Genomic DNA, 72,089 nt, shown 5'->3' with positions numbered 1-72,089 from the left:
TTTTTGTTTGTTTTGTTTTTCAATATTTTGATTTGTAAATTATTTGAATCCTTCAACTGCGGTCGCTTGCTTTTTTATTCCGGCCATCCAAAGGAAAAATTATTGAAAATTATTCAGTGAAAACTTTATGTGTGTTTCAGACGAAGTGATCAATTACTGATTGAAATTTGTTACGAAGCCATGAAGAGGTCGCGCTAGTACTATTTGTCGGCGTTCTTTTTGCTATCAACGTATGGCAGCCCAAAGAAAGGCAAGAGTTACTCCCAAAATGCAATGACATACGTGCGGAATTATGGATCGCGGTCACTCAGCTAGCGATCCTAACGATATCACAGCACGACTTATTAAACAATAGCTGCGATGTTTGATGGTCTTTATCTTGAAGCAACCTATGGTATATATGGTGCTGTTAGATGCTGAATGTATTCTGTTGCGTGTTGCCGCACGCACACATTCTTCTTTGGATGCGGATGGTGATTACACCAGATCAAATTGATGAAATCGTATCAGCGGAATTTCCTGATTCAAAGATAGATCCAGAATTATACGAAGTGATGGAAACCAATATGGTTCATAGACCTTGCGAACCTTACAATCCCACTTTGGTTTGTATGTCTGACAATAAATGCACGAACCACTACTCATGTGCTTTTCTTTCGGAAACGGAAATGGGAAATGATGGATATTCACTGTATCGGCGTCGCTCACCAGACGACAATGGCAGAATATTTAGCATTTAGAGGCGTGAATATCGACGTTAACAACACATCGAAGTTGAAAACATATGGATCGTACCATATTCGCCACTTTTGTCCAATTCACATTCAAAACTCATGTCAATGTTGAATATTGTAGATTGGTGAAATCGATCAAATACGTTTGCAAGTACGTCACCAAAGAAAGCAACATAGCGGTTATTGGCCTTGAACAATATGAGATCAGCAGTATCAAATGGGTCGATATGTGAACCGCAATAAAGCGCTTTGTAAGATGTTTACTTTTGCAATTCATGAAAGTTTTCCGACTGTTGTGCGTCTCGCGGTTCAACTTCATTTAAGTCATTGCGTATTGTGAATGGTACAGTGTGTGCAACTTTTTGAGAAGCATGCCAGCAGCTGCGTTTGCTGGGACATGCTAATCACTGGAAACAGACGAAGGACAATGCAATAGTTACTTCGCATGCCACTGACGTTCGCATAGTTTTCGCGAAGATCATTTCGACATGTCAGCCTTCAAATTCGCGTTAATTATGGGATACGAAAAAATGACATTGCCGATGACATTTTACATTGTATACGCTAAGAATTGGAAATGGGCAAATTTCGGTTGATACTTCCAGTGGTTTGATATCAATTTCACATCCCTTTTGTCAATTCACTTCAACGGAAGATGAACTCATCACGAATGTTTATCCGCACATTGGCAAAATTATCACGAATGTTTATCCGCACATTGGCAAAATTATCGTAACTGCAATTGCTTGAGTGCACGCGCAATTTTAGTTGCCAAAAATACCGATGTTAATGACTTAAACTGGAAGATTCAGAGTCAAATTTCGGCAGGTTCGCGGTCATATAAATCGATCGATCGTCTTGACAAGAAAGACGAAACCGTAAATTATCCAGTGGAATTTCCAAATTCTTTGGAGAGCCTTGGTATGCCCCAGCATCATTTGCGTCTCAAAGTTGGATCTGTCATTATTATGTTTCACAATCTTCATGCGCCGAAACTGTGTAATGGAACCCGACTGATTATGACGTTATCGAATACAAGGGGCAGCCATTTCATTTCAAACGTATTCAATTTCCAGGGAAAATTGCCTTTGCGTTAACAATCAACAGGACACAAGAAAATCGGGAAATGCTATGTTTTTCACATGGCCGTATATATGTGGCGTGTTGACGAGTTGGAAACCCATCTTCTTTGTATATTTACGCACCAGAACAGAAATCAAAAAAATTATGTTTACTAAGCTGCGCTACATTAAAAAAATGTAGAAAAATCGAAAATAAATCATTTTCGGCACAATATAATTTCAACCTTTTATTTATTTCAAAGCATATCAGCTAGTAATATTATAAAAAAATGCTTTTTATTCTAGATGGCACGACATGGATTTGATACTGTTTTCTGAGTACGTTGATATCTGCATAAATATGTGGTCCAATTTTCAAAACACCAAGCCATCTGCAAGTTCTTTTGTAAATGAGCATAATATGTATTTAACAAAAATTGACTTGACAGTCAATGTGTAAGTTTTCAGTGTTATTGTTGTTACCAGAAGAGAAGACAAGGCAATTTTCAAAGATCATAAGATGTTTAACGAGTTTATGTCATTCAAATGCATGTTTTTGGATAAAGTAGAGTCCTCAACTTCAACTCGAGAAAAATTTATTGACGCTTTCATTTTTTCTCGTGTGGAAATATTGTACAAAGCAGTTCAATGTTTTGAGTGAGGATTTGAGTTATACAAAATATTTACATATTTTGTTAAGTTGGCAGGACCGTCCTTAATTGTTATGCCTGTTTGCTTGCAGCTGCTTAAGTCGGTACACCTCAGAAATGCATTGCAATTTTTACAATGGATAAAATATCGAAAAAAGAAATTGTCTTTAATTTTGTATTTCTAAACAAATTTTGTGTGGGAAATCGTTGAGAATGTTGGAAGAGGGTTACAAGCCTAGGAGTGGTACAAAACCTTCAAAGACGGTCGAGAGATCGTGGAAGACATGACTCCTTCTGGACGACGTTTGACATCTTCAACTGATATATAACAAGTAAGGAAGAGCTAAGTTCGGGTGTCACCGAACATTTTATACTCTCGCATGATAAAGCGATAATCGAGATACCGTTATTAGCAACTTTATTGCGAGAATATATAAATGATGTCCTCTGAATTACATGAAAATATCTGAGAGATTTACCGATATTTTTGGTGAAAAATTAGGTTAGGTTAGGTTAGGCACTGAATTCTTCGTTTTCGATATCAGGGACCTTGGAAAGTTATAGTCCGATCACGACAATTTTTCCACAAGGGATACCTAAGCTCAAATACCGTATTTGTGTAAAGTTCTATTCCGCTATCATCATTGGTTCCTAATGTATATACTCGTATTATACAGAGAAGGCATCAGATGGAATTCAAAATAGCGTTATATTGGAAGAAGGCGTGGTTGTGAACCGATTTCACCCATATTTCGTACATGTTATCAGGGTGTTAAGAAAATATTATACACCGAATTTCATTGAAATCGGTCTAGTAGTTCCTGAGATATGGTTTTTGGTCCATAAGTGGGCGAGGCCACGCCCATTTTCAATTTAAAAAAAAGTCTGTGTGCAGCTTCTTTCTGCCATTTCTTCCGCAAAATTTAATGATTCTGACGTGTTTTGTTAGTCGGTTAACGCACTTTTAGTGATTTTCAACATAACCTTTGTATGGGAGGTGGGCGTGGTTATTATCCGATTTCCTTCATTTTTGAACTGTATATGGAAATGCCTGAAAGAAACGACTCTGTAGAGTTTGGTTGGCATAACTATAGTAGTTTCCGAGATATATACAAAAACTTAGTAGGGGGCGGGGCCATGCCCACTTTTTCAAAAAGATTACGTCCAAATATGCCCCTCCCTAATACAATGCTTTGTGCCAAATTTCATTTTAATATCTTTATTTATGGCTTAGTTATGACACTTTAAAAGTTTTCGGTTTCCGCCACTTTGTGGGCGTGGCAGTAGGCCGATTTTGCCCATCTTCGAACTTAACCTTCTTATGGAGCCAAGAAATACGTGTACCAAGTTTCATCATGATATCTCAATTTTTACTCAAGTTACAGCTTTCACGGACGGACAGACGAACGGACAGACATCCGGATTTCAACTTTACACGTCACCCTGATCACTTTGATATATATAACCCTATATCTGACTCTTTTAGTTTTAGGACTTACAAACAACCGTTATGTGAACAAAACTATAATACTCTCCTTAGCAACTTTGTTGCGAGAGTATAAAAACTGAATATATTAAAAAAGTGAAGAATATTATGCTTGAAAATCGTTAAGCAAGTGTTAGAGAGTTAGCAAGAAAGCTCGACATCTCTTGCAAGTCCGTTCGTATGATTTTTGTATGAAACGCGTTCTTGCTCGATTCGTCCCGATAAAGCTGATTTTTTTTCACAATGAATACCGTAAACAAGTCTCTTTGAACATGCTTGATCGTGCGAATTCCGATCTCACATTAATGAAGAGAATTATAACTGCCGATGTGACATGAGCTCATAATTTCGACATGCGAACAAGTCAACAATCATCGGAAAGGAACCCGTTTTCAGACGATCAATGAGATAAAACGAAATTCGCTGAATGAGCTGAAAGTTATCCCAAAAAGTGCTTATTCCCATTGGTACGTAGATTAATGTTTATTAAAGGCAATATGTGTGCTAGCAAGAACTTGCGCATTTGGAAAGTTTTATACAGATATACTGCTTTTGACTACCATCTTAAGCCGTATGATTCGCTTCTTCGCTTCTTCGTTGTGAGTTTATATTGGTATTTAAGGCCCGATCTAACATATTCCGGAAAGCATTGCATTTACTCACTGATCACGTGGCTGATCCGTTTTGAAAACCCTCATACGTTGCGATCTTCATTGAACTGCTTTGTAAATATACACATTTGAAATACAAAACTTCTTAAGCAATAAAGTATTTCAAAAGGTTTGCACTCTGCTTATCACTACATATATTATATTTTATTTCACTTGCTGCGGCATTCTTAATTTAACAACTCCATGAAATTGTGCGATCTCCTGAAACTGATAGTGCGAACTGTGTGTAATACTGCCACACAAAAAATAGCAATAAATAAAATGTTGAAATTCGGTTAAACAAAAAGAAGTGGCAAGTGATAAAAATAAGTGAACGAGACACTGGGGAAGCACGTTCGTGCATTATAATAATGACAAGTGAAGAATCATGGTGAAATTTACGACTACAATGTATATGAACGAGAGAAGCCAATGATTGCCCTGTACGAAAAAGTGACTCGTAAGTGAATAGACATTTATTTATTATTTATGTCATGGGAAATTTCACAAACAAAATATTTTAATTTCTGACCAAAAGGGTAATTTAGATTCTACAGATATCAAATCCAATTCATAAATGTTTAATCATCTCCGTCCTTAGACGATATACATATTTTACATTACCTGAAAATGAAGAAGTCTGATGAGGCAAGGCTAAGTTTGTTTGAGCGGAAATATTGTATAGAAAACAGGGATAAGTTCAGGTATAACCGAACATTTTATAATATTGCAAGGATTAAAGCCGGGGTAATATTTTCAATGCATAGGGCGTGTTAGTTATATGAGGTCTAAGGAACCGTTATTAGGAAAACACGGTCTCTCAATTTTATTAAGATTACTCACATATTGGCTGATATATGCGGTATAAAGTCACCCGGAAGGAGAATTTTTGACTCAATTCAACCCTTTTTGATACCCAGAGATACTATTATCAGGAAAATGTGCTCTCCAAATTTCAATTATATATCTCAAACATTGACCGATATTTTCGGTAGAAGTCAACTATAGGCTTTGGGGTTGACATATTCGGTACCCAGGGGATTGAAAAGTTTTGCTACCATTCATACAATTTTTGGTCTTAAGGTGGCATACTTCAAAAGCATTATACGTACAAAGTTTTGTGCCGTTATATTAATTGCTTCTTGATTTGAACACAGGAAAGCGAAAGAATCAATGGAGTAGGCGTGGTTGTAGTCCGAGTTCACTCATTTTCGGACTGTAATATAAGAATATCAATAGAATATCACAAACACTTAATTTGGTTGAAATCGGTCAGGCGGGTCTCGAGATATGTGTTTTCACCTAAAAACGGGTGGTGCCACGCCCATCGACCAATTTTGACCCCATCTCCACTAAATCCCTGTCATACCATCTTGATCAAGATGTTTAAGTTTTTACTCAAGTAACAGATTCCACGGACGGACGGACGCAGGGAAAGACGCACGGAAAGACAGACAGGAGCGCGGATTTCAACTCGTCTCGTCATCTTGATTATTTATATACATAAGTATAACCCCACTTGTGGATCCGGCCACGCGTTGCTGTGATATACGTTTTATACTATTATTCGTACAATAAACTATTCATTACTGTGAAAAAAAGGCGAAAACGTTTTTGTCGGTATATGGTAAGAATCCAAGGAATTGTACTTGACGTTTAATTTTGAATATGTGCATAATTTCATTAGTTTTAGTTGATACATATTATATATACAACCGCTAAGTGAATAAACCTGTTATACTCTGAAGCATCGTGTTGCTGGATAATAAAAATATTGCGTTGCACAGCTAAATTTGCAAGGCGCGTTGTTGACTGTCTGTCGACTCTCATTCGTAATAATCTCTGAAAGCTGACGGTAAGGAACGAAGATGAAGGTCTTCTCTGCTATTGAAACTATTCGGTACTACGGGGTGCATTCCTAGATTGACCAAGCCGTTTGAAACTACGGTATGAAGCAATAACATAAATGTTTTATGGAACTCTGTGAAACTAAACTCTGTTGATATTAAGAAAATCCACATTCACGGTCACCGGCAAATCGGTATTCTTATATTACGGTGTTGAAGCCAATAGAACCTAATACCTTCGGAACGACTGAATTTTCCAGTAGGTTTGTTTCCACACATTTCCACATCTGTTGCCGGAGTTGTGATAACACTCGGCTGTCGCCTCCGCTGCCGTTCACTTTGGTGCGAAGTGTGGCCGCGGTAGCAAGAGTATTTGCCGTATGCAACGCGAATGTCATTTAAAATTTGTTCACCATCATTCATCTCGAGAAAGAGCGTTGACTTGTACCAACCATACCAAGCGGACGGCAAGCCAGCCGGCAATAGTGGAACTGGCGGTGGAAGCGCTAGAGGTGTTGGCTGTGCTGTCAACACTAGCAGCGAAAACACCAAGGCCAACAACACTGCAACCACCATTGTCAAAGTCGACGCCGACGCCGCCTCTGCAGGCGCTTTCTCAAAGCAAACGTGAGCCGTTGATATCAGTGCGGTAAAATCAGTTTGTTAAAATGAAATTGTGGCACTTGGAAATTTTCAGGTCCAGTAAGTTGGCTGCAATAGAGGAGACTGCGCAGACAGTAAGTTTGTTATCACAAGAGAAACAACGAAGACGAGAGAGAAAAACAAGGGCGGGGGTTCAAAAGTTCACAATTGCACATTTCGATATGGCAGCTAAATTTCAAGAAACAACGAGTTTATTATAATTTTGTTTCTCTAATAAATGGAAGAAGTATTTGAAATATTGAGAATACAATGACAAACTTTTGTTTGATTAGCTTCATGACTTAAGCTAAGAAGAATTTTTAAAATAATACGAATTGAGGATATGGCAAAGCCACCTCTGATTTTTATTTTGTGTGGTTTGGTTAATGCAAATGTTTACCGATACGTAATAGTTTGCTCTGATGTATTTCCAATTTGAAAAGTTATCTTATAAAAATCTATTAAAAGGTTAGAATTTCCAAAAAACCGATTTTTTATTATATTTTCTTAATGTACACACACATACATATATATTTATGAATACGCACAGAAAATTTGATACAGAGTGCTTGAAAGTGCATTCCAAACTTTAAACGCGTTTTTCTCAAAATGGTGTTATCAAAGTCGGTGACCAACATTACTCGAAAACGGCTCAACCGGTAGTTTCAAATAATAGGTTGTCAAAAAAGTCTTGCGGTATTTTCGCTAGTTGGCGCTGAAAGCGCGTAGTTCTAGTTTTATTCGTCGCATCGGGTCATGCTATACCTTTTTGGAAAGCTCATTTTACGCGCTAACACGTGTTTGATTGATTGTCTCTCTTTTAAGTCGTTCGTGAGTTATAGCGTCGTAAACATGGAGCAAAATGAAGAGAAAATACGGCATATTTTACAGTACTACTACGATAAAGGCAAAAATGCATCTCAAGCCGCCAATAAAATTTGTGCAGTTTATGGACCCGATACAGTTTCCATTTCCACCGCACAACGATGGTTTCAACGTTTTCGCTCTGGTGTAGAGGTGGTCGAAGATGCGCCACGCTCCGGAAGGCCTGTCGTCGAAAACTGCGATAAAATCGCTGAAGTGGTCGAAAGAGACCGGCATAGTAGCAGCCGTAGCATCGGTCAAGAGCAGAGCATGAGTCATCAAAAATTTAATTCAATTTCAATAAAAAAAAAATTCAATACGAATACCGCAAGACTTTTTTGACAACCCATTATATGAATAGGGTCTTCTAAAGGTTAATGTAACTAATGGTACAAGTGTGTGAGTGGATTTTAACGAAATATGAAGAATGAAGGTAGTCAAGTTTAGGCCCATGGGATAACACTGAGACCACTGTTGAAGATATTTTAATGGGTGAAAAAGTTTAATGGGGACAACAACGAATGTCAGCTTCCGCCCTATAATACTCTAATAACGGCAGATGAGGAATGCAGAAAAAATGTAGTTCTAGAAGTTGTGCATATAGTTGGATTTCCGAATTTCAATAAGGGAGCACTATTTCCAGTACTACCAGTGTAACAATTGATCTCGTTCTCAGTGATTAGTTTGACTCCTATTAAATGTTTGCAGAAATTGACCTAACCTCATCGCTTCAAAACATTCTCACTTTCAATATAGCTGTATTGTGATAATGGCATAAATGGATAAAGACATTTCGTGCGGTGAATAGGGACTAAAACTGACACTACTCTTGTCAGTAGTTTTTTAAAGTTACCCGAAATAACAAGTAAAGTTAATTTTTTCTATATTTCTTCAGTCCAAGTCACATATTTGTTTTGGCGACTAATAGAGATTCTAACCAATTCCCGCAGTTCACCGAAGGTATGACGTTCAATGTATGTCAACCTCAATCTATCGAAAGCTGAATTGCCTATGGGAAAATGCAAAGATGGTTCCAACTCGCCTTCCTCGAGACAACTTTGATAGGGACTCCGACTCATTGGGTCGAGGGGTAATTTCTTGGGTTATCGGGTTTGCTGGTTGCAGTGTAATGCACCTGGAAGCGAGAAATCGTCGTAAAGAGTCGAAAGGTCTATAGAGGAGATTCCGAACTATAATTTGTGTTAAGGTAAACACGATGCGATGCGAAGATTTCATTTATCGCCCACTTTGCTTTATTTCCTTGAGCCATTAGCCTTGCGACTGCAGAGTAGACATAAATATATCATTTACATACTTCTGTTGCTGCACAAATATAAACCATACACATATGTATATACATATATCAAATAAATATGTATACTGTAGGCTCGGATGTTGTTACAACAACTACAAAATTCTGTATGTTTGGACGCATGGCAAACCGCCAAAGATACAGCAATAGCAACTGGCAACCAGAGAAACGGACAAGAACAATAACAACATGCAAGAGCAACGGTGACGAGTGCACGGAATTCTCTTGAAAATTAATGAAGGCGTTCTACCTGCAATCCATTTAATTTTTATAAACGATCTTGTCTTAATGCCACTGTGCTAGTACGGTCATTATAAATTACAATGCCACAGCTTTGGTTGCGGTGTTGCACGCTGCCATTGTTGCTTACTTGCTTGATTGGCATTCTTGTTGTTGCTGTTCTCATTGTTGGTGCTCTTACTGTGTTGGTGTTTGCCGGCTACAGCGGCGAGTGGTAATTCGTATTTGTTAGTTTCGCTGACTGATTCGCTCCCTTGCAGAGTTTCATGCTGCTTACTCGCACACCACGGCTGATTGTTGCGGCTGATGTTTTGTTGCTTTCGGTTTCATGATGCGCTGTTGATCTGCTTTATACGAATGCATATTAGTAGCCTTCTACAAATCTTCGCCAATCCAAGAATTAGCCGAGCCAATGTGAGGCAACAACAAAAACATTGTGCCACAACCACTCGCCAGCACTTAACCCCACTGCTCTGCCCACGTTACTGTCAAGGTTTTACCTTCTTTTAGTTTGCAGTTTCAAATGGTTTTCGTTTTCGTTTTGAAATTTTGCCGCGTTTGAATGTGATATGTGCGCTTATTAGGGTATTCCTTTTTGATGAGGTTAGGCTATTAATAAAGTGCTCTCAACAATATTATTTTCATTTATTGGGTATTCACATGCAGGTCAGAAGAAGCAGGTTTTTGGTAACTTTATTTGGAAATGCATTTTATTTGGCGCGATTTATGGTATTCCAATAAACGGTGATCCATTTTGAAAACATTTGGATTCCCTTGTTCCCATAGACGATCTCAAGAAAGGCTTCCGGAAAAAGATGTCTGGCCGTAAACGATTTTTTGAAATCTACAACTAGTCATAAACTCTTAAATGATAGATATATCTATGTTAAGACGACAGATTGCTAGTGGTACTTGACACATTATCTATTTCATAAGTTTCTCTTAATGTTTCGTTACTTAAGTTACTATGAGTGAGTACCTCATTTAGTACCAGACTTTTGGAACCTTAACATAAACGGCAGAGTAAAATGAGTTCTATGCTCTATTATATTCGATCTGGTGCGTCACGTCCTTATGATTCCATGATTGTAAAAAAACGTCTTTTTTACTATTGAAATAAGAACGGTCACAAATAAAAAGAACACACTTTAGCCAGTTCAACGTCTAACCTATCGACAACTTCTAAAAAAAATAAATACATTTTTTCAGAGTTCGATAGTTTGGATATTAAAAATTTCTCCCTGAAAGGGTTTTAGTGTCGGGACAATCTCTCTATCACATGAAGGAACAAAGAATGAAAAAGTGAAAATTGCAATACTTTTAAAATAAAGTTAAAACGTTAATGAAAAGAGGGACTTTTATTTTTGGGAGCAAAGCGGCGACTCAAATGCAGTTTTGCAGCTGTTTTAGATAGCGACATTCGTACTAGTAAAGAATCGATCATTTTCTTTTCACCAGGATGAAAATCATATTGACAAGACGCGGCCATCAACATCAAGTGATGATCAGCACGTCAATAAAATAAAGGAATTGGTGTTTGAACATCGACGATTAACAGTCAGAGATCTTACTGGCATAGTTGGAATATCGCAAGGATCAGTGAAAACCATTTTGAAAGATCCTTCCGCCCGCTGGAACTGTCAACAAGAAGTACTATTTGAGTGTAATGCAACTATTGGTTTCTGCACCACGATACTGCATCGATTCTTTGTGAGTTTTTCGTCTAATTTACAACCATTGTCGTAGTACCACCGTATTTTCCTGATTAAGTTAAAATTAGCTAAATTAGAAATGGGTTTGAGTCAATTGAAGACATTAAACGGGAATGGCTATGCGCATTGAAGGCTATTCCGGAAATTGACTTTAATAACTGTTTCGAGGATTGGAAAAACCGTTGGCACAAGTATATTGGAGCCAAGGGAGATTTCTTAATGAACAAAGTCTTAATATTTTTTACTCATAGTGGTATATCGAAGTCACCATGCGTAGGGATAGAGAACAAAATCAAACATTTATTATTTATTAAAATTTTATTTTAATATATTTTAAAATATTCTCCATACACTTTTGCACATTGACCTACTACTTTACCTTTTACGTACGGGACTAAAAAGAAGTCGTTCGGTCCCACATTAGGACTATACCGTGATTAAAACGATGTTTGAAGTGCTCAAAAATGCAATTGTTTCAGTCGTTGTTTCAGAACTCGCATTATCGTGGTGAAGAGTGTTTCGCGTTCGGCGGTTGGTTTTCCTAATTTCTTGATTCAACAAAATGGTCATGTACCTCTCAGAATTAACTGCGTGGATCTATTGGTAATGGTTAAGATAAGTCCAGTTTTTCTGAAAAAAAAAACAGGCGACCATTTGCTTGAAAGTGCTTTTTTCTGCATACTGTCAACTGCTGTTTAATTTCGAACTCATTCGTGTAAATCCAAGACTCTTTAACCACCAGAGAACAAAAGTATTAAGTATGCTTCCTTTGTTGTAGTTGGTATAAGCACGTTTTGTTTGCTCCCGTACCTATGAGTTGTGCATTTCCGGGAGAATATTTGGATTGATCATATATAAGTCCAACATAGTGACTATTGCGGAAAACTGTTGACAGATATTTAAAAAAAAATCGATTGTTCTGAATTTCATAATGACTGAGAAACAAAATAATGGTTTATTGGCATGCACTGGGGCTGAACGAATATAAATTTTAAAGTTAGTATGTGCTTAAGTTCAAGGTAGTACTGGTCTCCTCAGTGTGTTAGCTACAATTTCTGGAAGCTGCTTATCGATGGCTTGGTTTTTGGTAGGCAATACATCGTAGGAAGATATTTTATTACAAAAACAACATTATCTGAATTAGCAATATTGTTCTAAATACTTATTCTCTTGGAACCGTTTTTTATCGACTTACATACATTTGTATAAAGATCTTCTTACTAGCAGTAAAAGAATTTTCAATATAAAAACCAAAATTTTCTTTGTTTAATGTAAACATGTTAAAATTTATTATTTCGTTCGTTTTCGTATTTATCTCTGATACTAAATTACATTTAATAATGAATTAATTTAAATTGCTAATTTCTAAAATCCTAACTGGACACAGTGTTTACAACAATCGTATAATAGCTCTAACTGTATAAATACTATTCTAAAAAATTACACGCTTTTAAAAATAGGCCACACTGATTGTATACAAAGTTGTTAGCATTATCAAAGCAATGCACAACACGATCAATATAAAGTACAATTTTTTATATGAAAACTAATATTTTATTAAAAAAGCAAACAAAATTTAAGTTTTAAACATAGCAGGCACTAAAATTTAGTTGCCTAAACAATAGAAATATTAAAAATGCATATCTAATTGAAAACAAAATAATTTTACGGCTGAGTGGCTTCTGAAGTGAAAGGTTCATAATCAAAATAGGTCAAAAACGTATTATTGTGTCAATTAAAAAAAAATTAACCAAAAATGTTATTTTGATTGCGTAGTGCAAATAATATTTAAAAACTATAACGTTTTTTAATATTTTTTTATAGAGACATGTTTCAAAGTTCATTAATTTATATACAAAGTAATAATAAGGTGTATACATAATAAATATAATAAAATTTACTAAGCATCAATTTTATTGTAAAACAAAACTATTCTTCATAATTTTGTATGGATGTACATAATTATCTTGCAATAAAATTTATTAACTTTTAACTTCTTTTAATATTGTGTATCTGTATTTTTTTTTCAAATTAAAATATAAATTTTATTATAAAACAATAAATAATAAAACAACAAAAATAACAAAGATACAAAAAAATGCTTCTAAAAGTCAAAAAATTATTCTTATGAAAGTTTTGTTTAGAAAAACTAGGTTTAAAAGACAAAAATAGTGTTGGAAAAATTATAAACGTCGAAAAGAAGTAAATGTTTTTTTCTGAAAATATGTTTTTGTTTTGTAAAAGGAATCGCTTTTGTGCATTGGCTTGTATACTTCTTTCTTTCGATTGAATCAGTTTTACTGAAACTTACATATACTCACGACTCCTAAATACTTAACAGTTGCATTCAAATACTCACACAAACATAGCGCACAAATTTAAGGCACTCAAACGCAGTTACGCAACAAATGGAATTTATTGAATTTTTTTTTTATTTGTACAATATGCTAAAATATAATGGAAGAGCTGCTTAGTGCTATATGTATGTTCTTTACTGTGTGCTTAAGCTACGGAATGGAAGCTTTCCTGTGGTTCCCTAAAACTATATGCAACTAAGTTTATATAAATAAATATTATTTATATGTAATTAGATTGCTAAGTGCACTTGCTTTTTAGTTTTTATAAATAAATTAGGCTAAGCAATTTTCAAAAATGCATATAGTACATATTTACTTACGACCAAATATATATATATACATATATATGAAAAACATAAATTAATTCTTTCAGTTAAATGCTTATATTTTATGGCTTTTTGTGTTGTTTGTTGTTAATTTGTTAAGGTTTTTTGTGCTGGCGTTACTTCAACTAAGCATTACAATTCTATAAAGAGTCTTTGTTGGCTTTGTAGTCTTTATTTCATAATTATTTACAAATTTCTAGGCGATACTGTGAAGAACACGAAATAAAATTCCTAGTTTCTCAATTTGTGTGTTGTTGGGGGTGACTTAAACAATTACAATTATATGTATATGTGCCTGTGCGTGAGTATTACAACTTTTTTACAACTAATTTGTTAGAGTATGAATGTGTTCATGAAATTTCTGGTGGGCGTATAGTACAAATGAATGTGTCGTGTGGTGGGTATTTGTGAAGAGCGATTGTGTGGGGATCACATTGAAATGAGTGAGTAAACTTAACCACTTAAAACATAATGGCAAACTGGTAACATATTATTATTAGACTAAATGTGTTAACTAACTAAGCTGTACAAGTGCTTAAGGAATAAATTTACATGCAAATTAAGGCTAACATGTTTAATACCACAGCCGAGAGTGGTGAGTATACTAGTAGGTCAGTTCGAAATATCAGCACAATAAAAAAGCGAGACATATTTTGATACACACCGTTAACTCACCAAACTCCAAAGTACTCTTTGTTTAACTAATTCGTTCTTTGCTTTTTTGTTCCTTGATTTGCATTCTTATACAACGGAAATGGTATTGGAATCGTGCCTACTTAATGTAATTAACTTTTATTTATACACTTACAAATATCGTTTAAAGTTCAGCCTACAGAACTAATGATCACTTTGTAGTTTTCTAAGTTTAAACGTTTTTAACTGGAATTCAAGCCCCCAGCGGGTTCGACGTCTTTCATCACATTCGCACGCGCATTTCCTGTTCCACCAGCATTGCGTTCTTACCGCGCTGCGTTGGTTGTGGCGCATGCCGTGGCAGCGACACCAAATGATGGCCGGTCGTCACACCGCCGAGCGGTGATATCGATGGTGAGCGTGTGGCTAGGGGTGAGAGTGATGGCGAAAACGATGGCGACATAGCAGTTGAAGTACTGAAGCCACCTGGTGTATCGTGACTGATGGGCGAACGTGGCGCCATGTACTGACCGCTGGCATTCACTTGACCACCACCCGTCGTTGGACCGCCTAATGATGTGGTGGCTATGTGATGCTGCGCAGCTTGCGGCAATCGTACGCCCACGCCAGTGCCTGATAACACTGCCATATTGATGGCGCGCGGCGCTACATTTGTGAGTAGTGGTGGTGGTATGTGTGTCTTTACGGTACCGATGGAATGCGCTTGCGACTGTTTGCTTTTAGCGCTGGAGGAAGCACCGCTATTGCCGCTATGCACAGACATGTTGTCATCTTTGAGCCGTGCGATTTCAGAGAATACGTGTGCCAACGGTTGATATTGTGGCCCCCAGTCGAGCAGATAGTCCCAATTGTAGCTGCCGGTGAGCTCTTCCTCACTGTGTACAATAGAGCTGAGTGAACCGTTCATTGGTGGACCAACATTTGCGGGATGTCCGACATTCGGCACATGGCCAACGGGTACGTTTGTAAAGTTTATGACGCGATCGACAGCCACTCCCACACTTCCGGCTGTGGTGGCAGCTTCATCTGTGCTACTTGCATGATCCGATGCGGCGCCAGCCACATCATTCAGTTTGGCATAGATAAGATTGGTAATGTCTGTTTGAGCGGCGGGATCTTCATCGTACATATGCATCTGCAGTGGATGATGGAGATGTGTTTCTTTTTGTGAACCACCGATGCCGTCGGAGCAACGATGAGAAGAAGTTGAAGCAGCACCCGTGGCATTGGTTTCACGGTCTACAATGCCTAGACGTGCTAAGTACTCCTGTGTATTCTGCACTGAAATGTCGGACATGCGTCCATCCTCGCCGTTCACACCGCCCGCACCGTTGCGATGATGAAGGGGACCTTCGTTGATCATCCTTATTTCTTCATCTTCGCCATCATCCTCGGCGGAACCCCGTCCACTCGAACCTGATTGCTCGGATCCCGACAGTTCCGAAGTCGTTGCAGCGCCTGAGTTGGAACTCGCCGCATGTGCACCATATGGCGGTATCTCATCATATTTAGGTGGCGCGAATTGTCCAGCAGCCGATGAGGCTACACCAGTATTTCCACTGCTGCCAGCCAGGCCAGAATTTACGCCACCTCTAATGGGTATCGTATCGAAGACACTGGGATCGACGTAGCTATTAGATGCACCTACAGTCTCTGTACTTAAATGTGGTTTTGTCACATTTCGTGGTTTGCGACTACGCATACGTACAAAAAGAAAAATGCCCGCAATCGCACAAAGCACCAATAATACTGCAACTATTAGCCCTACCAGCCAATCTGCAACACCACTGCTACCACTTGCACCGCCATTGCTTGCTAAATTTGTACCGATACTGGCTAGCGGATCCAAGGAGATTTCTACAACAGTCATGTTGGTTAGAGAGCCTTGTCTGCCCGAGCTTGCGGCAATCACCAGGCTGATATCACGTCCATCATCGAAATTGTCGTCGACCTTCTTTTTGATCACCACCGCGCCATTCGTGCGGTTCACCTTGAAGTAGGCATGCTGAGAACTTAATTGGTAAACAATACGTCCATCAGGTCCCTTATCGCGATCGGTCGCCGTCACTTGGCCCACAATATAGCCCAACGGCAGGTAGCCGGTCGACGGCGATGGCATCACAAAGCGATAGGTGCGCTCCGTGAATTGTGGTGCGAATTCGTCTTTCGATTCGATTTCAATGCGAACTTTAACCCGTGCCGACTTGCTACCGCTATCTGTGGCGCGCAACACAAAGTCGTAGCGATGTCGCTGCTCATAGTCAAACACCGCATTCGAGGTGACAATGCCTGTGTGCGGGTCGACGCGGAATAGCTTCCAAGAGACATCGTCCGACCCCGCAGCCTCGTGATCGACGCTATAGTTGAGGCGGCCGTAAGCGCCGCGATCTAAGTCGGTTGCACGAGCTGTAAACACGCTAGTGCCGACTGGCTCATTTTCACCCACAAACTCGACATACTCAGTGACTGGAAAACGCGGCACGTTATCGTTTTCATCGCGCAACGTTAAACGAAACGGTTGCAAGCTGCATAGCGGCTCGGGTGCGCTGTCGCAGGCACGTATCACCAACGCATAGCTCATTTCGCCAGTGTCAAAGTCTAATTTGTTGTTCACGAACAACACACCGGACACGAGGTCGATGGTGAACATGCCCTCGTCATTGCCAGACGTTATATCGTACACCACTTCCGAGTTAGGCGTATTCTCTAAGTCAACATCGGTGGCGACAAGCCTTGCGATGGAATAACGAAGTGGAGCAAGTTCGCTCACCTCAGCCTCGTACTTACCGTCAGTGGCGAACTTCGGTGCATTGTCATTGGCATCCTCCACTGTGACAAATATATTTATTGCTGTGCTCGAGTTGTCTGCTGCTTGCGCCAGAAGTTGCTGCGACGACGCATGCGCATCACTAACCACCAAGCGCAACTTATAGATGTCGCTACGTTCGCGATCAAGTGGTTTCACAAGTATAATAGCACTCGACTGATAAACTTCGAAAGTGGCATCCTCATTTCCGGAGACTATTTTGAACAGCAGCGAACCAGCAGCGCGGTCAGCATGTGCGTTCAGTACGTCTTGACCAAGGCGCAGTACTACCGTACCAAGTGGCGCAGCTTCATTGATTTGTGCGCGATATTGGGTCTGTAAAAATTGTACGCGCCCACTGTTGCCCTTACTGGCGCGCACTCGTAAAACCGTTGAACTTTTCAATGGTATAACGCCGCCATCCTGCGCGGTGATCATCACATAAAGATCGGTAGCAACAGCTCCGAGCCGTGTCATATTTACAAACACTGCACCAGTTTGTTCGTTGACGCTGAAACCACGCAGGGGTGGGTTAATATTGTAATGTATCTCGGAATTGCGACCTTCAGCGTCGGCGTCTGTGGCATTGACCATAACCAGCTCAATGTCTGCAGCAGCTGCGGCTGTACTGATCACTTGTTGATCGGGCAGCGTGGCCGCATAAGCGGGCGGTAGTTGCGCATCGAATATGGGTGCGTTGTCATTCTCATCACTAACGCGTACCGTCAGCGTAGTGCGCACCTCATGCGCCGCGTCCGAGGCGATGATTTCCAATTGATGCTCCTGCTGATCCTCATAATCGAGATGGCGTCTGAGTGTCACCTTCCCGCTATTGCGGTCGATTGCGAACAGCGGTTTGCTCATAAATTCCTGGGTATCAGGCAGATCGCCGCCGAAGCGATAAGTAAGCGCCGGGTAAGTATCGACGTCGTTTGCTGAAACTGTAGTGATGACTGTACCCAATTCGATACCTATTTAAGAATATGATGAGAAAGCGGGAAAGAAAAGAATGCTGATAAGTTATAGAATAAACCAAATCGGATGCAACTATTTGTTTGTTTTAATTTTGTTTCAGTATAATTGAAATACTATGCACGAATGAAGGGTTTTCAGTTGGTAATAATAGTTGCAGTTATAAGTGGCATGTTCAAGCCCCTCCGGATTAATTTAGAAAATGTTTAAAATAGTTGCGGTTCAATTAAGAGCATATACTCGTTTATTACGAATACAGCACGTCGGATTTCACCGACGCGTCTGCACGCGTTGTCCCTAGTGATCAAGCTTCAAATTAAAATTCCATAATTCCGCGATTGCGTTATTACAGTACTGCAAAATATACCTCAGCCCAGCGCTTTATTGTTTCGTTGAACTAGTTAACTCATAGTACATATATGATAAATATACATATATACATGTACTCACCTTCGCTCACGCTAATCACACTGTGTGGCGGAAAAGTCGGTTGATTGTCGTTTACGTCCACAATGTGTACGCGTATCGTTGCCGTGCCCGTCATTTGTGGCACCCCTTCGTCCGTCGCGATCACCTTTAGCTTGTACATGTCACGGATTTCGCGATCCAACACTATATTCGTCTTTACAATGCCACTAAAGGCGGGCTCAATGACGAACGCATTATCGTGATTGCCATCGACGATGTGGTAGAGAATGCGCGCATTTGCGCCAGCGTCCGCATCAAATGCCTGCACCTGCACCACAAATGTACCCTTGTTGTTGCCCTCCCACACCGATTTGCTATACTGCGTTTGCGAGAAATGCGGACTATTGTCGTTTTCGTCTTCCAGTTCGATGATTAACTCTGCATAGGCATATAGGTGTGGTGTGGCATCGGTGCGTGCAACTAGCACCAAGCGTAATTCATGAAGTTGCACGGCGCTGGCGGTATATTGCATATTTTCATTGTTGCCCAACATTTTCAGTTCACGTTGATTGCGATTCAACTGTTGGCTATCTATTATCTGCTCTTCGTCCATAATGTTGGTTAAATTCTCTAAGTTTGCGCTCAACTGCTCTTCGCCATCATAGAACATGGCGCGTCCCCGATATGTACCGCCTGCACCTGTGGCAACCGCGTCGTATGTTGTGTCCACAAAACGGTCGTAGTCCAGGTACGCAGCATTGCCAACTTTTATCTCGCCGGTGGTGGCGTCTATGTTGAATGCACCATCTTCATTACCCGCGCCAATGGAATAGTAAATCTGCTGTCGCCGTCCATCGCTACGCACCGCCGACACTTGCAGCACACGCATACCCGCAGCCGTATTTTCACGCAATTTCAAGCGGTAAGTGTCATTTTGAAAACGCAACACTGGAGCTCCGGCAGCCATGTCACCTACGCGCAGCTCTATAAGGCCAAGTGACGTACGCGCCGGGTTACCTTTGTCGCGTGCCACCACTTCAATGTGTAGAAGGCGGCCCGACTCGCTTGCCAAGCTCTGTGTGGCGCTCACCACGCCAGTACTGGGATTAATGCGGAATTTATTGCGTGTCGCCGCATCGGCATTGTTGCCAAGTGAGTAGAGTATTTCACCGTTGATGCCGGCATCGACGTCGGTGGCGCTGACTTGCAATAGCATTTGGCCGGGTTGTATGAGCGCGGGCACTTGTGCCCGAAAGGGGTAACGCTCGAATACCGGCCGATTGTCGTTTACATCGTCGACCACGATTTGTATAGGCACTTGTGCGGAACGAGCGCTATAGCGACCACCATCGGTGGCGACCACCAAAAAGTTGTACACACTCTGGCGTTCGCGGTCCAGCGGGCTGGAAGATATATAAGGAATAAAGAAAGATGTGTAAATTTAGATTAATATCTTGTAACTAAAAAGAATATACATATATATATATACATATATTGGGTATTCGAAAAAGTCTTTTCGTATTTTGTCAACAGATGTGTAATACCATATAGTGTTGGAAAGGTGAGATTTTAAGCTTCATTCAACCAAAAAATTTAATACGAAATAGAAAAAAGTTACAGCTGTTCAAAAATGAGTGAAAATAATGAAGAAATTCGATATTTTTTGAAATTTTTTTATAAAAAGGAAAGAATGCCACGCAAGCCACCGAACTCCCTTAATGGAGTAAAGTTGGCTTCAAGAGATGCTTGTGAATGGCAAAAAGTGGTCGACCAAAATGGTACATATTTAGTTCATTTAAGTTCATTATAAATATAAAAAAAACAAGTTGAAGTTTGATTAGAAGTACGAAAATACTTCTTTGACTACCCTATATTATAAAACGTTAAATGTTGTAAACAAATAAAGAGAAAAGTAAGGGATTCCCAAACTTTCTTTGAATATTAATTGAATTTTCAGTTCGCTAGTATAGGTCTGTCAAACTTTTAACTAGCATGTATCCTACAAAAGGGTCAGCAGCGTTAAATATTCTTGTAAACCGTTTTAAGCGGCAACTCAGCTTCAGTGCCAATGGCATATCCAGCAGCGTGCTTATTGGTCGAAAGTGGCGCGTGATGTACTGCACTGGGCGCGACGGTGGCAGCTGCAACAGCAGCAGTTGTAACAATAGCAGCAGCAACAAAAAATACAACAGCAATAGCAACAACCTAATGAAATGTGCCACATTTATATACCACATCCAATCATTTGCCCTTTCTCACAAGTTCGTCAGTCCATTCCTTAGTTGCCTTGTGCTGCCAGTGTTCTGATTTTCATTTCTTATTCCATTTTTTTTAGCAAAATGGCAAAACATCACGAATTGTTTGTTATTCGTCAGTTATTGTGCGATTCCTTTGTGTTTGGCTACTTTGAAGATGAAAGGTTCATTATAGCCGACAATCAAGGCACACAAAGCAGCGTGCTCTTAGTCAGACGATAGTCAAATATGTAAGAGGAGGTGAGGTGGTAGATATTGCTGCTTTGGCAGCAGGCAAAGCGCGTTGAGGAAAAGCGACGATAAAAAATGTGTACATGACAGCGGGTAATTCTCAACGCGATGCGCGACTAGTCTGAACATTCTTCTTCTTTACAAAAATACCTAATCAATTAATTTATAGGATTTAAATGGAACATATGTATACATATATAAGACAATTTATATAATATAAAGAAAGTTATTTTGTTTTCCCATCTACATAGTTATATCAAATTTCTTATATTTATGAAAAAATTAAATAAGATTATGATTATAAAGAGGAAGAGAAAGATTTTTCCCAAAATCCACCCATGTATTAAAGGGTAAAATACAGTGAAATAGTACCGCATCCTCAAAATCATATGTCTTATGAATTCAATTAAGAATTGAAGAAAGCGAAAGAGTTTTCGTGTGTGTATTCTTATTAAACTTATCCTAGCCCGGTAAAAAAATAAACACAACGTTTTAATATGACTTCGATTTCCCAAGGAAATATATTTGATATCGAGTTGGAGAATTGCGTAACTCACTTTTATATACAGATCTTCAAATACTTTATGGTTGGAATGGTTGTGTTAAAGAGAGTGTATGCCGATTGCTAGGCTAGGTTAAGAGAACTGAAAGATAGTTAGGCGATAAGCTCAAGAAGTCGGCTCTTCTTATCGAAAATTGAACTCCAGAGTCGACTTCCACAACTGAATCATTATCTACCGTTATAAATAAAATCATATTTTATAATTATTCAATCCTCTCTTCTTTGTCAGAGCTATAACAGTTTCTTATAAATAGTTTGAGTACCCCTTATTTTTAGAACCTCAGAGTTTCTTGACTTCTCAAATAGCTCAACATTTGTCAAATCTCGATCAGCTTTTTAAAAGTGGAACTAAATTTTCCGCCGTCTGTGTTATATTTAATACTATATTAGCTAAAAAAAAACATAATCTTTATATTCCAACACTCACCCCACTGTCGTGATGATGCCTGTTTTGCTGTCAATCGCAAATAACCATTGTGTCTCATTAGCCAGCGAGTAGACCAAACGCGCATTGATACCCAAATCGGCGTCCGTCGCCTTGACGCGCAACACGCTTGCGCCGACAGCCGCACTCTCGGCTATATTCGCCACATATTTTGTCTGTTCGAAGCGCGGATCGTTGTCATTATGATCCTCAACAACAACCGTGATGTTGCAGTGACCCTGGTAAGTGTTGGGCGTGCCGCGATCTTGAGCCTGGATCTGTAGCAGGTAACGCGAGTGCTGTTCGCGATCGAGACAACGCGCTGTCAACTCACCAGTTTGCACATCGATGCTGAACTTATTACCGATATTGCCACCTGAAGACAGAAAAAGGAATGAAAGAAATGCGCAATGAATACGAGGCGAATAAATGTCTGCATGTGGCTTTGATGCTTACGATATTTGAGCTTTAATTTTGTTTGATATTTGGCACTAATATTCTATTTAAATGGCCAGTACTCACCAACAATGCTGTAGAAGATCTCGCCATTTGCGCCCTCATCGAGATCGGTGGCCACCACCGTGTGGATGACCGAGAACTCGTTGTTTTCCGGCACGGACAGCGCATAGCAAGCGCCGGGACGAAACTCCGGCGCATGATCATTAACGTCGCTGATTGTGACGATTATTGTCGCAATATCAAATTGTCCACTTGATGCCGCAGCTGTCGCTGCCAATGGTGAGGTTGCCGTCGTGCCTGCGCTTGTTAGCGTACCAATCATCGTTGTTGTACTTGCCGCTGAGGTAGCCGCCGCCGTGGTGGCGATATTATTGGTGTCATATACGTAGATCGGTATCGTGTAGCGCGCTTTTGTTTCGCGATCAAATTGTCCGCGTGTGGTGACAATGCCGCGCTGCCGATCAACGTGGAAATGATTATCGGCGACACCTGTTGGTATCTCGTAGCTGAGATTGCCTGCAAAAGAAAAGCAAACGACACATGCAATGTACGAAGCAAATGGATAAATGCGGTAGTGTGTGTGTATGTGCATGTAAGTGGGTCTGAGAAAATATTTTCAAGGAAATTACATTAACAGTTAATTGTAGTTTGCATATTCGAGTGAGTCTCGAGCATTGTGTTTGTGCCTTAAGTTGAAAGCGTTCACTTGATTGGACTTATGTCGTGGCTGATGAGTCTGCCAGTGGCACTGCTGACAATCACAAAGTGATTGCTGATCCTTGACAGTTTTGTCATGTCAATCAAAATCACTGATTGCGGAAGCGCGAACAAGTGAACAACGTTCGGAAATCTTTAAATTAAGGCATTCATTTCATTCACCACTCAGGGCACAGATTAAACGGTGACTATCTTAATTAAAGGTCATCGTTTGACTTTTGAAATATTGGATTTTAGTACCATTAATTTCTTGAAGAAATCGCTTTCACAGTAATATCTTTTCGATTCAGATAAGCAGTATAACTTAATCGGATATACCATCATTCTCCTATTTTTGGTGCAATGCATTAATACCTCAGAATATGGATTGTTCAATCCGTTGAAAAAAGTTATTTGTTTTTCAACGAGAGCTTTGGAAACAAAATATTTGGTTACTCGAACCAAATAAAATATATTAAATGGATACATATCGCCAAATATATACTAAGAGTTAGGAAACCGTTAAGCATACAACTATCAAATATATTTATTTAGACATATTATATTTTGGGAAAGGCATATATAAATATTCGCCTGACGCTCTGTTCGTCACTAAACGAAACTCTAAGATGCATTATTTGGACCCATTACTCTATTATCAAATCCATTATAAGCTATGTTTTTGCGTTTGGTGAAGTAGATTCTGATTTTCATATAAATGGATGTGTAAACAGTGAAGTTCAAGAGAAATCGTGTAGATATAATTGAAAGAAACCCAGGGCCGCCTCTCAGGTGTCTATATAATCGTTGACAGTTATTTTACTATCAATGTTTTGTCACTGAAAATATGCAAGATCTTAAAAAAGCGTTCAAAATATGCTCAATCAAAAGACCTACGGCATTTGTAGGAGAAAACATAAATAAACGTTGAGGTAGCCTTTGATCATTTTAGGATATATTGAATAATATATAGTGAAATACTTATTTTATATTCTTCCAGTGATAATTACGACGAACTGAATGATTTTTTCAGATTTTCGACACTTTGAGTTTTCGGTTTCAAACTGGTGAATTTCACTATGAATCTAGAATTATGCTAATATGAAATAAAATCAGAACTATCCATTTTGAAAGAACCAAACATATATTTTACACAAACTATTGTGATAGGGAAGGCCTACTTCCCTAAATCATAGCTTAAGCTATACATAAAAATCAAATATATAGAGTTGACAATAATCCTAAACTAAAGCAGACACCTCTTTTAATAACCAACTATAAGTTAAAATAAATATCACGATGACAGAAGAGACTTTGGGTCCACCCTGGATTCTATGTCTCTTATTTCAATCGGAAGCGAGAGGCTTTTGAAACCAATTCGTAAGATCTACTCCCTCAAAACCACTTATCTTAGTTAATTTGACTTAATATTGCTCAATTTGATTGTAAATTATTGTTGTATTTTTCGGTTTTGCAACAACCATTACCACAACCACGTCACTGTGGTCCTATCAACGCGTATTGTTCCCCAACGACAAATCGATAAATCGTTTAGTTTTAATTAATACTAAAATAAATGATAACATGTCCTTGAGAGTAAAACATGCAATTAAAAACAAGCTACAACAACAATAGCAACAATAGTGCAGCTAGCAACAGCAACAGCCAAACCCAAGAGCAACAGCGACAATCAGAATGCGATGATCGCAAGCGCAACGAAGGAACTCACCAACAACATACACACACATACATAAATACACACACATTTATATGTGTACATATGTAAATGCATAACTGGCGGTTGCCGGTGGTGAGTGAGGCAGTGGAGGAACAGCATATAAAATGAATGCCATAAACTGAATGCAAATAAAAAATCAAAGGAAACCGTCCTCTACTTAATTTAACAGTGGCGGTCATAAATTTAGCAACATATTCAATGCAATGGCAGATGGAGCGATGGCCGGGAAAATAACCACAACAACAAGTTAGTAGCAGTCACCGGCAAGCCCATTACCACCAAAATGTCGTTAGCAACAGTGGCAGAGTAACGGAGTTGCGTAAATGGAATTGGACGATGACTACGGTCATCAGCCGCGGCATAGCAATGCCGACGGTGTTGGTGCGAGCGGTGGAGTATGCATGAAATAAATGAGAATTGTAATGGAAATGCCAACCAACGGGTCCACCGTCAAGCTCTGCCTTGCAGAGGGTTGAGAGCACTTGGCGCTACGCAGATTGAAAAACCCACACAAAGTGCCCGACAAAAGCTAGGAACTATATAATTTTATATATAGAAGCATGTAAAGAGAGGCAGGGAGGAAAAAATGTAGGGAGTGAGGGAGGTTAATGTCGCAGCAGCTGCGAATTAAATAATTCTTTGAGAGCCTAATTCGTAGCGCAAATTTTTATGACAGAAGGAGGTTCCTTCTAAGCTCCAGCAATCTACTTCAGTAGTCGTTATTGGACCAGTACTTATATATATAAGAGCTTTCTTTTGTTTAATTTCAAACCAAACACATATTTGTGGATTTAATGCGCACATTCGCACTTGGCTGTCAATTTTTTGTCACAAAAGTCACGTTCAGCTATCATTTTGTCACTGCGGGTCAGCCCGGCTGACAGTGCTGGCAATGACTTTTGAAAGTGCGGCGCGCTGGTATTTTGCGCTCATTTATGTCCATAAAGCGTGTACATTTGACCGTCATGCATATGGCTTCCAGGCGCTATTTTGTTATACCGTATTTACTTTGATCTAGGTATATATGTATGTATATAAACTCTTACATATGGAAAGGCAAATTTTGGCACGTAATACTCGTATTCGTACGTAGAAGGCTTGGCGTAAACAATGGCACAATATTTTATCAATTGTCGAAAGTTGCGCAATTTATCGCGAAATATGCCCGAACAGGTTGTCAGCTGTAGCGTGCATTGTTTTTGCCACTGCAGCCGCCGCTGTTGTTAAGACTGCTACTGTTAGCCCTGACACTGTCCCTGCCAAAGTTGGCCGAAAGCACATTTTAAATGCCATTTTAGGTTAAAAAGAGTACAAAAATTTTCAATAGTAAAAAAATATTGAAAATTAACCAAATATTTCTCACTCATAAGCGGTTTTAAATTTTTGGAATGATGTCATATAGTTTTTAGCAAAAGAAATTGACAGTTTTTTGTAACTATTATTACCTGTTCTCTATTAAAAATGAGGTACTCTTAAGAATCGCACCCTACTGTGCAAGCATTGCAAAAGGTTGTTGCATCTCATTTATCTGCTCGTTAAAGTTTGCGAGTTGAGTTCGTTACGAGAATATGTGGATATTTTATTGGGGAGGTATAATCATTATATACAATGTTACTTAGTTTTTATTTTCCATAGTTTTACTATTGTGAATTGATGAAATTACTGTTACAATTACCACTAAAAGAGCAAATATTGATTTGTTGATTTTAAAATTTAAGTCTTTAGTACCAATTATTGCGATCTTTCTGTTTGTTTCCTCTATTTAACCATTTTCGCGCGGAGTAGATATGAGATATTTAGACTATATTGTCTTTACCAACGTACAACTATGCTTTAAGAGCGCGAATTTCTACTGGGGCCCATCAACATTTCCTCATACATAAGTGTACATATACATACATACATCCTTTGGGCCCTGGTTGAGAAATATATACTTTTCGAGACTACATACAAGAATCATTAATATATCTCCGTGTGATACCTCTTTTATGCATTCAAAACTTATAAGGACTCAGTGTCTATTCATAGAATTATTTTTTATTAGAATTTATTAGATTTGACAACACTTTAAAACTTTACTCCAGTTATATCCTTCCTAAATGCCTAAAAATACCATTGTTGTTTATGTACATAGGTAATTTAAATTTTCAATTATTTTCCCGCAGTTATTAAAACTTTTACAAGTACATATATCTTAAAAGAGATATACCCATAAATCTTAGTTGTCTTAAGAAATATCAGGAGAGTTGAGTTCTAAACTGTTAGCGATGTAATTTCTTATATTTATCCCACAATAGTTCAAAAAAATATACTACTTCATATACAGAGTGGCGCAAAAGTCAGAAGATGCTATACATTTTGCAATTGACCTCCAATGTCAGTTCTGTTTTGATATTTGTGTAGTAAAGACATGCGAAATACACGTAAATAAACAATGGTACGCTACACTGCGTGCCACAACCGATATGCTGAAGGATGCATTTCCCGGGCGCCTAGTCTCCCGTTTTGGCGATTTGCACTGGCCAACAAGGTCGCCTGATTTGACCGCTCCAGACTTCTTTTTGTGGGGCTTTTTGAAGTCGCGGGTTTATGTCAACAAGCCTCAGACTCTTGCAGCTCTTAAAGACAATATCCATCAAGAATGGGAGGACTTATCGCCAGAAGTTCAGGACAAAGTGATAGAAAATGCCAAAAAGGGCTCAAATGACAATCAACTGTGACGGAGGCCATTTACATGATATCATATTATCGACTTGATGTAAAAAAATTTAAAGACCAAATAAAAATAATCCACAAGCAGAATCAAAGTTTTTCGTTTTTTAAAAAAGTTTTTCATTTTCCAAAAACCATCGGAAGCTAATTTTTGCGCCACCTGTTAGTTGACACACTCAAATGCAGAATAAAAAATATATAAATAATGTAAAGAAAATAATATTTTTACTTACCGCTGTCCCCGCCATTAAAGGACTTCGCCGCTACCTGCAGCACAAACGTGCCAGGGGCTGCGCTTTCCGATATATTTGCGTAGTAGACGGATTGATGAAAACGTGGTGGATTACTGTTGGTTCCTTGTACCAATATCTGTAGCTTCAATTGCGACTGGCGTGCCGTTGGTGTGCCGTGATCACTAGCACTAACCACCAAGTTGTAGCGATTTCTTTGAGCGTTGCCTGACTCAATCATATCACCAACACCACTTGTTGCTGTTGGCGGCAGTTGCTTAGCTAACTCCATGTATCCTGTTTGCGAGTTCAAGCGAAAGTGTCCCGCCTCGTTGCCACTCACAATGGCGTAAGTGATCTCGCCATTTGCGCCGGCATCTTTGTCGATCGCCACAATATGCGCGACAGCCTCGCCAATGCGTAGCGCATCACTGACGCGTACGGTGGCGACGGGTGGAGTGTGAAACCGTTGATCGGCGACTGTAGCGCTGCTGGCTACAGGCGACACAAATTGTGGTGCATTGTCATTGACATCTGTCACCAACAAAATGGTAGTTACTTTGGTGCGTAGACGCGAGCTTACATTTGAAGATTGATCCATAGCCTCAACAATGAGTGTATATTGTTGCGTGGACTCGTAGTCAAGTGGTGCAAGTAGCGTCAATGCGCCCGTCAATGCATCGACACTAAAAATCGGTTCTGCCTCCTTGCGTTCAGTCGATGTTTGTTCGTTGGAAATTTCACTGCCAGCAATGCTACTCACTGGTGCATAACTGAGCAATTTATATTGCAGATTGCTGTTGCTGCCTGTATCAGCATCTGCTGCGCTAAAATTGTGGATTACGGCCCCGACATCGGTGGCTTCACTAACTTTTAATTCGATAGGGTCGTTCAACCATCTTGGTGGATTATCGTTCACATCGGCGATTTCTACCTTCACCGTAATAGCACTACTTTGTGGATTGTTGCTAGCGCTGGTGTCCAAAGCTCGTATTTCAAGCCGAAATTCTGACTGGACTTCGCGATCCAGCTGACGCGCAACTACCAATGAACCCGTATGTCGATCAATATCGAATGCGCCTTCGATGACATCCTTCACCAATGACGTGAGTGTGTACGTGACGAAAAGATCGCTGTTGCCGTCGATCAAATTCTGTTGATCGATGCGTTCGTTGGGACTCACAGAACCAACCACAAAGCCCACTGGCACATCTTCGGGAACCTAGAGAAGGAAGACGAAAATTTTATATTACTCAAATAGCTCTTTATATTTATAATAGTAATTTTTTCAAGTCATAAGAAATCAGGTTTACCATGAATTCAAAACGTTAACACCTTCCAGTCCAGTGAATTCTCATACAAATTTAGTTATAATTTAATTTGCGCATTTCGTCTGCTTACTGAAAACGAAAGCTTTGTAAACCAGTGTTGAAAAAATGCAATCTTAAAAACATATTTCATACTTTCAGATAACCCCACAAGCTCAACACTTAACCGCTTACTTTATTTGGCTTTTAGGGTTTCACTGTTCCAAAAAAATATAAAGTTTAAATTTTGACAAGTAAGGAAAACATAAATTGTGCAAGCAAATGACTCAAAAGAGAGAATCGCTTAAAATAAATAGCACCCGCTTGGATCAGGTAGAGTGCGTATCCAATAAGTTAGAAAGCACAGTGGTATTGACGTGAAATTAGAAGATACCTAAAGAGTTTAACAGAGAAATGGCTTTCAAGTAAATGATGAGAAAATTTTATGTATTTTGCGCTCTCACACTCAACCAAGCCTCAAATAAAATGGGGTATTACTTTTTATATATGACTTAGTAGATTGTTTAGACCTCAATTTTGATAGCAGTTCCTTCTGATTTGTTTCCTTAGTATTTTAGTGCCAAAAATACACCCCAATTGGTTAAAATTTCGATTTGGAAACTTAAATAGAATATATTTCTTCGAAAACAGTAAAATTTGACCAAGTTTAGATGCGTACACATCATATTTAATTTTCGAAAAACGACCGATAGTCTTATATTTGTATGGTACATACATACAATGTTTATCCATAATAACAATGCTAATATATGTACATATGATCTTTCTGATAGTACAGGCATAATCTTCCAAAACATCTGCGTCTCTGAATGACGACATCCGTTCAATTGCACATTGTCGGTAGATACGGCGAGTAATGAAGGTAGAAAAGTATTTACAAACTCTTTATTTTATGAGCTACTAACAACACGAATTGGAGATTCTAAAAGCATGCATCAAGTTTTTATCTTTTGAAGTAAAACGATTATTTCTTATAACTTGTACCGCTTTATAGATTACTTTTACTTAGGTTTCACCGTTGCAGAAGATATTGGTTGTCCTTTAATGGCTCACTCTGTCTACCTACAACCATTAATAATATGTTTTATTAATTAAACTACACGACTCTCTCCGAAACACTGTAAACTGAGACGACATCGATTTCGTTCCGCAGCTGCATTCGGAGAAATTATACATTCCAATGCGCTTGGTTAGGTGCAACTCATCACCCGGTCGGCGGACCGTAACCGTACGAAGCAGAATGATGTCACAGGAAAGAAGAATTATTACAACAACAACAGCGCCAACGAAATGTCAGCAAACATTTTAATATGCAAAACCACAGAATTGCCTACGAGCGGCTTGTAAGCAAAAAAGCGAAACAAGTCAGAAAGAACAATGAATGTGGGTAAATAAAAGTCAAGGAAAATGAAAAAACAAATTGCATGCGGCATTGTGCAGCGCTTGCGCACATATAATAAATGACACATACATATGTTGTTGTTGTATTATTTTTCCACTTTTTCCTGCACCTCAAAAATGCACTCTCAAAAAATGACAGTGATCAGATTTATGCCTCGAAACCGCAGCCGTTTGTGAACTCGCCACAAAGCTTCACTGCCACGCCGTGCCGTATCTGCTTGCCAAACGGCACTTTTGCATTGCCACATTGTTATCGTTGTTGTTCTGTTGCAGTTTTGTTGACATTGTTCCTTGCTGCCGCTGCTGCTGTTGCACATTTAAGTCATAATTTCTGTGGCGGCATTAAAATTTTATGCATTCACTTTGTTTAATTTTTCACTCATTTTTATACCCTTGCAACATGTTGCCATAGAGTATAATAGTTTCACAGTAAAAACTGAACGATGGGCGTGGGCCGTCCACTTTTACGTGAAATCACATATGTCAGGACTCGTCCGACCTATGTCAAACAAATTTGGCGCGTGACATTTCTCTCACATTCCTATGTAACCGTGCGAAACTTGGCGAAATAGGACTGCAACCACGCCTACTTCCCATTTATCATAATTTTCAGTTCCATCTGCTCCTTTCACTTTCCTGTATAAGAATCAATACCATTCAATATAACGGGATAAAATTTTGCGCCTTAAAGTATGGCATTTTATGACCAAAAATTGTTCAAATCCCACAAAAACTGTTCAAGTCCCTAGGTACCGAATATGTGGACCCTGGTATCTAGAATTGACTTTTGACAGAAAATATTGTCGAATGGATGATATATATGTAATAATTGATATTCAGAGAAAATACTTTCCTATTAGTAGTTTATCGGTTTAATCGGGTCAATAGCTCCCTTAGTTTTCATATATCTAATAAAAAGGTTTTCGAACTTCCGGGTGACCTTAGGCTGCATATATCAACCAACAAGTGAGTTATATCAATGAAAATGATGGAACGTGTTCTACTGATGATAGTGTATTTTGTGCTTAATATAACTAAAATTTAATAATAATTTTCGAACATCCGGCTGACCTCACTCCATATGATTAATGATGGTATAACTATGAATCTCAGAGAACATATAATTAGTATGTGTCATGTAAATACAAGTATTATGTAGAATTGGCAAAAATAAACCAAATCGGGTCGATACTAGCTCTAATTCCCATATACTGCATAAGTATGGTATAATGGTTTTCTTTTTTCTAACATACCTCATGCCCAATATGTCGATGAACCTATGAGTTATATAGAGAATATGTTTATATAATTAATATTGCTTGCATTCTGATTCTCTGGTTGACGTTTTACATCTTAAGGTATTTCCCTGGCTTTAATTCTTGCAAGCACCCGAACTTAGCCCTTTCTTATTTGTTTTCTTTGCCTTTTGTTTTTGCAATTTCTTAGCTTTTTTGCATTCTCCATTCTGGTAATCAGCAATACTCTCATCACCTTTCCACCGTTGCGAACATGAAAGTTGTAATCGCACAATCGCAGCAGTTGCCACAGCGGTTGTTGCTAAGCCACTACCTGCAACACCAACATATACTTACATCCATACAAAAAGTAGCTTTATAATTCACACTGTGCATCTAGTACACATACATATCTATGCACATATCAGAGCTTTATTGCATTGATATTTAAGAAATGTGTTGCTGCTTTCAAACATTTAAAGCAATTGCATCACTAGCAACTAATATAGAGCAATTATATTAACGGTCATTGATTCCTGTTGCGGCATTTTTTGTTTAAGCAAATGCTGAAGAGGCAATAAAGTCGCAAATTACCGTTGCTGTTGCTGTAGTGTATGCAAATTGAGTTTATTTCTGGTATAATCTTAGTACTTTCGCCTCACATCCATCAAAGTATGTCGCGAATTGTGGCACTTCGCTCACTGCGGTCCTATAAAATATGTTAAATTTTCCAGTTTAGTTCTGTTGTCGCCTTTTATATGGGATCGAAGCGTGGAATCAATCGATTCGTATTAAATATGAGCATAACTGTATCCACATATAAGAATGTGTACTTAATTTAAGGTTTTGTGGTTTTCTTTCTTAATTTTTCAATTAGTTTCTAACTGGAGAAATGCGACATTTTTTCTTAGACTGGTGTAAATTTTTTGGACATCGTGGTGACAGTTGAGCGAATTTTGAGAATTTAAAGTATAACCATATTTGACAGCTATTTGTTTTCGAAATAAAGATTCATCTGCTGATTTCTACTATCTAGTGAAATCGGTGACCTTGAAATTATATATTTGCAATGATATTACTGACTGCCATCATTGGAAATGTTGAAGAAAATCTTTTAAACCGAACAATTTATCAAGAAAGCAGTTAGAGTTACCAATTGTATTCTGGATGTCGTGAGATTATTGAAAACCGGTTTCAGATGGTTTCTTGTTACTGTTGTTGCAATTCAGTGATAAATTATTTGAGCATTGTCATCATCGTGGTCTCACCTTTGAGTCACCTTCAGTTGTTTCGATGTGGTGCTATGTTGGAGTAGGTAGCAAATAGGTTTTTAGCATAATGCTGTAATAAAGGGCAAGATATATCTTCCATATGTTCAATGTATGGTATGGTATTTTGTATGCAAATCGTAATATCCGTAAATTCGCATCGGAGTTCTCTTAGTAACTTAAGCAATGAATCCTTACGAAGAGAGATTTTTAAAAGAACATTCGAACGCTGTACGAAATCTGGATATATGTAAATTGTTGAAAGTTCTCGGTGCATTGTAGGAATGACTACGAGATGTTCTTGGCAGTAGAGATGGCTGTGGATGAGAGTTCCTAACTGGAATGACATCATTGTATAGAAAAATTGTGATTCCAACAATTTTCCGATGATTAACTGAGTGAGATAGCAAAAACTATCAACTCAACTTATGTAACTCAATTCAACTCTACTCAACTCAGCAATGGACAAAACTAGAATAATTAATACAAATTAGCTTAATAACCAGATTGCATTATTTGCTCAGAGTAAGCTGATTTAGCAAGGCCTTAAGGTGAAGGCCTTAAGTTGAGGGTGGCAGTGACTAACCCTCGTAATCTTTGGACGAATGTTTACTTCTATTAGGCAATGGACTAACCTCTTGCCAAGAGTTCTTCAATAAAATAAGACATCAACGATGTGCTCGGTTCCGTGTATTCACATTCCTCAAGAACTGTCAAACCAAGAACATGCTTGTTCATATCGCACCAGCGAAAATGCTTTGGTATTTGAAGTTTACAAGAGAGTACTCAGCAACCCAGAAACCTTTATGTCATTACAAAGGATGAAAGGGGCGTTCGGCCAACGTAAATCCAAAAATCGTGTAAGAACAACGAAACGAGAAGGCGTCAAAGGTTTACTTTGTTTTTATTCGCCATCTTTGTACTGCACAAAGACAGCCGCCGATGCGGACACAGACAAAACACTAGAGTCACAAAGAGATGCGCGCAGATGGATATTCAAAATGCAACAGTGAAACGCCGAAATGCGTCAATTTTAATTGTGCCTGCGCGATGTGGAATTAAAAGCAACGTACAACGCGCGGCATTAAATTCATGCTCTTGTTGTTGTAGAAAGACGGCGGGAAGGTGCGTGGTGAAAGAAGTGCCTTTTCAAACCCAATTAAATGCATGTCAAAGCGTATGTTTCGGGGTGTTGGAAACGTATCGTACAACACCAAATACACTCGTGCACAAGAAAATATATTTTAAGATCTTAATGCAAAAAATGTACGTGCAACAGTGTTCTTCTGAGTGCGTATACTTGCAACTGACAATACCGTAAATGCAGCCACAAAATATTCTTTGTGTGTGTGAGTATATATGCATGCGCGGGTTTGCGTTTGAGTGTTGGCTTGAGCGACCGCTCGAAGGTATGCAAAACACGCGCGAATCGAACGTGATGAAAATGTTTAGTAGCAAAGCGGTTTTCGTTGTCATTCGCACTGTGGCGACGACCGCAATTGACTGGTGTTTTAAATTGTACCAAATGACAGCGAAGTTTGTAGTCATCTGACAGCGCAACACATACACACACGCGCGAATCTATGCATTTGCATTGGCACGGTAAATCGTTTTAACCGCAAAAAATTGAGCGGCACATGAAGTTGTAAGAAAATAACAGAGAAAAAAAGGTTTGCAAAATAAAAAAGAAACGAAATAAATATATTACAAACGAAACAAGCAGATATGCGAAACATAAAAAATGTCAAAGTAACAATAACAAGAATGTAATAATCATGACTTAGTGACATTCGGTCTGCGGCATATCCACTTAAGTCGGCAATGGACAGTGAAGCTACTATAACTGAAATATGGTGTGCAATAACTTACTTTATAAGCAGTGATCTTTGAATATAAATAAAAGTTCTAAATGTGTCTATAACAATATCCGTATTGTCTTTATTAAAAGAAACAGTGCTTTTATGGCTTCAACCGAACAATTTCTTTGCAGATTTTAGCGTTGATTTGGAAAATAATCTTTGCTAAATTTCATAAAGATAACTTCACAAGTAAAAAAATGTTTCCGTACAAGGACTGTAGATCCAAACACCTTTTAAAAATCCACTTATCCCATTTTGACTAGCATCAAATGCGGCACAGTGAGGGGTGCGATCAATTTGATATTTTGTAAATGTCTTCTAATGGTCTTAAAAAGATGTTTGGCAATAAAATGTATCGCAGCACCAGCTTAAATGTTAAATGCAATAGCTGGTTTGCCCCCTTGAACCTTAAATTTGCCGAGCCCTTTATTACAGAGTAATAACAAACCGTTCGACTCGAGGTCATTAAAAATACCACAAAGAGTTTAACTATAACATGACCAAGTTTTCGGAGAATTAAAAGTGCTATATTTACTATTGCAGTCTTGTATATTATCAGCTTTTCGCATTTTGTCGAAAACATCTCTCTTATTGGTGCTCATAGGACTTCGGCTAGTAATTTCACATTTTATTTAATAATGGTCATTCGAATTTCTGAAGGTCTTCTATGTACCATAAGTAAATAAATTATATCTTTATAAGCAACTGCGCACCCAACTATTTTTCTGAGAATGGAGTTGAATCAACAAAAGTTGTGGTGTGTGAACATATACTTACCAATACTTTCAGACTTGTTCACCACTCAGGTAGAACGCTTTGGCTGGAGGACATATCTAACATGTTAACTTGATTCTCTTTAGCGCTGCCCCACTGTAACTCATTAATACCAACCGCTTATGGCAAAACTTATTTAATTTAACTTGAAAGAACTTATACGGGTTGAGGTTCTTTTGCTGACATACAGTGCTTGCGGAAGTTTTGAAATAAATAAATCTCGACATTTGCTCCCACGCTTTAAGAAATCAACAGTAACATATTCCCAAGCAAATAAAACAAGAAATGCATAGTGTCAGTGAGATGAAATGAAATAAATTGCATAAAAAATCTGCAAGTGTTCTTTTGAGAACACAGCCAACAAGCCGTTACGCCATCACAAATATTTCAAAGCTTCTGTGCTGTATGAGGCTACCTCATGCCATTTTTTGTTTCCAAATTCAATTCGAGAAAAATATATATACATTTTTAAACATGTATGTGTGTTTCGTATTTATTTTGATAGTATTTGATTTTTTGTTTCTTTTCTAGGCAAATCGTGTTTCCAACTTTTGTCACGTGACGCTACAAATCATCGTCACATATAGAATACTGCAGAAATGGTGAAATAGAAAACAGCTTGGAAATAAAAGGAGCCGTTAAAGAGCAGCGACACTTCAACACACACACACACTTTGAATGTGCTTGAAACACATTCCCACTAAACCTGGTAGCTGGACAACGCAGCGGTGCAATGGTGTTGACGACGGGGGTGTTGGCAGAGGCAGATCTTATACAAATGCCGCTCATTGTCAGTTTTACAAGCGTAATAACAAAGGCGGAAAGACAACAACAGCAGCAGCAACATTTCTTGCTTGAAAAAATGAGCAAAAAGAAGCCGAAATAAACTTCCACATCACGAATTTTCCTAAACGAACTGAAAGAGGCTGAAGATGCCTAAAAATTTAACTTTATAGGCTGTCTATCTCATAGGTACACGTCTTGGCGGTTCAATGCATGAAGGGCAGTCGCTGGCATATGTTGTTGCTGGCTTGAAAGTAGGACTAGAAGTTACAAGCGTGAAACAACGCTGCGGATTTTTCATTCCAGGAACTGACATTAGCGGCTACACAATGGCGGCTGTGGCGGTTGTGGCGGCTACCGAACATATTTGCTATGAATTGTTGTAAGCAAATGAGGCCAGGTGTTTGCAATCTCTGCTGGATGTTTTAATGATCACTGATATACTCACAGTCTTAGGTTTATTCATATGTTTGCGCGATGTGCATAATGTGGCATCAATACAAATTGAGCAAAAACCATTTAAAGTAACGTTACTGCCGCTATGTTTGGGTATCGACGAACAAATAGTTTTTAAATCAACTATTTCTTCTTGATTTATGGTGGAAAGCCTGTCTTTGAATAAGTTTGGCTTTCTTGATGCGTAAGAAGTTGAAACATTCGGGGTCGTTTTAGAATCTCATTAACGGAGTACCCATTTTTGTGCCGTTATGACTATCAACGTCAATATTTTGACAGGGTCATTGCCTCATTGCTCTTTTTTTGGTATTGTCATTAGACTGCTGTTGAGCATTTAATTTGTTATAGAACACTAAAATCCTTTTAACACAATTACACTATCCGAAACCCGTTCTTGTACCATAATAACCGTCTATCTGAAGCTTTTGCAAGATCGTCTTTTAAAATTCTTACTTGAAGGTAACTATGATCTCTCGGTGGTTTACATTAATGATGACGTTCTGGCAGTTCTTTGGTGAATATAAAGAGAGAAGATTTTTTCTACTGTGACTCATCTTCCGTGAAAGTGGGGAGATCTAAATAGTTAAAGTTTTTTTGGTCACATAAAAAATTACATTTAGGTCCGTACTTCCTTAGGCTGTCATGGATATGGAAAGCTCAGAGACGCATAAGCTCCTAGGATCTACAGAAAGAAGCTTTTATTATTCTTCAATAAGGTGAAATATTTGGATTTATAACTGTAATGCTATAAATATTTCTACTCCCAGCAGTATTGCATAGCAAAAGTTTGAGCACCACTGCTAAGCTTATTTGCAAACTCGGCGTTGAAACTAGCAAATCCTTACGTACATATGTATTTATTTTTTGAGTTTTCTTTACACTTACCCGAAACGCTAAGCTGGAACTGGTGAACGTCGGTCGATTGTCATTCAAATCCAACACCTCAACGCGCAACAAACGTATCGACTGCTTGGGTGGATTGCCACCGTCCGTGGCCGCTACTGCCAAACGATAAATACTTCGATCCTCATGATCCAGCACGACTCGTGTGCGAATTACACCCGTTACTGCATCAATGTTGAACAGGCCGTAACCGTCCGAATCACGACCTTTCAATATCGAGTAGGTGATCGATGCATTCTGGCCGTTATCACGATCGACGGCACGAATGCGCACCACCTCAGTACCGGGCGGCTGCTCTTCGCGTACGCTGACCACATCCTCTTGCGGATCAACAATGTCCGGCGCATTGTCGTTGACATCGGTGATGTGCACTTTGATGGGAATGCGCGCACTGCGGTAGGGGGTACCCTGATCGCGTGCCTCCGCCACCAGATCGTAGACGGCGCGCAATTCGCGATCGAGCGGTTCGCGGGTGGTGATCTCGCCTGAACATGCAAAGAAAAAATAAGAATAATGAAAAGGCTGGAAATTAATTTTAATTTATGCAAAAATGAGGGAATTCTTTCTTTATTTTCATTCAAAGAATATAAGAAATTTTTTCAGATGCTCGCAGTAAGCTCACTGGATTTGCAAATTAGAACAGATGTGTGCGGCGCTGTTGTGACTTTTGTTGACCTTTTTCTCTTTGCTGCGTGAAGAAATTGCAGAAAAAGTAAGAATTCTTAAATGGCCGAGAAAGTATTACCTTTTCAATTAGGCACCGACAAAAGCGCCGGCGGTCGTCACATGATTTATTCCGCATTCACTGATTCTGTGTCAGATCGCGTAAATCATGCTTTCCCTGCATTTGCGCAGCGAACTCCTTTGCCTAGTCGTTTTTAGACGCCATTATTTTTCTTCTTGAATGAAAATCAAATTGAATAAAATACCAAATATTCACTCCGTTTGCCAGACTATTCAATCAAGTGGAAACTGGACAAATTAAACGCGCGAACGGGCGGACAACTGGCAGCTCGTGTGACGCTTGAACGGTCACTCGTAGTTGATCGCTCGTTGGTGTGTTCGTCAGTCGATTGCATTGAGTGGCCAGTGTGGCCAATGAAGTTGAAAATGTTTTGACTTTCAGATTTAGGTCGCCACTCCCCGGCAGAGTAATGATTAATGGGTAGCAAAACACCAGCGACAACACTAATGGCAACAACAACAGTAATAGCGGTTTATAAAAACGAATACATGCGCATGATGCATGTTCTAATCGTATAGTATATGTGTTTGATAGAAACAATAAGAAGATAGTTGGAATGTGGTGGAAATGAAGACACATATATACAAATTAGTGTATAAACATTTAGTTTATATACAAGTACATACTTATGTTGGAAAACTGAGAAGATATTAACATAAACAGCTGTCGGATATGAGGCGCAAACTGCTTCCCACCTGCCGACGCTGCTTTATATAGCTGGCGGCCAAAAGCGCTGTGTGAGTGTGGGAAAATGTCTCGACACTGCCGCAGTTGTCAGCAATCAGCTGCGATGGTGGTCTCTACAACCTTTCTGGTTATTTAGTTAATCTTGAGCTTCGTATGGTGAAAAATATTCGTTTGTAACTAGCAATTATTAAAAGTACTACAATTAATGTAAGAGTTTGCACTCTCTTTTCTCTTTAATTACATACCGGATTTTATTATTAGTGGAACAATGTGAAGTTTCTCATTAGAAAACCTAAATTTTGTAAATTCCACTTGATGAGTCGTCTGTGTTGAACGTGAATAGTGTTATGAGTAAATAAACTACTTTGTTGGTCTAAACTAAATAAAAGATAAGACGGAGCTTTAAAAAATCAACGCCCAACCGATATGAGCGGGACAATCCGCACACGAAAGATCAATGCTTAGAGCTAATATTAAAGCGATTTAGATTTGGAGTACTTTATAAGAAAGTTTTTTAGAATGTTTCATGTTAAGAAAGTACAATTTAATTTTGTTAAAGCCAAAATAGTGAGTTTGATAAATTCAATGCGCTGGAATGAAAATTAAAGTCATGATATATCTAGCCGACGGACCGATTCGATGAGTGTAAGATTTATTCTAAATAACTTTAACAGTAAGGGTCTAAATAGACCTGATTTGCTGACCAGTATATTTAAGTAAATTTCAAATAAGAAAAATTTGTCGCAAACTGAAGTCTTATTAAGAATATTAAGTCAAGCATATTCTTGCGACAATTAATTTTCAACGAAGACTTTAGGCCTTTCGGTCTTAAGAGAAACAAAGGTGTTACGAAATTTCGTGACCACAGCATTTTTTTGTTTGCAGTGAATATACTTAACAGAAACTAACCGTCTGCTTGTAAAATTTATGCAAGAAAAATTTATAGCATTAAAAACATTTAAATATCCATAGATTTTAGGCAAGACGATACATTGTTATTATTTCTTCTGATAAAAGCTAACCGGAAGTTCGAAAATATTTTATTAGGTCTATGGGGGCTAAGGAAGAATTCACCCGATTTTACCCATTTTTGGCACAAGGGTATGCTATTATACACAAAAGTATTCTCACCAAATTTCAAAACTAGATTTCACAGATTGGCCGTTCGGTAAAAAATCAGCCATGAACACTGGGGTCCACATATTTAGTACGTGGATTCCTGAAATATTATGGTCCGATTTTGACAAGGTTTGGGCGTTACATGAAATAACTTGAGCACTATTTGGGCAAAGATTTATATTGATAACTTTATTGATATTTGATTTGGGAAAAAATAAAACGGTGAAAAATCAGATGGAATTAAATTTTGTTATATGTGTAGCAGGCGCGGTTGTAAACGGATCATTTGAACAGTGTATAAGAGGAATATCTGGTATCAAATTTGGTTGAAATCGGTTAATTAGTTCATAAGATATATTTCACCTAAAGGTGGGGGGAGCCACGCCCATTGTCACAAACTTAATGCTTTCTCCTGTAAAGCCCGTCCATCTTTATTTACTTTTAATAGTTTTCAACATAACCGTATGAGGAGAGAAGTCGTGATTATTATCTGATTTTATCCATTTTTAGAAAGAAGAGATGCTAAGGAGACTTCTTGTCAGCAAGTTTTGTTGATTTAGCTTTAGCGGTTAGGAAGATACGTTAATTAAACCATTTAGGGTGCAGGACTATGTTCACTTTAAAAAAAAATTCGGTCACAGTTGTCCCACGCTGCTGAGATCCTCAGTACCAAATTACGGATTAGTATCTTAATTTAGTTCTTAATTATACCCTGAACAGGGGTTGTCACGAAGTTTGTAACACCCAGAAGGAAGCGTCGGAGACCCTATAAAGTATATACATAAATGATCAGTATGTTGAGCTGAGTCGATTTAGCCATGTCCGTCTGTCTGTCTGTCTGTCTGTCCGTCTGTCCGTCTGTCTGTATATATACGAACTAGTCTCTCAGTTTTAAAGATATCTTTTTGAAATTTTGCAAACGTCATTTTCTCTTCAAGAAGCTGCTCACTTGTCGGAACTACCGATATCGGGCAACCATAACATAGAGCTGCCATACAAATTGATCGGAATCTTCTTGTATAGAAAACTTTCACATTTCACGAAATTCTGTGTGAGTTATTTTTCGTAAAAATAATGTAATATCAGAAGAAATTGTTCAGATCGGCTAACTATAGCATATAGCTGCCATACAAACTGAATGATCGGAATCAAATGCTGGTATGGAAAACTTTTGCAATTGACGTTGTATCTTCGTATCTGCTTAAGGTAATAACATAATCTCCGAAAAAATTGCTCAGATCGGATTACTATAGCATATAGCTTCCATACAAACTGAACACATAGTTACTAAAATAAATGCATCTGTGAAGTGTATATTAGCTTCGGTGCAGCCGTTTTTTCTTGTTATTATAATGTTTCCGCTTAATGGCACTTTGTAGGTGCAGAAAAGTATTTCTTCGCAAGGTAAGCTTATACTAGCGCTAGGTGAACGAGACTAGTAAACTATTATTATCATATTAATTTATTTTATACTCGTTGGTCGTGGCTTCAAAAGGCTGGAAAATTATTATATTAGGTATAGGAGAGCTACAGAAAGTATTGATCCGATTGCCTTAGGCGCTAAGGTTCATATATACGGTATTCCGGCTTGAACAGTTGTGATCCAACTTACTACCAATTGGTACCGACTACTACATATAATGCCCTTTCATATATTTTCGCTTTATTTTTAGTGGTTTGCAGAGCTTAGTTGTGGGACTTTAGCGAAGGGTAGGCAGTCACTCGGAATTCAATTCTTTTATACACCTTGATCATTTATATATTTATGTATATATATGTATTTATAACTCTATATCAACCGTTAGGTGAACAAAACTGTTATACTCTCTGTTGCAAAATGTTGCGAGAGTATAATTACAATGCTAGCAGAAATAGCATTAAGAAACGTTCTTGTTCGTAGATTTTTGAAGCAAAGTTGTCTCCCAAGCCTAAGAAAATAAATTCAAAACCACCAAAAAAATAAGAATAAAAGATATTGCATACATTTTCAATGTATTAAGGGGGCTGCCTGCTTTAGAAGCTTCAAAAAATACATTTTTTTTTTGCTAAAATCTCGAAAAGTTATAGATGGGAATTCGAAATATTGTCAAAGCTAGAAGGGAAATAGTGACCGAGGGTCTAGCAGATACATATGTATGTATGTATATATGAGTGCTTGGGCAGAAAGCGAAAACTTTGATGCGCGATTTCTCGGTTTTTCATTTGTACGATTTTTCTTAATTGGCGGGCAGTGTAGAAAAACAAAACAAAAACAAATAAAAGATAAGTTTGAACACATGTTTAAACGCATAAAGGAATTTTTTGGTCAATAACCTTTTTTCAATTTTTAAAAATTTGTAGGATTTTACACTTTTTTTTGGAATTTTCTTAGATTAACTAGAAGATAAATTATTAACAAATATTAATCTCTTTGAACTTTTTGTTTCCGATAGAAACTGCGACCTGCGTCTTGCCCGCCGTCCGACAAATGCACATGGGAGATTCCCAAAGGCAGAACATCTAAAATTTCGTATCCAAAAAATTTGGATGAATGATGAATATATAACTATAAACCCTAGAAATCAATTATTTCTTTCCCTCCCAAAAAAAATCCTCAAAATTGTCGATTTTTTAAAGCTTCTAAAGCTGGCTCCCCCCTTAAGTTAAGAAATATTCTGAAACACTGAACAACTGAACCAGGAACAGTGCTCGCTTAAGGCTCAGGAACTTTTTATTATTCCGAAACCGAAGTACCTGTATGAAGGGCAAAACCGTGAAAGTATTAAAATAAGTGTCTTTGCGAAGTTGAGACCTATGTATGTATCTTAGCAATTCAACAAATTTTAAAAAGAAGAAGTTTTTCAAATTGAGTGGTTCGTTTAAAGTAAATAAATTTATGAAGAGACAATTTATGTCTTTTCTTGCAACACCTTCGAAATTCCAGTATTAAAAGAGCCTTTTTGAACTAACCAAAGATAAATAATTCAGCATTTTCCTTTGTAGTATTGAGGCTAATCACTTTTCATATTTTCATAACCGGCACTTTCCAAGAAGTCACGTCAAATGCGCGGTCCGTCATTCTCTCTATATTCAATTTTGATTTACGGCCACAATATTCATAGAAACTTGCAGCGTTCTGAATATTTTCAATTACGTGTATCTCAACTGAGTAATTGAAAATAACATCCGCACGAGATAAAAAAGGAACATACACACACTGAACCACGAATGTAAAGCGATCGTGTGTGAACTTGCAACAATGTTAACGATATATCTATCTTCGCTGATGTGTTAATATTCCGCGCTACGCAATTCTTTTCGCAGCCACATTAGGTGAGTCAAAGCGTTATAAGCAATGCGGAAAATGCCGTTTATTGGCACATCAACCGACTTTCAATCACTTGTATGTTCATATATATGGGCTGCAAGCGGCCCAGCTGCTGCCGTGCGGAATATGAAATCAAACTAGTTCAGCAGCGGTCAGCGCAGTGGCAGCTGTGCGCACACAACAATGTTTGATATCTACTGGTCATGCGCAGTGTTTGCAGTGGTGAAGGAAGTCTTGAATGTTCTTACACATATGTAGTGCTTTGCCTCTGTTGGTATGAGTACCTGGTCTACAGGATTAACAGCACCACGCGATTTGCATATTTAATTTAAATAACAGCTAAGCTCCTGATCTGTGCCACGGCGCACGAGCACACACATGACAGTATAAAAATGTATGTGTGTTTATAAAAATGCACTGGGAGCTGCAACATGCTGCTGCCGCACACACAGTGGCCACAAAATGTCAACCACTTGACATGCCATTGACGGATGAGCTGACAGCGTTAAAACTGTTGTTGCGCGCACACTAATGGCTCGACTGCCAGCCATTCATCCAGCCATGCGTCCCAGCAAAGCCGTTCGCCAAGATATACGGTTGATAGTGAGATCTTCGTCTTAGTTGCGGCGGCTGTTGCTGCTGCTGCACGACGACAACAATGCAAAGTTGCGACTAAAGAGGTAGTAAAAGTCAGCCTGTGCAGCGTCTATCGCTGAAATATGTACATGGAGATCATTTGATTACCAGCGAAAGAGCAAGCGGCGCAGAAAACGACGAGATGTGTTGGTTGTGGAGGGGAGTAGCTGTGTGTAGCATAGCTCTGAGTTAGTATTTATTATCTACAATATTAGTGGTTGTTTTTTATTTTTTGCGGCTGCTAAGCACGGACAGGTTTACTCAATACATGTCCATGCCGATAGACCCACCAGTTGGCCGAATCTTGAAAATCTGCTGCTACATATTATATTGCGTTTGCAGCGTTACTACACACCCGTCTGCCTGCCAATTTGACGGTTGGGAGCCCAACTCCGAGCTGTCTAATTTGAAAAGTAGAACAGTAATGCTTGGCCACGGGTCATGGCGCAGTACATGGTTGTCAGTCGGTCGGTCCGTTTGGCTCTCCGACTTGGCCTGCACGGCGTTGCACTGCACTAAGCTGATCTGTGCTGCTGAAGTCTTTTTGAAGGAGCATTTATATGGCGCTTTTGGCCTTGTCCTATACATTGCCAGTGCCAGGCCGCTTGCTTTGAGCGGGGCAGTTGCAAGTGCTGCCAGCAAGTTGATGGAGATGTTAGAAATGTTAGTTGGCCATGCCGGCAATTCGATTTTTTACTAAGCTGAAGTGACATTAATTTATGTTAAAAGGAAATTCTTAACTTTTACTGCGCACAAGCCAAATAAATACATACATTGGCAGGTACGCATAAAAATGCTTACACTTGCAAGAAGTTGGATATATATTGATCCAGAGCTTTTAAATTGGCTCCGGTTGCTGACTAAAAGGCAAAGAGGTGTCGTCGACAGAGAGCATTTTGTGTACCAGATTAATTTCTAAACGACTAACTCTCTGTATTTTAATTCAACAACGTCTTAGTATGTGACATACAGGCACCCTTACAGGATTCAATATACATACAATACAGCGATAAGGGTATTTGTGTCGGCCTACAAACAAATTGAACCTATTTCAAGAGGTAAGAGGCCTATTGACTAATGTAATTAATTGAAAGTTCTACTTCATTTTAGGCTCACCTCTGCGATCCTACCTCTTTGGGTATTGTTGGGGACAAAATACATGTATATGCAAGAGGCTTTAGTTCGATTCACTAAGGCTACAATTTGATACCGGTTTCGAGAGAATCGAATGACTTCGTTAAAACGATAGCGAATTCGGTCAAAATAATTGTTCATAAGTAAAAAGTAAATGGATATGTGTCAGAGCATCATGATCCTGTAAGGAGTGGAATGAATTAAAATCCTATTTGGATATTTGTGGAGGCAGGGAATAATCCATTCTTTCAATGTACGTCTATATTCAAATACTTCTAAAAAGTTAATGTGTGTAAATTGAATTACATATTTCTAACCGATTAGTTTGGAATGAGATTAACACTCACGGGTTTGTGTATTTAAATTCGGACTTCGAAAATCTTTTAGCTTTCCATTTGTGGACTTTACCCGCTCTTAGTCGGGTACTTTTCAGATTTGAGGATATGCAATTTATAAAAACAAATTGTTACGGAGTGGTTTTATGATCTTTTGGTAGTGTCAAATCCTTTAACGGCCTCAACCTCATAAATATTAATTAATTAAGTCTTAATTCGCGTTCACCCACCTGTTATGGCGTTCACTTGGAAACTCGTATTGGACGGTATCAAGCTGTAGCGTATCTCCGCATTCTCGCCAACATCCAGGTCAGTGGCGCCCACTACACCAACCAGCGCGCCACGTCGCATATTCTCCTCGATTACAAACTCATACGCCGCGCTCAGGAAGTGTGGATCATTGTCGTTGGCATCCAACACCTCGACGATGACACGTGCGCGTGCATGTGCAGCCGGTGTGCCATTATCGCTGGCCATAATAGTGAGCTCGTAGCGGTCGCGTGATTCACGGTCCAAGGTGCCGCGTAAATACAACCAACCGCTGTTCGGAAAGATGCCAAACAGTTGCGCCAACTCGGCGTCGGCGGCCGAAAGTGTTTGCTTGGTAGCGCCACTGGGGTGTAGCAAAGTCGGTGTTGCCAGTTTGCCACCAGCATTGAGTGTCACCGTGCTGTTAGCACTGCTCACCAAGCGGTAGGTGATGCGCGCATTGTTGCCGGTGTCCAGATCGATGGCTGTCACTTGCAGGATCTGTAAAAAGAGAACAAAAGAATGTGAGCATTTGGTTTTTAATTAGTCGTGGGCAACAGAACTTAAGCTAGTTGTGTGGGGCAGTGCGATTTTCAAGTGATTTGCAGACTTTCACTGTGCTGTTGGTATATGCAAATTGTTTGCTTTATAAAGTTTTTGCTGTGGTGCATGTTTGTATGTTTTAGTATGTTTTTGATGTTGTAGCCGCTGCACAGTTACAATAGCATTTTAAGTAATTGTAGTTGCAGTAACTTTTTTGTGCCATGATTATTTGGGGTTGTTGCTGGTACTTTAAATCACAATTAACCCATTGACCGCAGCGGCGCGGCTCCCATGCTTCCCATTGGTTGCTGCTTTTGTTATACATAGTTGTTGTCGCTGCCATTTGTGTGGCAAGCTGGCAGCCGCTTGTTGCCGCTGCACGATAAAAATCGTGTCTCTAGCTGCTATGTGATTTTGGGTGAGATCGCAGGCGATTCGGTCGCTCGTGAATGTGGCCCGTTTTGTGTATTGCCGTTTAGTATGTTACAGCTGTGGCAGTGTGTTGCTTGTTTGTTTGGCGGCCGGTCACAGTGAAAATGCGATCTGTTTATATTGCACAAACACAAATACTTATTTACGTAAATTTGGTAGCTTTGGTGGGTGTTTGCTGTTGCTGCAACAATGTCGCTTCATTGCCGACGTGGAATGACCAAAATTAGGTGGCCGAAGAAAGTTGGTTGACTATCTCTAATAAGGCTAAGTATATTTGTAAATATGTACCGGCTATTGAGGTTAACTTTCGAGTGCGCTTCGCGGTAAATTGGAGGTTAAGGTATTTAGCGAAATTTAAAAAAAATGCCTGCGAACACATACAACATTGCAATGCTAGCAGCAACGCGTGCACCTTTTTGCATACTTTTCCTGCGGCGCCATTTGCATAAATGCAAATAGGTCTTTTCGCATACGAATCTCTTTCGTCTTCGACTCGACGCTTATACATAAAAACGCATTACTGTAACGTGAATCACAATTTACAAAAGATGGAAATTGTTTTATTTTGGTAGGCCTTTAAGTCATCCAATAAGTTTGTTCTTAGCGGCTAAGCATTTGCGGTGACATTTATTTGCAGCAAACTTCGATTTGCTGTGTCTATAAAAGCTCAATTGGCATTCAAAGTTTGTCTGAATTGCCACTGATGGACTTGAAAATGCGACAGTCTGCTTTTTTGTTTTTGTATATGAATTTAATTTTTGCAATTTTTGTGTGCATATAATGCCAATTCAGGATTCAAGCTTGCCCAGAACCTTTTCATCCTCGTCTGCTTGGACTTAAAGAGAAGTATTTGTACATTTAAAATATTTTATATGTATGTTGCCAGCCATATCATTTTAACCAAAAACGTCGACTACCGACAACTGTTAAAATAAAAATCTTTCAGTTTTCGAAAGGAACCTCACGCCCTTGTTGAGGATACTTTTTCATAGCTACATGGTTCATGGATTTTTAATATGTTCAAAAAATTTAGATTGTTTTATATTAAAAAATTTATATTGATTTAAAGGCAATCGTTTGGTTTTTTAATCAACCAACTAATCACATACCTAATACATTTCATTTAAGTCTGACGATATACAAATACTTTGGTTTCTGCGGGTTTCTCCAAAAATAGAGTTTCAATAAGAATTAAAAAGGTTAAAAGCATTCAGTTTTAATGTAATAATAAACAAGTAAGTGTAGAATGTTTTAACTAAACCTTAACGTTTTATGTGCTTTTACTCTAGTCATGTCTTCACCTTCCTTCTCTCTGGTCAAGTTAATCCTTACAGAATCTTTAATTTTGTTTAGCATTTGGAACTTTATATGGTAATCTGATTATTCTATAGTTTGTACAGCTTGAGCTCACAGTCAACAGAATCACCGAACGAAGTCACTTTTTTTAGGGTTGTAATTATTGCTATATTTTTAGTGCTCTTAAGTGCTTTTTCACTTTCCCGCCTTATCTATATTTGAACCTACCTTCTTGTTACATCTAGTATTCCTATGCAGCTCGCTTATAAAATAATGAGGCTATCGAATATCGGTTCTGGTAGCTTAAAGTCATCACTAGAACTTGAAATTATACTGTGCCCAAAAAATAAGGTGACATTGTATTTATTTTGAAAATTCTTTATTTATTCTTCCAAATCAATTTCATCCCCTTCAAAGTAATCCCCTCCCGATGCAAAGCACTTGTGCCAACGGATTTTCCAATCTTCGAAACACTGGTTGTAGTCACTTTCCGGGATGGCCTTCAGTTCCTTCTTCGCTGCGGCTTAAATCTCCTCTATCGTATAAAAACGGTGTCCCCGGAGCGGTCTTTTGAGCGTTCAAATAATATTCCTTGTTGACTGTTTGACCGGTTGGAAGGAATTCATAATGCACAACACCACGATAATCGAAGAAAACAGTCAACATGACCTTGATTTTTGAGCGACTTTGGCGCGATTTTTTTTTGTCTCGGCTCTCTTTTGGACGATATTCGCTCGATTGGTCGGTTGTTTCGGGGTCGTAAGCATAGATCCAAGTCTCATCGCCAGTTATAATGCGTTTCATGACACCCTGCTAGTCGGAAAGCATCGTTTCACACACTTAAACGCGACGCCTTTTTTCCAAAAAATTCAATGTTTTCGGTACCAGTGGAGATTTGACGCGCTTAAGGCCCAAAACATCCTTCAAAATAGTCTTGGCTGAGCCTTTCGATATGCCAACTTCATCAGCAAGGTCTCTAATTGTTAATCGACAGTTTTTCAACACTAAATCTTTGATTTGTTGAACGTGAACTTCGTCGGTTGAGGTTGATGGTCGCCCTGGACGCTCTTCGTCTTCGACACGTTCATGGCCGGCTTGGAACTCACTATACCACTTTTAAACCTTTTTTTTAGACATAGCCTCATCACCAAAGGCTTTCTGCACCATCCTCAACGTATCCGCAGCAGAAAATTGATTCCGTAAACAAAATTTAATGCAAATTCTTTGCTCAGCAAATTTCGACATCGCTAAAAACGAAAAACTCACTTTTATCAGCTCACAAAACGACACGTATCTCAAACACTAATGAATATTTTGACATGAAATTTTACATAAATGTGACTGACAGTACTACCAACCTAAAAAAAAAATAGTTCTCCAAATCCTTCGACGCGCGCAGTTTAAATTCAAATGTCACCTTATTTTTTGGGCACAGAGTATATAATATTACATGTATACCTTTTAAGCGAACCTTTTAGACAAATTATTAATATTGGTTGCATTATTCTTGAATAGGGAATCAGTGTTGATTGTAATGTGTAATGAAAGTTTGAAGTCCAGTATATTGTCAAAATTCAAATGTGGCAGCTACCAGTTTGGCAGTTTGGCATTAGTAATAAAAATTATAACCTCAGTTTTATATTGAAATCTATCTTTCATTTTTTTTTATTTCACTGCCATTGTAACTCGTTAACATAAAATAAACTAACGAAAAATTTGTTTTGCTTATTGTATAATACAAAATAAATAATGGTGCTCTGCGTATAAATTGCAGAGAATCAAGTTACTGTACTTGTATGAGGTGAAACGTTTTTTTGTGCTTAAGCCTTTCTTTCCATTTACTTCGATTGGCAAGAGCCCTCGCTTCAGTGTTCACAAGGACAGATAGTCTTTCCATATGAGACTTTGCACATTTGTTGATTGATGCTGAAACTGAGTAAACTCCGCCATCGCGTTCAAGATCGTGACTGCGAACAGGCGCATCTTAAAACTTTGTTTTGGAATCGCTAGATTTGTGCAACAATGCTAGGGCTTGAGCAGCCCCAAAGTTGTATCCCATAAGTCCAAACTGGTTGTTCAACCTGACTGTAAACAAGAATTTTGTTATATATGGATAGAACAGAGTTTCAACCCGATAGCCCTTACATGTTTCTGTATTTTATTTCTAATTCTCCTTTTTTCTTTTTGACATGTGTACTCCATCTAAGTTTTGTGTCCAGGGTCATGCCTAGGTATTCGTATTGTGATATGGTATTTGCTGTCCATTCAAATATTTTGTTTAAATGTTCCTGCAATCTTTCAATTGGTGGCGTTTGTGTTTTGCCGACAGACAAACCAGCAGTATCATCTGCAAATGTTGCTGTAATACAATTGTCATCATATGGTAGATCGCACGTAAAGAGTAGGTAAAGGATGGATCCTAACACACTATCATGAGGAACACCAGCTTTTATTTCCTTTAAATCAGAGTACATACATATCTCCATGTTTAATTCGAAAAAAACGTTCCGAAAGGTATGATTTTAAGATATTGTAATATTTTTTTGGTAAAAGCATTTTAATTTTGTTTAGGAGCCAGCCAAAGGCTTTAAACACGTCGAGGAAACGACCGAGCAAACTTTTTTTCTTCAAAGGCATTTTCAACGACTCGAGTTATTCTATGTATTTGGTCAATAGAGGAGTGATTTTTTCGAAAGCCAAACTGATGCACCGGTATCAGCTTCGTCTCTTCAATTATGTTGTTAATACGCACGCAAGCCGTTTTTCCAAAAGTTTTGAGAGTATTGGCAGGAGAGATATGGGCCAATACGAAGTAATCATTTCATTATAGCAGTAAGTTTACATATAACGTTGTGAGGAAGCTGTTTTAGTATTTCACTGGTAATAAGGTTGTTTTATTTCTGCACATACCTCATCGTTAGTTATTAGAGGAATTTCGGTATATTTCTCGTAAGTACTATGAGGTTCCATTTTTGCTGCATTGGATGTGTCATATGGTTTGAAGACACCTTCAAGGTATTCCGAAAAAACATTTGCTTTCTCTATGTCGCTCTTGGCCCATGTCTGGTACATTTCCAAAGTAAATAATCATTCCTATCCTCGTTAGATAAACTTTTCAGATAATAGCTGGGAGTTATATTTTTAAATGTCTTTATCCTATTGGCAAGTTTTTTACACAATTTGTTAAGACAACTTTTGTCAGATGGAGATCTTGTTTGTTGCCACTTTCGGCGTAATCGGCCTTTTTCTGCTACCATTTCTTTAATTTCTTTGGTATACTTATGACCTGCTGTGACGTTTCTTTTAATTGGTGTACTACTCCAGGCCGCATATTGAATTGTATTTGTCAAATTCATGATTTCGTTATCTAGCTAGGAATTGCAACTTATTTTTACGTGAATATTAACATTGGATAGCATTTGCTTAAAGTATTCCCAGTCAGTATTTTTATATGTTAGCGTAAGTGGAGGTTCCTTAATAACAACACTTTCGTGTAGTGTTAAATATATTGGTTAAGGGTCAGAGGTTATATCTAAACTGCTTTCTATGCACATATAATTTGAAGAGATATGTTATGTAATGAAAAAGTCAATAGGATCTGGTATTTTATGTGGATCTGTTGGCCAATAAGTTGGTGTTCAAGTAGAAATGTTACTGCATCCAGTCATTTGAAGAGCTTTCAATAGCTCTCTGCCTTTTGTGGTTATAAGCCTCGAGCCCTAGTAGGTATGTTTCGCATTATAATCACCACCCATTATAAATCGGTTTTTATGGCTATTGATCAGTTCTAGATAGCTATGGCATTTTATTTGATGTCTTGGGGGACTGTAAACTGCTGTAAGGGACAAGTTGTTGTCACTATCTATCATTACCGTTATTGCTTGAAATTCTTCTGTGGATATGCGGTTTTCTTCGTGGTGTTTTATGTTGCTTCTTATTATAATAGCAGCTCCTCCGCGTGCACAATTATTCGGATGTATTGCATGATACATTTCGAATTTTCTGCATTTAATGTAAGTATGCTTGCTAAAATGGGTCTCAGATATTAAGCAATCGTCAATTTTTTCAGTAACGAGTATTATTTCATTTTGGTGTTTAGTAAGGCCGTTTGCGTTCCATAACATAATTTTTAAGTATTTTGTCATATTTATTTATTTTTTTTGTACTGATTTTCGAGCTTAGGAAACCTTTTCTCAAGTGCAATGATAAACTCATATTGTTTTGTAAGCTTTTCTAAGATTTTTTGAAGAATGCATCATTTGAACAAGTGTTCTCTTTTACAACTTGAGAAAAAATTAGCTCATTTGCTGTTGAAACTTTATTATCACCCATTGGTTGGCGTATTGCGTTTTTTGGGAGGCTTTTGGTATCTTTTACAACCGAGCTATTAGGACATAGGTCGTTTTTCTTTGTACCAGTTCTTTGGTCACGAATCTTTTGCAGTTCTGTAGTTAGCAGTATGAGCCTCACCACAGTTACAACATTTTGGTTGACGGTGATTATGTTTTTGACACTCTATGGTCTTATGCTTTCCCGCGCACTTCACACATCTTGCTTGCTTACCACAGTAGTTGTGAGTATGTCCATATAATTGACACAATTTACATTGTGGTATGAGCTTTGACTACTTTACGGCCTTAATGACAACAACTGAATGCAATATGGTTTTTATTGCATACAAGGTGCCTTGCAAAGTAAACAGGACTTAAAAAAAAAGAGAACAAATGGTTTTTTCGGCAAAATCAATTTTTTTATTCAAAATAGTCTCTTTATTCTTAAATACTGCTTTTTGCACGTCCAAAAGCATGTCGAACGAGTGTTTTAGCTCGTTGGCCGGTATGACCGCCAGTATGCCGGTGTAAGCCTTTTGAATGGCTTCTACGTCTGCAACACGCTTTCCTTTCATGGGAAAATGCATTTTTCCGAAAAGGAAGAATTTGCACGGTGCCATATCAGGTGAATATAGGGAGTGGTTAATGGTTAAAATGTGATTTTTGGTGAAATAATCGGTCACAAGCGTCGATCGATGATAGCAATTTTTGGTCGTCAGTCAATTTGTGCGGAACAAACCGTGCACACACCTTTCGTAAGGCCGAATGCTCGGTCAAAATGCGATAAATCGATGCTTTGGAGATGTTCAATTCCATTTCCATGAATTTCAATGACGATTTCGGCTGATTTTTGATGAATTCACGCAAAGTTTTGATGGAATTTAAGGTGATCACGGATTTTGATTGGCTTTGAAAACGTTGAAACCACTGGAAGCACTGCGCTACGGGATAGGCTATCATCACTTTTAAACTTGTGTCATCAATTGAAACGTTTCGGTAAAAGTTTTACCAATTTTAAAACAAAATCAAATGTTGGGTCTTTGTTTGAAGCTCATTTTCGCACCAATCACTCAAACATACTGACACTTAAAATGCAATAACTTCACTTCCAATCAATGAAATGTCATGAAATTCTCACTGAACAATCGATAGAGATAGCAGATTCTAACGCAGCAGTCGATATGCAGATGACGCCACCAGGGGGCGCTAGATTCAGAAAGTTCTGTTTACTTTGGAACGCACCTTGTATATGTTATTTATATTTTGTGTTGCATCGAAAGTAAGAAGAAACATATCAAACGGCTCTTTCCTTTTCACTGCAGTCTGTTGATTGCGTTTATAGCTTTGAATCCCTTCTTTTGGAGGTCTGATATTATAGCCTCTGGCTTGTTTGAGTGATGTAAATTTTTACGATTACCATAATTGGTCGAGATTGCTTATTTTCATAAATTCTGTGTAGACAGAGTTTTGGTTAAGTTTCTATAATCATCAGAGTTTGATATTGATTTCATATGTATTATTATTCAGAAGCTTAATTGTAAATGCTTTTTTTGCCTCATCATTCGCAATTTTATATAATTTTTGGTATTCCCAGTCACTCGATATCATTATTGGAGGCGGTCGTGAGATTTTAGTTTCAGTTTGATTTCTTTCGACTTCTTTTATGGTATTTGATGCTGGAACCACAAGCTTAGGAGACAGTTCAGCTTTCCTTTTTTAACTGGGCTTTTTTTCAAGATCCAATCTATTTCGCGGGCAAGCTCTTCCATATCTGTTGCATAGAATTCAGCATTTATTTCGTTATTTGTATTACTTAAATTCTTTGTTTTTAGGTTCTGATTTTCGGCTTTGAGAAATGCTATCCCTTTCTTTAATTCGGCGCATAATTGCTTCATCATGAATTAGTTTATTTGCCGTAGTTTCTGTGTTTTCGAATATTTGGCCACCATGGATGGTGGAGGCGTTCGGACATTTTTCATAATGAGCCAATATATAGTAAGAATAACTATGTGGCAACTATTAGATAAAATATTTACCAATTTCGGTGTATACTTCTAGGCTAATCTAATACAGGTAAAAGATTAACTTTAAATAACGTAAATAATGGATTGTCAAAAAAGTCTTGCGGTATTTTTATTGAATTTTTTTTTATTGAAATTGAAATGAAATTTTGATGACTCATGCCCAGCTCTTGACCGATGCTACGGCTGCTACTCTGCCGGTCTCTTTCGACCAATTCAGCGATTTTATCGCAATTTTCGACGACAGGCCTTCCGGAGCGTGGCGCATCTTCGACCACCTCTACACCAGAATGAAAACGTTCAAACCATCGTTGTGCGGTGGAAATGGAAACTGTATCGGGTCCATAAACTGCGCAAATTTTATTGGCGGCTTGAGATGCATTTTTGCCTTTATCGTAGTAGTACTGTAGAATATGCCGTATTTTCTCTTTAAAAAACGACAATTAATTAAACACGTGTTAGCGCGTGAAATAATGATCCGATGCGACGAATAAAACTAGAACTACGCGCTTTCAGCGCCAACTAGCGAAAATACCGCAAGACTTTTTTGACAACCCATTATAAATAAAGCTTATACTAGGTAGTGACTTTTGAGATTCCCTTTTACTGGCCAAAGTCCAATAAGAAAAAAATGATACATCCACGGAGAAACTTTTAGCAGGTGTAACAACCTATTCACTCGATGATCTCACCGCACTTCAACTTCCAGGCAATCTCCGTAAAAAGCACTTCCGTGTAGAAACAAGTTTTTTAATTTAATTGTTGTAAATATTTAGAATTTTGAATTCATTGAATATTATTCTATTACATTTTAATTTTCTTCACTTCGCTCCAGGGTTGCTAAGCGAAAAAAAGCTTACATTTGTTTGCAAAAATTAATTGACCAAGAAACTTTGGAGATAAAAAATTACTGAAAATTAACACATTTTCCTAGAAATGTTTGCTAAAAAGTTCCGCAAACTTTCCTCAACCAGAATGGCATGCGGTTGTGCAGCTGAAGCAGTGACAGTTGAAGGATGATTCTCCAGATACACAAAACTAGTTCAACAAATGCGACACTATTTTGGCTGAAAGTTGCATATAAAGTAATGTTTATCCATGAAAACGTTTTATACCTATGTACATTCTGCCGAACATACACACATGTACACACATGCATATTGGCAGGCAGCACGGGTGCTTACCGACTGGTAGCGAAACTCGCGTGACTTCTAGTGGCGGTTAATCGAATTAATGCAAGTTTATATATGTGGAAATTAGCATAGCTGTCAATGCGTGCTACTAATGCCCACAACTAACAGATGCTGCATAGCAAAATAATCGCCTACCCGAGCATGCGCATAAGGCACACATACATCCGCTTCGTCCTCAGCTTTTTGCTTACCTGTGAATTAATCGGCAATGATTCCAACACCTTCACTGAGTAGTCGTTGCGCTCGAACATCGGCGGATTATCGTTGACATCCTGCACCTCCACCAGTATGGTGAGGTTGGACGATAAGGGTGGCTCACCGCCGTCCGTAGCCGTCACTATAAGTGCATGCCGTTGTGCCGTCTCGTAGTCCAGGTGTCGTGACAGCGTTAGGTGGCCCGAGCGTGCATCGATTGCGAAAACATTCTGCTCGGCAACTACAGTGGTCATACGGTTCACGCCAGCGGAGATGCCCGTCGTCGCGGCAGCCATATGCGCGTTGTTGAGCGTGGCAATACCAGCAGCATATGCGGTGGTACCTGTGGCCACCAGACGATTGCGTATTGCCAACGCTCCCGTTGGTGAACCAGCAAAAGTGTTTAACGTTGGACGAGCCATTTGTACGGCATTGCTTGTATTACCGAGATATTGTTGTTGCTGTTGTTCGGCTGATTGATATTGATCGGCAGAAATCATATGCAGCGTATAGGTGATTTCACCACTTTTGCCAGAGTCTTTGTCGTGCGCATGCGCTGCATAGAGTGCTGTGTCGAGATCGGCATTTTCCGGAACGGAAATGCGTACCAAGTTCGTTTCGAATTCTGGTGCATTATCATTGACGTCCTCGATATCGATATTGACCTGGGGAGAAAATTTAGAGGTGATGAATGTTCTTAAACGTAATGTTCAAAGTTTTTTCCCTTTACACCCATTCTTGAAACTTCAAAGCTAAATTTTTTCGGTATTTATAAATTAGGTAAATTTGGTAAGTTGAATCTATTCATAATAAAGCATATTTTCCAAATAATTTCTAGTGTTGTCATGCAATTTGCTCTTTTTGTTAGAAATTCCCATTTTAGTACTCACCTGAGTATGCCCGTAAGCTGGTGGATCACCGCTCGTTGCTTGTATGTTAAGTAAAATTTGTGGTTTCGTTTCATGATCTAGAGGATTAACTATACGTATATTGCCCGTTATGGCGTCAATGCTGAAGTAACCTTCTGGGTCGCCCGAATATATTGAATAACGAACGCCATTACGATTGACTGTGAAGATAGATAGGAAGGTGTGAATTATACAAAAGAAATTTTAATCTGTAATGAAATAATATTAGAATTAAAGGAGATGTAATGTGGAAATTAATGTTTCCATATTTCTTGTGTAACTCCATTTTTCCAAGGGTATGGTTGCGACACGTCCAGTTTTTCCAAAAGAGGCAACCATTTGCTTGAAAGTACTTCATGTGCGAACAACTTTTGTATGTAGTATTCGACTCATCTTGAAACATCCACACAATAGACTGCTGCATACTTTCGGGATCATACGCATAAGTACACGATTCATCACCTGTCGCGTTGGCACAGACGTGTTTCGAAGCACCGTTATCGTGTTTTTCTTTTACATTTCTCTCGGCCAATCGACACTAATGCATATAGTGTCGCGCGAAAATGTCCGCGATTTAATTCCATTTTTTGGCCGAGATGAATATTTTAAGTAAGTGTTAACAACACAAATGGCCCTCGAATGTCAAAACATTTTGAGAATCTTTTACATTAAAAGTGTCAAACTTTACGAAAAATTTAGTTAGAGCATACGTAGAAGTCAAGTATAAAAAAAGAGTTTATTATAACATATTCAGTAGTTATTCTATTCATATATTATACTAATTTACATTAGCAGTATTTAAATTTCGCCCAAATACCTATTCCTCGAAATATTATTTTCTTAAATTGGTATGACTGCCAGGGACATCTGTGCCAAATGTCACATCAAAATAATCATTTTTGTTTAGTATTCGTTGTGCTCATGAAAGTTGTTCAGTTATGGGACTTGTCCGGTTATGAGGACTGTCCGAATTTCACTGTATATCAGTACCGTATGGAGCTTACTTAAATAGTTTATCCAGATCGAAGATATAATTTAATTATATATTTTTTCCGACAAAAAATAAGCTGACGATTAGTAAGAGTATGAGGTAGTGTCCTCTGCCGCCAACACTGCAAAAAATATTTCTTCGTGTATTTCTTGAGAAACCCTTTCTTGGAGACATTTTTAAATAGGTGGCAATCATGTTATAATAGGTATTCAAAGTTATCTAATACAATTCATTTTTCTTTAAATTCTCTGGCTGCCAAACCAATTGAAAAAATTCTTTACAAGAACTAGAGAGACTCAATCTGAACAAGTTTATCAGAGGTTGATAGTGGTCTCATATTGGTCGTTCCGTTGTCGTTCAAATCGATATATCAACGGAAGGACTAGTTCGTATATATACTTGCGGACTTGTCTAAAGCAACTCTGCTCTCATGCCTATAATTTATATATGTACATACCGGGTGTCCCAGAGTTAAAACAAGATTTAAATTTGCTGCAATTTCAATTAATCTCTTCACAGTTGACGAATTTAAAACACTGTTCCGGCTATACTATATTTTGAATGTAATTTTTGAACTGTGTCCGCCAATCTTTCATTATTAATTTTTGAAACATTGTTTAATCATGAAAACACTTTGGTCTATCTTGTAACGCTCCATTTTTACTAAGTCTGCTGTAGTACATAATGGCGGCTTTACTTTATAGAGTCTCCGACGTTTCCTCTTGGGTTTTACAAACGTCGAGTGAGAGAGTAAAAACTCGAGTGCATTGCCAAAGTTTCCCAAATTTTTAAAAGAAAACGAAAATGCATTAAATGTTGAAAATTAAAATTAAAGTAAAGCAGTGGGCAAATGCACACACCGTAATTTGGTTTCTTTAGCCTTACTTTCAAAGATTTTGGAAACGCAACAGCGGCTAAATGAGTGAAGCGAAAAGGTAGTTGAGTTTGTCTGGCCTTTTGTACTTGATGTGATAGCTCTTGACGATGATGACGTTGTTGAAGTTGATGGGTGCAGATTTCTGTTGAAATCTATGTGTTTTTCAACGCGACTTCATCACAGCCCAAAGGTTTAGTGCCATAATACGCGCAAAAGAATGGCAAAATAACGAGGTGCCGAATGCCAGACCATATATACCTACATATATATGTCAGCGCTTGCAATACACATGAGTTGCAAATGTATTTGATTTAATACAAATAAGCGCGCTTTCAACATTTTCGGAGCTGCCAACTCAGCTTATTTAAATGTGAGCGGCATTATTTTGAAGAATTTTTGGTTTTTTCAGGCGAAGTTTACTACCTTTCTTTAGAGGAGCAGGGCTTTAAAACACGTAAATGTGCAACAAACAAAAGCTAAATGAAGCGGAGAAGCGTACGCGAAAAAATATACCGCCGAGCTGTCCATCACAAGCGCAGTCATTTATTTCCAAATCAGTGAACATTGTGTGTGCTAAATTTTGCATATTTTCGAATAATATATGTATATATAAAACATTTTCTCATACATTTTCATAAAATTTTTGCATATTTCTTCTCGTTTTTTTGGCACTTCTTTAAGTTTGAGCTGCAACTCTAGTACAAAAAAAGACTTACAAAGCAAACGCGTAAAACCTTACCTGCATCGCTGCTGGTGGCCATCACCGAACCAACTACTGTGCCACCCGGCACATCCTCTTTCACATGATAACTGTAGCGCGGTTTCTCGAAGATCGGCGGCCGCTGTGTAGCATCAATGATGCTCAAAAAGACCAATGCATCCGACGAGCTGCGCATGCCGCCACCATCACTGGCGCTTATATTCAACACATGCACCGGCTGCGTGCGCACCGACAACATATTCGGGCGATTGATGAAAATTTCACCATTCGTGCGATCAATGCGAAATATGCCCGCATCATTGCCGGCTACAATGCGATAGGTCACCGCGCCGAAACGGCCCGCATCGGCATCGGTGGCAACGACTGCAACAATGGGTGCGGTCGCAGCGCTGGCGCTAGCCGTTTCGCGCAATGACACATTGTACTCGCGCGGATAGAAAACCGGGCGATTATCATTGACATCGGTGAGCTGGATCTTGATGCGCGCTATGGTGCTCAAGCCACCTGTAAGTGAGAGGAGAAAAATAAAAGTGGTAAGTATAAGAAAAATGTGCAGTTTTTATTAGAAAATAAATGTTTAACATTTCTGGCGCACTTACCTCTATCGGTTGCTATCACCGGAAACTCATACGAGTTACGCTTTTCGTAGTCCAACTCACTAGCTATGCATATTTCACCCGTCGCAGAGCGTACCTCGAATTCGGCGAGCTGTTTGATACCATCGCCTAGCGTATAATTGACCATTGCATTAACACCGCAATCTGGGTCGCTGGCCGACACCTGCAAGTGGAATAAAAAATGTTAGAAAATTAATGGAGGTGAGATTAGACTAGTCGGCTTTGTTGCTGTTACTCAGACGTGTACCGAGTTAAGAAAATAATGTTAATTTCCAATCAACTATAATAGTTGGAAAATTTAATGGTAAAATCTGTGTATATACCTCGAACAACAACAAAAATAAATTATAATAAACACATTACACTTGAATATGGCATGAGTACGGCAATGCGCTAGACAAAGTCGCGCCAGTCACTCGGACGCGCATGTGGGATATATACACAAGTAAATAATATTTCTATTACATGATATATATATGATATATATTTATAGATGTGAGCTGCCACTAACCCGCCGTAAATTAAAAGCATTGAACTGCTCGCCACTCACGTAAACGTGCCTGTGACTCTGGTGACCACCACTTGCATTCCCCCACTTCATATTTTGCAGTCTTTTGCATTGTGGCGCAAAGCGGATATGGAATAAAATTAGTTGACTGATCATATCTATGTTATATAGCTGGGGCGATTGATTTAAATATGTATCTGCATGATCTCAGCCACAAAGAATGCCGCAAATGCAGATTTAAATATGACGTGAATAGAAATTTTAATTTGTTTATGATATTTTATAGTTTTAATGAAAATTGTTGAGCTTTTGTGTTTTGTATATATGCATATGCCTGCAAATTATTAATAGGCCCCTTTTGGTTAACAGTTAGTCATAGTGATTTGGAACTTTTAGTTGCTAAAAACAAGAAATTTGTATATATAAAAATATGTAAAATAAGATATAAAATCTGAAAAATTCACCACTTATTTTGTATAACGGTACTTCAAATTATTTACCTTATGAATCATATAACGATTAAATCATACTAATAAGACAAATCACTTGCGAATTAAAGAGTAATTCAAACATTTAAAGATCAGCGCGTTAAACTAATAACTATCTTAAACTGGGGAGGAAAAAATTACTAAAATAAAGAAAGATATAAAGATATACGTATAGCAGTTGGCTGGGTGCTGGGCCATACCAATTTTTTCGAATATAAAATATTTTAAAAAATTCTACGTCTTTTTGAAGATAGCTTCGATTTTCGAAGTTGATGTTATAGACTACAAATGCAAATAATATAGGATTGATTTTGAAATGTATAATTGATTAAACATTTACTTACGACTCAAGCTTCGCAATTAAATGTATTTGCTCATTGCAATAAATAATATTTTGTAACCGTTTCATAAAGTTTCGAATTCTCAAAAAACATATTTTTTTGGGGTTTTGAGAAAATCGAGTTTAAAGTTTTTGTCAAATCAGATGTCTATTAAAACCTCAATATCGCGGTAAATAAAAATTGTTCATAGTGGATTTTTCGATGAGTACATTATACCGTTTCTTGTCTTTAAATTTACCAAGTTTCTTTATTCTACGCATCCTTTAAGACCATAATTAAGTTATTCAAAGCGCAAGTCCTCCATATAGGCCATTTTATTTTTTAAGGAATTCGTATGATGTATCTGATACACTATTTTATTTTGTATGGTATACGCTGTTTTATTCAATAATTTTACGGTATTTTTATTAAAATATTTGATCTCAAAAATATCAATTTGTAACATTATAAAACAGTAATTAATTCATAGTTTTGTTAATTCAGTGGCATTTATTCATTACTTTCAATTTGGGTTATTAAAAACCAAAATTATGACACATGAAGGTATACATTTGCGTAAATCAAAAATAACTAGAAATTCATTCGTCTTCATTCTCTTCCTCTGCTACATCTGGCTCATCTAAACAATTTCGCTTGTTTCCACCTCGTAAATTAAAAAAAATGACTGCGAGCCACGAGGAATTACACTCTTTTTGCACAAATTTTAAAGATCATGCAGCTTTCGATTACAAATTGGCAGCTCTTTATTGTATTTGCCAGTAAACGAAAAGTTGAACACCTCTTTTTGAGGTATCTCTATGTCCGGCAATCCCACAGCGAAATCAAACTCATCAGTCTTTGGAGCAATTTCCACAACGACTGGTGGTTTCGTGTCACAGCCTGTTGATATTTACCTTGCTTACTTCACTTACATTATATAAAAGACGATACTCACTCAGATGTTTAAAATCCATATTTTTAATGAACAAACTTTCTCTGCGAAATGAATTTATAAGCTGAAATTTCAAATGACTACAATATTTCCTTGGCATTCATGTAGTCAAAACAACGTAAAAATCGCATAGGCTACTACTCTTGTAAATTTCTGATAAAACTTTCGAATTTGTATTGAGAATAAAACAGCTTATGTGGAGTATAGAAATGGTCGGAATAAAACTATTTCTCAAACAATAGTGTATATTATTATAAGCTATTTTATGAGTTAAAGTTTTGATGAATTGTATTTATTTCTACAGGCTAAAATGGAGTATAATGCGCATACACTATTATTCTTTTAACAACTTTGCAGTAGCAATTTAAAGCAAAATAGCGCATATGAGCTTATACACTGGTATTGAAGGAAATTTTTGAACATGAAATTATACACCATTTTTTCCAATGACATTTTGACCCACTTTGTGGAAGTAGAATTTTGACGAAATTTTGACCAGACATAGAATCAATGATGGAGATTCTAAATATGCAATAAAAAATAATGGCGTATGAGCACATACGCTATTATTATATTGAGGGGACGATATATTATTCTTCAAAAAACTGAAATATTTTCGTTTTCAAAGAAATCAAGGGGAAAATTTTATAATATATTGTAACTTGGAATAGATATTTAAAAACTTAACAAAATATACACTTATGCTAAGGATTTGAGAAAACCTTCTGGAAGGTATACGAAAATATGATATTGCCTTGCCAACTATTAAAAAAAAGGTTTGTAGTTGATATAACCTAAAAACCTATGCTGAACAAAATATAACAAAACTTCCGCTGCCGAAACTATTCTTAAAACTATAGAAATATTTTCTATTCCTTTCCACATATGTAGTGGAGCAATTGAAAAACCTTCTTAAATTAATTATATTAAAAGCAAAATCTGCGATTCTAAAATATACTCGTAATACAAGCCCGCCAGTTCTCATCAAATGTAGCTAAATAGTTTTTCAGTTATATTATGAAAAATAGGCAACTCCCTTTTGTACATACTTTACGCATTTCAGTCAGAGGGCTATATAGACCAAACTTACAAGAACTTAAAACGCTCACCAAAGTCCTGAAGTAATTAAGAACTTAAGCATTTTGGCGTTTTCGCACATACGCTCTTTGCACATGTGTAAGAGCACCGCGCATAAACGGCTTAAACTTTCAACTGCAAATCCCACCACAAACCGTTAAACTCATCTGTCTTCCGTGGCAAAGCTCCAATTTTTCCATGTCGTCTTTGAAAATTTGCCATTGTCGCTTTCGCCACGCTCGCGTGTGTGTGTGCGTGAGCTGCTGTATTGTCGCTGTGCCCCCTTTTACCACCTTCATCATAAATCATTGTAATGACTTTGCTGCGGCTGGTGCAGCGAAACTGAGAGAAAAACAAAAAGGCGCACGCAACAAAAAACAATTGTGTATGCAACGCAAAGCCAACAACAACCAGGTTGAAGCGCGTGCACACCAAAGCACCAAGAACTTCCGGATGTGTGGCACTGTGTGCGAGTTATTTATTTCACATTTAATCCAATTAAGTTGCTAGCAATGCATTCTTGCTCTGCGAATTTTCGGCGGCCACAGCGGCGATTAACGGCCCAGCTTCAACTTATTGCAACAACAATAAGGTGAGTATCCGTATAACTCAAATGCGTTTGCGTTTGTCTGGTCTGCAAATGAGCAATGCGGAATTTTCGGCAAATCATTTAGAAGTCGAATGAAGGAATAGTTGGACCGAATTGCCAACCATTTTTGGGATGTTTAAAGTAGCGTAGTGCCAGCGGCCTAAATGGAGAAATTAATCTCGCAAATATTTGGCGATAAAAAAGCTCTTTGTTCTTCATCTGTGCCACTTCTTGCATTAGACTGGAGTGTTGCGGCGTTAACGGTATATTTCATACATTTCATATATTGAGAAACAAAAGCACTAGTTTCACACATTCATTCATATATGTAATACAATAACGATAAATTCGGCAGTATCGAAGCTATAGTACACTTGCATTGCTTATGAAACTAACTATTAACTTAAACGTAAACTACCGGAAACCCTTTTCTGGTTCTTTCTAGCCTTTTAAGGTTACTTAATATAGCAAAAGATTTTAACGGCAACTATGCGCTATAGCGGTCCGATCTAAATGATTTGATCGGTAATTGCATATGTCAAATTTCGCGAAGAAATCTTGTCAATTAATAAAGTTCCCATACAAGAAACAAAGTGTGATCGATAAATTTGTATGACAGGTACAAGGTACGTTCCAAAGTAAACAGGACTTTAAAACAAGTAAGGAAGGGGCTAAGTTCGGGTGTCACCGAACATTTTATACTCTCGCATGATAAAGTGATAATCGAGATTTCATTATACTGTCATTTACATATTTTTCAAATACCGTATTTTTGTAAAGTTTTATTCCGCTATCATCATTGGTTCCTAATATATACTCGTATTATACAGAAAAAGGCATCAGATGGAATTCAAAAATAGCGTTATATTGGAAGAAGGCGTGGTTGTGAACCGATTTCACCTATATTTCGTACATGTCATCAGGGTGTTAAGAAAATATCATATACCGAATTTCATTGAAATCGGTCTAGTAGCTCCTGAGATATGGTTTTTGGGCCATAAGTGGGCGAGGCCACGCCCATTTTCAATTTTAAAAAAAGCCTGGGTGCAGCTTCCTTCTGCCATTTCTTCCGTAAAATTTAGTGTTTCTGACGTTTTTTGTTAGTCCGTTAACGCACTTTTAGTGATTTTCAACATAACCTTTGTATGGGAGGTGGGCGTGGTTATTATCCGATTTCTTCCATTTTGAACTGTATATGGAAATGCCTGAAGGAAAACGACTCTATAGAGTTTGGTTGACATAGCTATAGTAGTTTGAGATATGTACAAAAAACTTAGTAGGGGGCGGGGCCACGCCCACTTTTCCAAAAAAATTACGTCCAAATATGCCCCTCCTAATGCGATCCTTTGTGCCAAATTTCACTTTAATATCTTTATTTATGGCTTAGTTATGACACTTTATAGGTTTTCGATTTCCGCCATTTTGTGGGCGTGGCAGTGGGCCGATTTTGCCCATCTTCGAACTTAACCTTCTTATGGAGCCAAGAAATACGTGTACCAAGTATTCATCATGATATCTCAATTTTTACTCAAGTTACAGCTTGCATGGACGGACGAACAGACGGACGGACAGACAGACCCTGATCACTTTGGTATATATAACCCTATATCTGACTCTTTTAGTTTTAGGACTTCCAAACAACCGTTATGTGAACAAAACTATAATACTCTCCTTAGCAACTTTGTTGGGAGAGTATAAAAACAGAACACATGGGTTTTTCGACAAAATCAATTAATTTTATTTAAAATAGTCTGCTTCTGCTTCAATACTGCTTCTTGCACTTGCATTTTTCCGAAAAGGAAGAAGTCGCACGGTGCCATATTGTGTGAATACGGGGAGTGGTTAATGGCTAAAATGTGATTTTTGGTCAAATAATCGGTCACAAGCGTCGATCGATGAGAGCAAGTTTTGGTCGTCAGTCAATTTCGTTAGCCCGAATGTTCGGTCAAAATGCGATAAATCGATGTTTTGGAGATGTTCAATTTCATTTCCATGAATTTCAATGATGTTTTCGATTGATTTTTGATGAATTCGCGAAAAGTTTCGATGGAATTTTCGGTAATCACGGATTTTGCTTGGCCCATATATTGATCGTTGTTTATATCCTCACGACCACTTTGAAAACGTTGAAACCACTCACGCACTTTACTACGGGATAGGTAATCATCGCTTTTAAACTTGTTTCATCTACTGAAACGTTTCGGTAAACGTTTTACCAATTTTAAAACAAAATTTAATGTTGGCTCTTTGTTCGAAGCTCATTTTCGTACCGCTAACACAAACATACTGACACTTAAAACGCAATAACTTCACTTCCAATCAATGAAATGACATTAAATTCTCACTAGACAATTGATAAAGATAGCAGATTCTAACGCATCAGTCGACATATAGATGACGCCACCAGGGAGCGCTAGATTCAAAAAGGAATGGAACGCATCTTGTATTTGCTTTAGATATCCGATATCGGCGGTTTGAACAAATGAGCAATTCCTTTGGAATGACAGCGACGTTCCCGAAATTTCAAATCGATATCTCAAAAACTGGATATCGTTATGCATATATGCTCCATGATGTCTTGGACGTTTCCTTTTGCGTGCTACAAACTGTTCAGGGTATGACAGGTTTGTATATGTGCACAAAAAAATGTGCTTCCATTTATTGGAGTTTCGCAAATAAATCAAGCTAATAATTTAATCTTCCACATTCAGTCGAAGTTCTCACACACATGCCCATTTGCACGCACATATGCAATAACTTGGTCCATAATTAAGATCCCAATATGCATGGCAACACACACACGAACGCTCTGCTGCGTTGCCTGCATATTTCATGCTCATCACCTTTTATTTAAATATAATCTGTTTCTGCCGGAAATCGCAAAAGCGTTACAAATTGCAATTACCAGAATCGCAGATCATTAACACATACGCAAAGAAGCACAAGCACACATGCATACATGTATATATAGTACGTGTACGGTATAGTCCGTGCGTTAAGTTTGCGCTGGCAAGTGTCCTTGCAATCCAATAGCAGCAACAACAATAAGAATGCCTGGTATGCGCAGTATTCTTGCTGTAGCTACATATTCTTGCATACACACACATTTACCTTACATTTAATTGCTCTTGGTGTGCAGCCGCCTGAATGCACCACAATCGTGCGCAGCCCCGGGCATGCCGTCGAACTGGTGCACCGGCCGTTGTGCTAGTGCTGAGTAAGAGATATGAATGCCTCGCTTCTGCGGCCACGTCAAATGTTATCAAAAACGCTTGCTTGATAAGCTGTAGTCGAAGCAGCGGGAATAAAAGCAATAAAGACTCGGGTGCTGGAAAGACTTTGCTTATGCATAGTCTTGATTATAGTGCCTCACGCAAATATTTGCCGGATTTATAAGGATTATAAAATTCATATGTTTTAAAATGTAATCTTAGAATAATCGACAATCAGTAAATGTTACATTTGTTCGAAAAATTGTCAGAGCTCAAAAATTGCTGCCCACGCTATATACTATATATATGTATTTCTGACAGCAAAACTGTCAATTTACTAAGAGTGAATTAAGTTTTAATTAAGATTTAAGTTTTTTCATGCCGAGAATTATGTTAAGCCAATATTTTTAGAAGCTTTCAAAAACTCTATCAGGAAACATTTTTACTCTATAGAAGTCATACTATAAGGGTTATATAGCTACAAAATCGAAGGCATATACTTTCTTAGCAAAACTGTTTTCCCTATATTACGCAATATTTTCGGTTTGCCTCTTTAAAATATCTTCCAAAGTTAGATGTTAAGATTAAGGTGGCTTATTTTATTCTGCAAAGTATATTAGCCAGATATTACAATAAACAACGAAACTTTTTTTAGAGCTAAAGATATAGTCTTACTCTTAACTGGTTAAGTAATAATATTAAAGCAAATTTTGTTCTTGTAAGCTATTTGCAAAATAATACTCGCTAAACAATAATCTTTAATGCAACCATTTTATTTTTTCCGAGCTCATCGGTACAATTTTGGAATAAACGACAGAATATGAATATGGTAGCGTGAAAAAATATATACCGCAGCCAAAATCTCTCAAAACATTGAGCAGAAACAAACTCACCACATACATAGTTAATTAACAGTAGAGAAGACCAACAATGATGCCAAACACCGACCTAATATTTCTTTTTTTTTAAAGACCCCCGCTTCACAGCGATTTGGCATGTTACTTATCCCTTATACTTATAATTTGTGCCCAACCATTGTAGCTTTTAACTAAAGGGACCATGTAGTCTAGCAACTAAGAAAACGTTTTTTCATATTTCTTTCAGTTCAGATGTTTAAAAATATCTCCAATATTAAATTAAAATACTTATACTATCAAACTATTGTTTCAAATGAAAATACTTATTTTTTAGGATATTTTTTTAATTGTTTCAGCATCTTGTTGGAACAAACGGCAGTCCTGGGTAAACTCATTGAACATCTTTAAATAACGGTGGCCCTTGACAGTTACTGTTGCAATGTTTTCTTCAATCAAGTATGGCCCACGAATACACCTTGATGAAACTGCGTACCACACATTGACTCGTTCTGGGTTCCGTCTCCAGGAATTGCTTGAATTGACATTTCAATAACCGCGATTGATTCAAACAAGAGGATTTCGATGGTACGGTTCCTTGCGATACTTTCATATTCGCCAAGCATGTTTACCAACCTCTTAACGGTCCATCTACTCGGCAGAATGCCACAAAAATCCCGTCTAAATTCCCTTTGGACGGAAATGACGGACTGAAAAGCACACACTGTCATACCTTGGATGGTTTACCTCAAAGCCACTATTTGTGGGGAAAGAGCGGAACTGTAATCCGATTTCATCCGTTTTCCCATACTGCAATTCCCTGTACCAAAGTAACTGGGAGATAAATGTTTCAATGACTCGAACTATGTACCATAAAAACCAAACTGACGAATAATATATATTTCTTCCATTTTACTATGTCATAAAAATTTGTTAATAGATCAGCAATCTCTGAAAAATATTTTGCCTAGTTTGGAATACAAAGTTTTGCTCCAGTTTATTGCGAGACATGCTCCACATGCAACGGACGTCAAAAAGCACGAAAGGAGGCGAGTAAGAATGCCGAATTGGTTGTGTTGCGGGTGTGTGTGTGTGTGTTGGCAGTTGACGCAATTTCGGTAATGAGACGTGCTAAATACATGGACGCACACACATACATATGTAAAAAATAAAAGGCAAAACAGCAGCGACCCACATGCAACACTTTAACAAGCACCAGCCAACAGTCAACAACCGACAATCGACATGCGGCAACAACTGCAGTGTTGAAGTGTTAATCACATTTCTTTGGCGCTGATGAGCGAATGGCTTTGTTGTTGTGTTATTTTTTGAATGTTTTTGTTTTTGCTTTTGTGATTTCGTAGTGGCTGCCAAAAGCATTTGCTGATGGTGTTGGCCGTCAAGTAACGCCGTTGCAGCGTTGCTGCTGCTGCGCCTTTTTTGGCCGTGGCTTGATTGCCATTGCTTGTTTTTGCAGTTTGGTTACTAGTGTTGTTGTTGTGCGTGTGTTTTTGTATACTTTTTGTGCTATCTATGTGTCGCTGCATTTACCCACTGCTTTTGCTTGTTTATTCGCATTTTAATTTTGTATTTGTCCACATTTCGCCCATATTTGACTGTCGCAAACACACACACACACACATGTCGCAAACACAATCATGAATAAACTCACACATATACGTATGACCATTCCTATACATATTTACTTGCCTTCAAATGGCCACGCATGCGCACATTCCCGCATCAATCGTGCTTGATGATCCTTACCGCTCCGCCTCCCCCTACACTTTTCTGCATTGGAACGCAGTGCTGCCGCTTGTCTTAGTCATTGCCGCGGCTGCCAGCATTAAATCATGCAATATTAGCGCAAGTGTTGCAACAACTTGACAGCAACACCGATAGTGACACTTTTACAGTTTCACAGCGCGTCATCGGGTGATTAATGATGAGAATTAAGCGCACAAAAAATTTCGCGCACAAATCATGGCGACCAAATCTGGCAAGAAACGTGCTGTCCGAAAAGCGAGAAAAAGCTCAAGAATTGTAGGATTCAAAGAAAAAATCAAATTAATAAACTGAATGCAATTTGTAAAAAAGAGTGTGTAGAATTTACAAAAATAGATCGTTGTACATCTTCATTGCAGCGTCACCGCTTTGGCGTCTCGGTGGGTGTGTCACGTTTTCATTTGCATGTATAGTAATTATGATTGCGCTCTCCTCTCAACACATACACATACATATGTATATGTGTGTATTTGTAGATGTACATGCATGCAAATTCAAAGGAAACATAATGTTGCAAAAAGCGAGTTAAAAAATTATAATAATGCCACAAAATGTTGCCGGCTGCCTGCGAGCAATTTGGCTACTGCCTTTACTGGCAATTTAAATGTTACCAAACATAATTGACTTAAATTGCTATTGACAGCTCAATTTTTTCGATTTCGAACCCTTGCGGCAGTGGCGTTTTTGCGTTGCGCGTAATTTTCATGTTACCAACTGATTTTCGATCTCGTTAGTCGGCAATGCAATTTTTGACAACACTCTCTCAGCACACGGGCGCATTACGGCCGACATGCGAGCCCAAACGGCAGAGGATGACTGCGCTGCGGTTGAAATGCAACACTAAAGGCGCAAATCGGCTAAGCGGTTAGAATGTGCTTACGTGCCGTTGTAGTTTTATAATATTCCTCACACGAAGTGGGCTAACCAATATTGTATTGGAAAATAATTTTATATAATTATTATAATTTTTGCTAAATGAATTTAAATCTCATGCGAGTTTTACTGTTTCGAAATTACTTATTGTTGCTGGGAGTTTTAATGTAATTTTTAGTACATGCTGATCGTCTGCAATTACGAAGGCTACTGAGTTGCAACAAAGTGTAATTTGTATGAGAATATGGAGAGAAATGCAGTAAAAGTCAAGGCAGTGTCAACAACTCTGTAGTAAATTAAGTTTTTAATGGATAATAAAAAGTATGTTATAAGATTAGAAAATAGCCATTATAGGTGTACCAGTTTGTAAACGAGGGCAAGACGAAATATCTCCTGTCATCAAACAAACAGTCGTTGGCTCTCACGTCACTGTTGACAGTCATAATTTTGAAGTTGTAGATAATTTCGTCTATTTAAGAACCAGTATTAACACCACCAACAATGTCAGCCTAGAAATCCAACGCAGGATTGCTCTTGCCAACAGGTGCTACTTCGGACTGAGTAAGCAATTGAAAAATAAAGTCCTCTCTCGACGAACAAAAACCACACTCTATAAGTCACTCATAATTCCCGTCCTGCTATATGGTGCAGAGGCCTGGACGATGACAGCAACCGATGAGTCGACGTTGCGAGTTTTCGAGAGAAAAGTTCTGCGAAAGATTTATGGTCCTTTGCGCGTTAGCCACGGCGAATATCGCATTCGATGGAACGATGAGTTGTACGAGATATATGACGCCATTGACATAGTTCAGCGAATTAAAAGACAGCGGCTACGCTGGCTAGGTCATGTTGTCCGGATGGACGAAAACACTCCGGCTCTGAAAGTATTCGACAGTGTACCCGCCGGGGGAAGCAGAGGAAGAGGAAGATCTCCACTCCGTTGGAAGGACCAAGTGGAGAAGGACCTGGCTTCGCTTGGAATATCCAATTGGCGCCACGTAGCGAAAAGAAGAAACGACTGGCGCGCTGTTGTTAACTCGGCTATAATCGCGTAAGCGG

General features: G+C 38.3%; 1 protein-coding gene across 1 annotated transcript; it reads right to left on the bottom strand.

Moving 5' to 3' along the window:
* Window positions 1–13,940: 13,940 nt before the first annotated feature.
* On the bottom strand, window positions 13,941–62,662 carry LOC120767778 (protein dachsous). The gene is made up of 12 exons (XM_040094022.1): window positions 62,621–62,662; window positions 60,355–60,535; window positions 59,774–60,259; window positions 57,149–57,327; window positions 56,255–56,923; window positions 46,229–46,748; window positions 38,018–38,520; window positions 28,032–29,250; window positions 22,716–23,168; window positions 22,197–22,569; window positions 18,764–20,124; window positions 13,941–18,312 (listed from the first exon to the last, which is right to left on the bottom strand). Exons 1-12 carry the CDS (start codon window positions 62,660–62,662, stop codon window positions 14,798–14,800), a joined length of 9,501 nt encoding a protein of 3,166 aa, XP_039949956.1. The 3' UTR covers window positions 13,941–14,797.
* Window positions 62,663–72,089: the final 9,427 nt, after the last annotated feature.

The sequence above is a fragment of the Bactrocera tryoni genome, chromosome 2, assembly GCF_016617805.1.
Source record: "Bactrocera tryoni isolate S06 chromosome 2, CSIRO_BtryS06_freeze2, whole genome shotgun sequence".
Classification (NCBI taxonomy): Eukaryota; Metazoa; Arthropoda; class Insecta; order Diptera; family Tephritidae; genus Bactrocera; species Bactrocera tryoni.
Note: the sequence above shows the minus strand (reverse complement) of the source record. Positions and strands in the feature narration are given on the sequence as shown.

What these genes read in the sequence shown, in the direction of transcription:
- LOC120767778 (XM_040094022.1), bottom strand. Translation starts at nt 62,662, where the DNA reads ATGGATTTTAAACATCTGAGTGAGTATCGTCTTTTATATAAT. An exon ending in CAGCTTACGGGCATACTCAG is followed by an intron (nt 56,924 to 57,148) that starts GTGAGTACTAAA and finishes TTTTCTCCCCAG; the next exon opens with GTCAATATCGATATCGAGGA. An exon ending in CCAAGTGAACGCCATAACAG is followed by an intron (nt 38,521 to 46,228) that starts GTGGGTGAACGC and finishes TTGCATGTTCAG; the next exon opens with GCGAGATCACCACCCGCGAA.